The sequence below is a fragment of the Carassius auratus genome, chromosome 40 (genome assembly GCF_003368295.1).
Source record: "Carassius auratus strain Wakin chromosome 40, ASM336829v1, whole genome shotgun sequence".
Taxonomy (NCBI): domain Eukaryota; kingdom Metazoa; phylum Chordata; class Actinopteri; order Cypriniformes; family Cyprinidae; genus Carassius; species Carassius auratus.
This window is the reverse complement of record NC_039282.1, coordinates 11,999,427-12,067,079: the sequence shown is the minus strand read 5'-3', so window position 1 is coordinate 12,067,079 and position 67,653 is coordinate 11,999,427. Positions and strand designations below refer to the sequence as shown.

At 38.8% G+C, this 67,653-nt stretch overlaps 3 protein-coding genes across 4 annotated transcripts in view; all 3 read right to left on the bottom strand.

The window, feature by feature from the left end:
- The window catches only part of LOC113058587 (ras-related protein Rab-4B-like), a 23,605-nt gene extending 22,556 nt beyond the window's left edge, over positions 1-1,049 (bottom strand). Inside the window, exon 1 of the mRNA XM_026226618.1 lies at positions 869-1,049. Within this exon, the coding sequence (XP_026082403.1) occupies positions 869-884 (16 nt within the window). The 5' untranslated portion in view covers positions 885-1,049. The remainder of the gene's footprint in view (positions 1-868) is intronic.
- A 38,486-nt stretch (positions 1,050-39,535) lies between these two features.
- On the bottom strand, positions 39,536-46,718 carry LOC113058585 (rho-related GTP-binding protein RhoU-like). Its single transcript, XM_026226615.1, has 3 exons — positions 46,305-46,718; positions 44,051-44,109; positions 39,536-42,019 (listed from the first exon to the last, which is right to left on the bottom strand). Exons 1-3 carry the CDS (start codon positions 46,501-46,503, stop codon positions 41,564-41,566), a joined length of 714 nt encoding a protein of 237 aa, XP_026082400.1. The 5' UTR covers positions 46,504-46,718; the 3' UTR covers positions 39,536-41,563.
- Positions 46,719-48,822: 2,104 nt separating this feature from the next.
- LOC113058584 (reticulon-1-A-like) lies at positions 48,823-67,382 on the bottom strand. 2 transcript variants are annotated; one of them, XM_026226613.1, is made up of 10 exons: positions 67,204-67,382; positions 65,814-65,867; positions 65,082-65,570; positions 60,503-60,688; positions 54,386-54,593; positions 53,316-53,454; positions 50,661-50,730; positions 50,377-50,423; positions 49,623-49,681; positions 48,823-49,421 (listed from the first exon to the last, which is right to left on the bottom strand). In XM_026226613.1, exons 1-10 carry the CDS (start codon positions 67,232-67,234, stop codon positions 49,352-49,354), a joined length of 1,353 nt encoding a protein of 450 aa, XP_026082398.1. In that variant the 5' UTR covers positions 67,235-67,382; the 3' UTR covers positions 48,823-49,351. The 2 variants fall into 2 exon arrangements, with proteins under 2 accessions (XP_026082398.1, XP_026082399.1); XM_026226614.1 differs by lacking the exons at positions 60,503-60,688; positions 65,082-65,570; positions 65,814-65,867; positions 67,204-67,382 and adding an exon at positions 59,373-59,515.
- Positions 67,383-67,653: the final 271 nt, after the last annotated feature.

Below are 67,653 nucleotides of genomic sequence, written 5' to 3'. Positions count from 1 at the left end.
TATACCTCACAGTTCTGACGTTATTTCTCACAGATCTTTTAGATTTAGAAAATCAGAATAGTGTTATTTAAACTCAACAACTTTCTTACAATTGCAAGTTTGTATCTCCTCTGACTTTATAACTTGCAGTTGTTATGAAGTCAGAATCACAAGATACTGTATATACTTGGAATTATGAAAAAAAAAAAAAAAAAAAAAAAGCTGAGAATTCACTTTAAATGAGAAACAGGTATAGAACGTTTTTGATTGGCTACAACAGAGCAGACCACGCCCCTCACCTTTACAACTGTTTACAGGGACTAGAATTGTCAAACACACGTGAGATTTCTCGGGACACCTACCTGTCGGGTAGTAGGACACTATTTGTGTATGCTACAAGAAAAAAGAAAAAAGAAGAAAAAAAAAAAAAGAAAAAAAAAACCGCACAGCAGTTCTAAGGAAGTTAGACAGGAAATGAGTTTTACAGCGTGCACATATTGGTTTATGGAATTATTTTCAATTATTAAATCAGTTTATCAGCTCGTGTCTAGTAAACACATACATATTTACGTACACTTTATTATTTTACATTGTAACGTTATATTATTTTAGACATCATCATCATCATCATCATCATCATCACCTGTGCAACAACCTCTGATCTAACAGGCCCATCTGAAAGTGTTGAAATTAACCAAATAAACAGATATTTACACACAGCATGACCAGGCAAGAACCACAGTAGTGACTCTAAGGGTATTCTGTTTCAATTTTGTGTACTAATGGCAATTCGTGTAAAAAAATAAAGGTTTGGAGTCTGAAATCATCAGCCTGATGATGATGTTGATACGGCAAGCGCCAGCACTCAACACAAATGAGCTGTCTTTACCGTACGTCTCCGACATGACGGTCCCACCGAAGAAACCAATCAACCGGCCAGACGATACTCTCTATTCCCTGCTTCAGATAAACGCTTTACTCTGATTTCGCTTCTGTGTGCAGTACAGGGAGCCAACAGGCTAAATGCTGCTAACGCCTCTCACCGTTTCCTGTTTTACAACGTAAACCTGCGCGTGCACAACGTGCCTCGACACCGAACTGATGTCATGACGCAAATCTGCCACATGAATTAATTTTACGAAACCGGTCACGATTTTTTTTTTTTTTTTTTTTTTTACAGTCTATGGTCACGATTCAAAGGATCAAAGTAAAGAAATAAGAAAGTGTTTTATGAATGAGAAATTGACAATCATTTTCAGGTAAGCAAGCACGATTATTTTATAATGAAAAACCATGTTTACTAATAGAAATCGAAAAAAAATAATAATAAAAACTAATAAATGAAAACATATTACGCATAAACTCTGGACATAAATAGGCCTCCTTTTTATATGAATAATATTTTTACATTTTTATATTTCACACACACACACACACACACACACACACACGTGTACTTCATCTAAAGATGATGTCTTTTAAAGATACATTAGCATATATAAAATATCTTATATTCTTTACACAACTTATTTAGAAATATTCTTGCTTATTATTTAGAAACCTATATACCCGATAGTTTACAGTCTGAACACGCGGTGGCAGTCAAACTCCATGCATCTAAATCCTGCATATTTTTTATACATGCATAAATATTCAGCAGGCCTTTTAATGAAACTGCAAAACAGCTAAAATGTGATTAGAAATGGTGAAAAATAATTGTGATCACAGTTTAAAATATTAACTTTATTAAGTTATTATTATTATTAATGTTATTCATTTAATTTATGCATATACGTTAATTTTTACAAGACATTGATCAGCCAAGAATATGCTTGTAAGTGTTAATTGCAAATCTTTATCACTGCTGATTCCATTCTTTTTGAAGTGTGAGATATGGTCATCTTCATCCTCTTCTGTCCACACATTCCTTCATGCACACTCTGAGGGGCCCAGTGCACACATCTTCAAAGCCCTTGTCATGGCGGACCGCTCATGGCTCACAGGTGATAAAATACAGATCCCTCTGCCACTATCTACATGATTTCCTCCCTGCCTTTGTTCTCCCAAGACAGATTCCCAGCACATTTTTTGAAAGTTTTTTTTCTTCCATGCAGAGATTAAAGGGAGTGGGGAGAAACTGCCGTATGGAGCACGGATGTTTTCCTGATACGGTGGAATATTCAGAGAGTCGTGCTAAAAGCTAGTTAAATTTTCTCCAAATTTTTATTAGGTTGGTTGTTATAAGTATTTTGGTATTCGGAAAAAGAAATGCCCAGTGAGTGGCGCTAAAATGTAATGATCCGTTGCGTTTGAAAACGGACCATCTACTACACTAAGCACTATCTTAAACAGATAGTGTTAACTAAGCAAATTATAATTATAATAATAATAATAATAATAATACAAAGGATGTGCTGTTTTCTTTCAAATCAAAGCATAAATACACATAGAAAACGTATCCTTTTGTGACTACTGACACAGAACAGCGTACACTGCCTGTGTTCGGCTCATATTCTCCAAAATTGAGTAACACAGAGGAGAGAAATTGTTGAATAAAGTCGTTATTTTTGTTTTATCCGCATACAAAAAGTATTGCTGTTGCTTCATAACATGTGATGAACCACTGATGACAGAATTGAACTATTCTGACGATGTCTTTAATACTTTTCTGTATTTTGACAGTGTAGCCTACTTTACTTGGCAGTTAATGGGACATTCACAACAAGCCTCCCGGTTTTCATCCAAAATATCTTAAATTGTGTTCCGAAGACGAACAAAGCTTTTACAGGTTTGGAATGACATGGGGACAGGCGGCAAGGAAGTCGACAGGAAGCTGAAGTCGGCCGAGTGCCGCCATCTTGTAGCAGAACTTCACTTGCGTTAGCATCCCATTGACTCCCATTCATTTTGGCGTCACTTTGACAGCGAATAACTTTACATCTGAGGCGTTTAAAGACTCCGTTTGTCCATTATTTATTTCTAAAGATACACGACAATGTATAAAGGGCTCCATTACCTTCTATGTTACATTATGGCCCCGTAGAAACAGTTTTTGTAAAAATAGGCTAACGATTGCGTCATAACCACTCGGCTCTCTGTCTCATTACCGTACAGACAGGAGGAGAAGCTCGCAGGCAATTAACTTAATATGGCGTACTGGCGTTACATTTTAAAATACTATACAAAATAATTAATCAGAATACTTACTCCTGCTCACTCACGACAAAGATCTCCCCGCTCAAGCTCGCCGTCTCTGCAAGATTAACGATGGCAGTTTGCACGCACAGCTACTAGAAGATCTACATCTGTCAGACAGGTTGCTGACGTCATCAAGCTTCGTTTGAGTCTGCGCGTCAGAAACGGAAGTGCTAAAAAACGCTAAAAATGGGCTTCACTTGTCTCAATTGAGTTCCAATGGGGTCGCTGTGTCCATTTCTATTACTGTCTATGCATGGGCGTAAGTGATTAACGACAAAATTAGCATTTTTTTTGGGGGGGGGGGGGGTATCCCTTTAGTTCTGTGGGCGTGGCCAAATCAGTTCAACGTCTAGTGAAGGCTCAGCCATTAGGGGGCAGAGTTCAGACCTGTATGAAATAAATCTCTTGCTTTCTCCTTTTAATGAACGAAAATCCCCCGTATTCAGCGTGTCCCAGGAAAAATAACATGACTGCAGAGCTAGTGAACTCTTTAATGATAAACACATGAGTCAGTGCTGCAGTGCACACACATGAGGGTCTGAAAACACAAAACTTTCCCACATGATAATGAGTCACCTTCTAGGGTCAAGTTACAAGGACTCTTTGTTTAGCAAATTCTCTCTACATGAGCACAATAGGTTTGGATGGAGATATTAAAGGCTCCCTTAAAGCTCTCTGTTTTGAGAACACTTCTTCATCTGCCATTGGACGGCCAAACATAACCACCTCAAACTCCTTTATTGAAAGCTCCACAGAGTTTACCAGTCCAGCTATAAATGGCTTAATCATAGTCGTCTCTACATACTACGCTATAGCATAGTAGAGAAACATGGTCTCTTTTTTTTTTCCTGAGTGCTTTTGTACTAGCTCCCTCTATATGCATAGTCAGACCAGCACTGATAAGTTAATCTCAGGCTAGCAACTAAATAAGACTAAACTAAGCAGGTTTTGAGAGGGAGAAGTGAAATGCAAAGCATTCTCTTCAATATCCTCTTTTTTTATTCAGTATAGAAGAATGAGAAGGGTTAAAATAGACATGGACTGCAGATGCATTTATAAATCAAGCTTAGAGCATTGTGTGTGTGTTTTAACCCTTCTGTGGGTAGTTTTCAGAGACTTGTCAGTCCTTAGAGAAAAGCGTGCATTTGAAGGGACAATTTCAATACAGTGGAGACTGACGCAAGCACTTCATTCAATTGTTTTCTCTTGCAAAAATAGCACGAACACATTTGATCTATTGTATTTCAAGGACAAGGACGAGAACATAGATAATGCAGTATTTGAAATCTATTCAAGGCATTTGTCTTATCAAGGCCTTTCAGGCCTTATGGCTTAAATAACACAAAAACATGGTATAACTAAGATAGTTGTTAAAATAAAGTGGCATAAAAATGAACGTATGGCTCTAGCAGTGGTATTTGTTACTCGGACAAGCAGAAAGCTGCATATCACTGTAGTCACAATGCTGGTAAACAAAAATAGGGCTAGAAATAAGGTAGAAGGGCACAATCATGAATGCACTTTTACTAATGTTACTTTTGAATTTAATGCAATTAAAAAAGTTTTTAAGATTTGGTAAATGATTGAAAAATTTGTGTAAATCAGCACCAACAACAGGGTTTGACACCCAAACACATCAAATATAATATAATACATCATTTGCATATCACTCTGATTTGTCACTTTATGCATCACTTTTTTGAGATGCTGAGTCTATGGAGTGTTTTAACTGAAATTATCCCAAAATGTGCTGAAATGTTGCACTAAAAAAATCCTAATTCAAATCATACAGATTAAACCTAAAAGCACATGTTAAAACCTGCATAATGTATTCATTTATGTAATGTTTATATAACCAAAATACTGTAATACTGAAATCCGAGTTGTATTCTTAATTATAAGCCGAAGATGAATAAATGATGAAGTGATGAAAGTTCATCACAAGCAGCTTTGGTGGGATGGTGGCACATATGCTATGCATATTTATATGAATTTGCAAAAGGTAGATTCAATTAAACAGTTCACTTTTATGCTTTAGTTGTAGCAATTTTTTAGTTTTGACTTGAGCCATGTATGTTTAAATTTATGGCCTTATTTAAATACATATTTAGGACTCTGTGTTTCCTTTGTCTTCTCTGACAGGCCGACACTGGAAGTCAGTTAAACCTGAGTAATGTGCCTGTTTGGGTTTAAGAATGGATTGTTATCTGTTAACTACTCGCAGATTCACTTTGACAAGAAGCTAATTTGTTGCGAATGGAAAATGACATTGCTCCAGATGTCCAAACGCACCAACGGCCAAGCTTCAGGGGTCCCAGCTTCAACAAACCGAAACAGGCTGAACAAATGGTTATGTGTGGAGAAGCCAACAAGGGTGAACTGGGCCCTGAGGTGCTGGGATGATCGGCCAGGACCGGGGACGAGTCGAGTCCTGTCCTGGAAAGAGCACTTTGACCTCCTGCCAGCTTCTGATCTTTATCTGACCTTCTGCGAGCAACATTGAGCTAATGACTGGAAGGAGTGCAACCCCAAACACACACACACACACTTCTCTCTGCTATCTGTCTGCTGCGAGCATGCTCCACTGCCTTGGGAAGCAAGAGTGGGAGAGCGGATATAAAGATACATCCTGGGAGATGTTTTGGCTATAGCTTGTTACTGTTTTTTTCTAGTGCTTTGTTATTTGTTATTTCACATGTATTTCCTGATTTAGTAAAAGTAAAAGGAGCCAAGGTGAAGAGAAGAAGTGTACATACAATAATTAGGTGAAGAGTCTGAAATAGAGGAGTGCAAGGCTATTATGGTGAGAATGATTTCACCAAGTACAACATGTTCCTGGATAAACATCCTTGTTGATCCTGGAACAACAATCCATTCAACCAATCAGAATTGAGAGATAACTTTTCAGCAAACAATCACAATTAGGTGCTTCTACACTCTTGTTATTCAGCTTTCATTTCCCACTGATTTTAGAAATATAATATGGGTAGGGTTAGGTTTAGGGGTAGGGATTTGGCTAAATTTATATTTTTGGACAATAATGTTGATCCAGGATCATCAGAAGATGTTGATCCAGGAACATGTCTTACTTGGCAAAATCACGGCGACAGGCTATTACATGCTTTTCAGATGAATTTGAATGGAAAAAAATAATTATGAAACAAAACAATTCATGAAGCAGCTATAAACATAGGAGTTTTGGCCAAAAGTTGAAACTGACCAAAGTGTGACAAATACATTTGACAGTTTGCCCAGATATAATAAGTTCAATATTTTAATTAAAATCATTCATTACATTGCATTAAATTACCAAAATATTATGATATTTACATGATCTACATTCAATACAATTTGAAAAAATATTTTTCATCATTCATTAAAGGCTAATATATATATATATATATATATATATATATATATATATATATATATATATATATATATATATATATATATATATACCCTATATATATTTTTTTCATAATCAGAAAGGGTAATAGCCAGGTATAGGCCATTAATTTAATTTTTACAGTGCTAAAAATGATTATTAGTTTACAGTATGTATTGTATACTGTATTCAATAATCTGCTTGAAAGTTTGGGGTTGGAATGAAAAAATAGTCTCTTTTCCTCACTTAGGCTGCATTTATACAAATACAGTCAAAACAGTAATATTGTGAAACATTACCATTTAAAATAACTGATTTCTATGTTAATATATTTTAATGTAGTTTATTCCTGTGGTCAGAGCTGAATTTTCAGCATCATTTCTCCAGTCTTCAGTGTCACATGATCTATATATGCTGATTTGCTGCTCAATAAACATTTCTTATTATCTGTCCAAGATACTAGAAAAGGTGGTATCCTCACAATTATATTCCTTCTTAGAGAATAATGGTATATGTGAGGATTTCCAGTCAGGATTTAGACCGTATCATAGTACTGAGACTGCTCTCCTTAGAGTTACAAATGATCTGCTCTTATCATCTGATCGTGGGTGTATCTCTCTATTAGTTTTATTGGATCTTAGTGCTGCGTTTGACACAATTGACCACAACATTCTTTTGCATAGACTTGAACACTTTGTTGGCATCAGTGGAAGTGCATTAGCATGGTTTAAATCGTACTTATATGACCGCCATCAGTTCGTAGCAGTGAATGAAGATGTATCATATCGATCACAAGTGCAGTATGGAGTACCTCAAGGCTCAGTTCTAGGGCCGCTACTCTTCACACTTTATATGTTACCCTTGGGAGATATCATCAGGAAACATGGTGTTAGCTTTCACTGTTATGCTGATGATACTCAGCTCTATATTTCCTCGCAGCCCGGTGAAACACACCAATTTGAAAAACTAATGGAATGCATAGTCGATATAAAAAATTGGATGACGAGTAATTTCTTACTGCTAAATTCAGAAAAAACAGAGGTGTTAATTATAGGGCCTAAAAACTCTACTTGTAATAACCTAGAACACTGTCTAAGATTTGATGGTTGCTCTGTCAATTCTTCGTCATCAGTTAGGAACCTAGGTGTGCTACTTGATCGCAATCTTTCCTTAGAAAGCCACGTTTCTAGCATTTGTAAAACTGCATTTTTCCATCTCAAAAATATATCTAAATTATGGCCTATGCTCTCAATGTCAAATGCAGAAATGTTAATCCATGCATTTATGACTTCAAGGTTAGACTATTGTAATGCTTTATTGGGTGGTTGTTCTGCATGCTTGGTAAACAAACTACAGCTAGTCCAAAATGCAGCAGCAAGAGTTCTTACTAGAACCAGGAAGTATGACCATATTAGCCCGGTCCTGTCCACACTGCACTGGCTCCCTATCAAACATCGTATAGATTTTAAAATATTGCTTATTACTTATAAAGCCCTGAATGGTTTAGCACCTCAGTATTTGAATGAGCTCCTTTTACATTATACTCCTCTACGTCCGCTACGTTCTCAAAACTCAGTCAATTTGATAATACCTAGAATATCAAAATCAACTGCGGGCGGCAGATCCTTTTCCTATTTGGCGCCTAAACTCTGGAATAACCTACCTAACATTGTTCGGGAGGCAGACACACTCTTGCAGTTTAAATCTAGATTAAAGACCCATCTCTTTAACCTGGCATACACATAACATACTAATATGCTTTTAATATCCAAATCCGTTAAAGGATTTTTAGGCTGCATTAATTAGGTAAACTGGAACCGGAACACTTCACATAACACCGTACTTTCTACATCATTAGAAGAATGGCATCTACGCTAATATTAGTCTGTTTCTTATTCCGAGGTCACCGTAGCCACCAGATCCAGTCTGTATCCAGATCAGAGGGTCACTGCAGTCACCCGGATCCAGTACGTATCCAGACCAGATGGTGGATCAGCACCTAGAAAGGACCTCTACTGCCCTGAAAGACAGCGGAGACCAGGACAACTAGAGCCCCAGATACAGATCCCCTGTAAAGACCTTGTCTCAGAGGAGCACCAGGACAAGACCACAGGAAACAGATGATTCTTCTGCACAATCTGACTTTGCTGCAGCCTGGAATTGAACTACTGGTTTCGTCTGGTCAGAGGAGAACTGACCCCCCAACTGAGCCTGGTTTCTCCCAAGGTTTTTTTCTCCATTCTGTCACCGATGGAGTTTTGGTTCCTTGCCGCTGTCGCCTCTGGCTTGCTTAGTTGGGGTCACTTCATCTACAGCGATATCATTGACTTGATTGCAAATTAAAACAGACACTATTTCAACTGAACAGAGATGACATCACTGAATTCAATGATGAACTGCCTTTAACTATCATTTTGCATTATTGACACACTGTTTTCCAAATGAATGTTGTTCAGTGATTTGGCGCAATGTATTTTGTTTAAAGCACTATATAAATAAAGGTGATTGATTGATTGATTATTTTCAATGTGCACAATGATTCATTTTCCATTGACGAATAGAACGTTAAAATAATATAATTTGAGATGGAAATCTTTAGTAACATAGTAAATGTCTCTTTTGATCAATCTAATGCACCCTTTTATTAATTTTAGTAAATCCTTCTGATTTTTGAGCAGCACTGTAAATAATAATAATACAAATTTTTTTTTACATACAACTTAAAATAGTGCAACCTAAATTTGCAACATTACGTGTTTTTATTGAACTTTGCAGCTTTGCATTCACTTTTCTAGTTGGTCCCAACTCTCATTACAATGAAAACAGTGAACTGCAAATTGAAATGATTTGTTGTCAAAAAAATATAAAAAAATAAAATAATGATGCGTGTGATATTCCCAACCAAATTGAAACTTTGCTTGGAGAAACATGAGGAGGAGTAGATGACAGAATACTTATTTTTAAAACACCCTGGACCAGAGTAAGGAAATGACAGACATGCTTTTTCTTCTATTGTGTTTTGTGCCAAAAAAAGGCTCTGAAAACAACCGATGCTTGAGAACACAAAAGAAGAGGAAGAGAGTGACTAAAGGAAGGGCCATAAAACTGATGACAGTGCTTTTCTCTTATCAGTCCAGCCTTCTCCACGAGTCAACAATCCCCAGAGGAACGTGAGCACAACATAAAACAACTGCGAATTATGAAGCAGCCAAGTGATTTATACCCAAGCATATTCGTGTCCAAAACACATAAGAAAGGTTTCAAGATTGTGCAAATTGTCATAGTCTCTGGAAACAACGCAAATTAGCAATGAATATTGCCAGGAGTTCTGCAATATGAAGTTTTGGTGGTACACAAAGTCGACTAGATGCAACATGTTGAGGCGTCCGTGAGTGATGTCATTGGGAAATGTTCGGAATTCATGCGAGAGAAAGAGATCGTGTATCAAGTTCTCCAAATTAACCGAGCGCTGACAGCAAACAGGTTTAACATTCAAGTCTGAGTTCACTTTATAGCCCATTTCTTTAATTTCTAACAGTTATTGTCTGGCACACGCGGACAGTGATGTGGGATCTAATGTAAGACATCTCTCAACGCATTGCTCAACCGCTCTGACAGCTACGTGCACAACATGCTGCACAGCTGCTCCGCAAACTGCATGTCCCCTAAAGAGGAATTGGGGAAGTGGAGGGGGTGTTTTTGACAGAAAATACAGGAAAAGTTGAAAATCCTCTCTAGACCACCATCGTTTGTTGATGCTAATCCTTGCTGGAAGGACGGTTGGATGTAATGTAGTTTATGTTTGTTAGTATGCACCTGGGTCATTAATGCTTGGGTTTAAACTCACCACTCACAGATCTGCAGATCTGCAGCTTGTTCCAGCATGAATCAGGACAAATGGAAACAGTATAGCCTTCAGTGATGTCAGGATGATGTCAGTGACTGTGAGGAATGATGCTGGCCATTACACACCTGCACTTCCACACACACACACACACACACACACACACACACACACACATTTGAACTTCTATCATGGTGGGACTCTTCTTTTGACTTCTGTCAAAATGATATTTTCTCCCTTTAACTTTAAAATGAACCCTCTTAGTAATGGTTTTGCAATTAACTGACACATTATTTAGTATAAAGATTTATAAATTGTTTATACTATGTTGTTTTATTATTTCTTTGTCTCCGTTGTCTCTCACAATGCGGGTAATTTCAGGTTGTATTATCCTCGTAAGGATATGTGAAACACCAGTTAGACACCAGTTTCACACAAAGAACAAAACGTTACGTAACGTAACATAAGTGATAAAAGGGTCAAATTATCCAGAAAAAAGTATTTGTACCATATTTAGGATATTTCTAAACATAAATCAAAATAATATATGACAAAATAAAACAAGATAGAACATTTCCAGAAAATGATATTTCCCATAGTCCTAAAGAATGTAACACTTAAAATAAAATAAAACAAAGTAAAAATTACGTTGAAAAAAAAACTTATCATAAAATCATGCATGTAACAATTTTATGTCTCAAATGGCTTACATTTTTTTATATATTGTTTATATACACAACATCAGTCTCACACACAAAAATTATAATACAAAAATAAAACAGAATACAAAAATAAAATAAAATGATAAAACTAAAAAGGTTCAAAACATCCAAGGAAAAAAAAACATATGTAATATCTCTGATATTTCTCAACATTCTCATACTTCAAAATAATAATAATTATAATTATAATTATAATTATACAATTTTTAACAAAAAATTGTTTTCACATTTTTATTTTTTTATTTTTTTATAAATCAAAAATAAAAGTTTCCTTTGTGGTATCCATATTTAAAAGATAATTATATATATATATATATATATATATATATATATATATATATATATATATATATATATATATATATATATATTGTGACGAGTCAGCTGCCTCCTCCCTGATTATCACCGGCACCCCGTCCTAAATCGCCGCCCTTCACCAGGCTCCCGACTGGAGTGGGTGTGTGAGAGGAGGGGCGCTGGACGAGTCAGGGCTGGCGGCGTGTGATGGGGCACACCTGAAGGAAGTGGAGCCTCATTACCGCCGCTGTTTAAAAGCCCAACGCGCCTCTCCTCAGGAGACCGGTCTCTTCCCCGTGCATGCACACTGGTGTCCTCGTGGGTCCAGGAAGGGTGCGTTGAGGGACTCCCGCGCCACCAAGACGTGAGCTGCCGGACCCGCGATCCGGATGGGAACCGCACCCGTATACACGGCCGACGGGCCAGGATGCCGGGCCGTCCATCCCCTACCAGCGCCGCGGCCGACGAGAGAGATGTGGCCGCTAGAGGAAGCCGCCGCCCCTCGCGCCCCGGACCAAGGAGGGGAGCGCGTGCGGCCGCCGGACTCCGCCCCTTACCTGGACCCTTCCTCGATGAACACTGCCCGACCTACACATACCCCGCAGCACGACGAGGACACCAGATTCCCTGTTATTTTGGACACTTCCCCCCTTTGGCCACTTTTATTCCCTTTGTTTTATGATTTCTGTTAATAAAAGCCTCTCCGAGGCCTGACGCCACGCCCACTGTGTCTGTCTTGTGCTCCTCCCGTGACACTGGTGGAGAATGCGGGCAGGCGGAGCCTAGACAGCGCAGTTGGGAAACGTCTGGTGACGTCACTCCCTCTCGCTTGCAAACGTTCGTGAGAACCCAGACTGGGACGGAGGAAAACTGGGGACAGCCTCCCAGCCACACAAGGGGTAAGTGACTTTTCCATTGTCATTTTGCCCTGTGGTTGGTTGAGGCTGTCACTAAAACCCGGTTTCTCTGTCCCTGTTCTGGTGCGCTGCGAGAGGGAGGACCGCCCGGAGAGGAAGCCCCGCCCACTCCGACCGTTTGGAGCCTGGTTGAGGATGGTAGCACTCCCGTGTGGGCGGCGCCCTGATGACGGGGATGTCGCTTGGGAGGGGGAATGTGACGAGTCAGCTGCCTCCTCCCTGATTATCACCGGCACCCCGTCCTAAATCGCCGCCCTTCACCAGGCTCCCGACTGGAGTGGGTGTGTGAGAGGAGGGGCGCTGGACGAGTCAGGGCTGGCGGCGTGTGATGGGGCACACCTGAAGGAAGTGGAGCCTCATTACCGCCGCTGTTTAAAAGCCCAACGCGCCTCTCCTCAGGAGACCGGTCTCTTCCCCGTGCATGCACACTGGTGTCCTCGTGGGTCCAGGAAGGGTGCGTTGAGGGACTCCCGCGCCACCAAGACGTGAGCTGCCGGACCCGCGATCCGGATGGGAACCGCACCCGTATACACGGCCGACGGGCCAGGATGCCGGGCCGTCCATCCCCTACCAGCGCCGCGGCCGACGAGAGAGATGTGGCCGCTAGAGGAAGCCGCCGCCCCTCGCGCCCCGGACCAAGGAGGGGAGCGCGTGCGGCCGCCGGACTCCGCCCCTTACCTGGACCCTTCCTCGATGAACACTGCCCGACCTACACATACCCCGCAGCACGACGAGGACACCAGATTCCCTGTTATTTTGGACACTTCCCCCCTTTGGCCACTTTTATTCCCTTTGTTTTATGATTTCTGTTAATAAAAGCCTCTCCGAGGCCTGACGCCACGCCCACTGTGTCTGTCTTGTGCTCCTCCCGTGACAATATATATACTATTACTGTATGAGACAACTACATAATACACTGTATGAGCACACCTGTATCAGGCTTTATGATGCAGCAACAATCTACTATTGACCTCTTCCTGAACGTCCCTTCAGTTTCTGGCTGATGGAAGAAAGGTTTGTGTCACAAATAGGTTTCACAGGTCCTGAGGCCTGAGTCTACACAATACTGATGACATAATACCAGGTGCAGCACACCTGCAGTACAGTCACTTTATTCTTAATCTGAGCGGTGTTTGTAGTCCCCCTTCCCCTTCCAACTCCCTCTGACTGTGCATTTATTCTTTCCATCCCATCATCCATTCAAAAACACGTGAACATTGTCTACCTGGTGGTTCCTCCCTGTCTCACTCTCCAAATCTTTCTTTTTATCATTTGGGCAATAACTGGTGTGTTTATGCCTCAGTGGTGTTGCTGTTATTAGACATAATAGCAACTGCGGATGTGTCATTGTGCTGGCCCCATTATTTTGCCTAAATAAGACTGTGCATTTTGGTGAGTTCTTCATGTACCAACGTTTTTTAACTGACCCCCTCTGCTCTTTGTCACCAGTAATAATTCCTATACTTTCCTTCGGCCATATCAAATCACATACGTGTCTGTCGCTGGACAGCCAGTCCCAAAATAAATAGTGACAATAAAAGCTGTTAAAAATCCAAGATGGCAGATAAACATTACAGTGAGCATAATGCTATAGGACCTGTCATTGTGAAAGTCATTATAAATTACGAGCACATGAATGATGAATAAATAGGGATATTGCTAACGAGATGCTGCGACTGAGGACACGTTGGGAATGCCCTTCAGCATGATTGAATTACGTGTGTAATCACTCCAATGGATGGCGAGGCCGACATTTAGCCTCAGGAATGAAGCAAGCGCCATCAGGGATGCTGGAAATATGGCCCCGAGACACAGCGTCTCATTCCCTTGGGTGGGAATATGTGATATGTGCCTGCATCTTGGTCGAATCCCCAGATAAGTGGTTCCCTGTACTGGAGAAAGCACCCTTTTCTTGGCATTAAGTCTAAACCCCAGGTCTTTCGTGTAAGTGAGAATGACACCTCGATGCTGAACCGCCATGATCTCTGATTGAGCTAATATCAACCAATCATCAATGACTACATTTACATGCTGTTAAAATTTGGGTTATGGTCGGGTTAAGGTCACTATTTGGGTTTCTGAAACATTCGGGATAACCCGTTTACATGCGTGAGCAGAGAGAGTTACTCCTGTATACATGGAATGTGTAATCAGTCGCCAATATCCCGATGTAAACAGCGACGCACGGTTAGCGTCTGGACGTAATATGCAATATGCGTCATTTCCGATTCTTCTTCCTGTATCCAAAGACTCAAAAGACCAAGATTCCTTCCGAATAGAACATGCGCAGAACACACATTTTGATGGGGATATGACGAAACGCGTTTACAAGACCAAATATTCAGGTTAGAAAAGGGGTACCCCAGGTATAATATCCCGGTTTTTAAAAACCGGAATATGAGCATATCCGGGTTTTTGCCGGTGTTTACATGGCCGTGCGCGACCGGGTTATTGCTAATATCTCGGTTTTGAACGGGTTATTGGCTGCATGTAAACGTAGTCAATGTAGCTGAGTCATGAAAGTGTGGGGTGAGAGTGCAAGGCCAGAGGAAGAACATGTATTGGTAGGCTTTTGCCCCCAAAAGCAAACCTCAAGAGCTTCCTATGATAAGGAAAAGTGCGCTGGATCTGGGGGTTGAGGAAGAAGATAGGGACTTGCTCGTCTACACTCCTTCCACTGGATACAAAAGCAAAAACCGCAAGCACAGCGGACAACACACAAGCTGCATGTGTCCCTACCACAATATCTTTGTCTCTCATGGGCAGGGAAAGACACACAGCCTGAACGCTGCCTGCTCTTACCCAAAAAACTTCTCTTAACTGAAGTTTTGACATAACGGAGCTTATCAGTGGACAAACAACACTAAATAAGACTCACAAATGGATAGCAACAGGGCGTTCCCAAAGCATCCTCCGACTCAGCTCAAGTTCCTGAAGAGGAACGGATTATTTTATCCAAGAGCCACGTGTTATGTATGTTTATTGTTACTGCGTAGGCTAGTTAGCTTAGCAACATGCTAACTCAATTGGAATCAGTTCGCTTGTCAGGTTAACTGAAAATTATTTACTTCTAATTTTTATTTTATTTTGTATCATGTTTACTGAGACGCATGAACATTAAACTGTTTAAAAATGCTAAATTGGCTGTTTATCCCTAAAAAAAAAATCCCTTTGCGACACAAGGGCTCCCTAACAAATATTAGCATAACTTGAGTCCTGACATTTCCATGTAACACTGTAATACATTTTTAAAATCAATTAAAAGCTTAATTTTTCCCTCTAGGAATTGGTTTTGAGGCTCTGTGCTTTTGAGTTGACAAATTAACCTTAAAGTCTTCATTTAATAAAGCTAAATGCTTTAGGATTAGATTTATTTTCCCTCCCTGAGGGCTTCGGTGATGATGGGGACACAATGGAAAGCAAAGGCCTGTCATTAGGAACACAAGCTGGATTAGCTGCCGCCTGACCCTCCGTGGCTAAGCTAGGTGTGGATGTCCACACCCTTTAAACTGCAAACCTGACCCACTGCTACGTCTCTATTAGTGCCAGTTCAAATAAAAGAAACTGCCTCAGTCGCCTATTAGGTGGCACGGTAATTACACAACTTCAATGAACAGTGAGTCAGCACAAACTAATGAGGAGAGCAGGAAAATAAATGAACGGAATTTGGAAGGTGCACACATGCTAGCTCAGATTCATCTTCATTACGACCACAGTTACTCCCTGACTGTTTCACACACTTGGATATAGTATCTCCCATTGTCTGCAACACATTCACACCAGACACAATAGCTGGAAAAAAGTAGACTAATAACCCCATGCAGAGCATGATGGACCCTCATGGTGACCCTAGAGGCACATGCACAATACAAAGCAAAGAAATGTGTAATGCATTACTCCCCTGTTGACATATACCTCTCCATCTGGAGTGTCAACAGATGGCTCTATGCTCTTCTCCATTAAATATTCAGCAGTAAATAGTGATGCATGCTAATGCAATCACTATTCATATTAAGAGGTTACATAATTTGTGAGGAGACCTCAAATCGCATGCAATTGAGATGTGCTATTAGTTTGCTAAGCTTTGGACTTGTGACTTGTGGTCTTGCAAACAATAAACTGAAAAATCCATTTATTTTCATGTAGGCTATGCCTACTGTGTTCCTGTAGTTCAAACAGTAGAGAATGGCAACAACACCAAGGTCATGGTCAAGGTTTGATTCCCAAGGAATGCAAGAGCTGATAAAATGTAATACAAATGGTTTAGATAAAAAGGTATGCAAATGTGGGGCCAAATATAAGTACCAAAATATAAAAGATTCAATGCTATTAACAAAGTAATAAAAAATATATACAGGTTTTCACAAGAAATTATTCATGTTGAATCCCAAAAATGTCCAGATACTTGGTCAGCATTCAGATTTCAATAATACTAACAACTTCCATTTAAGGGTGCAAAGGTGCTAGGTGATGCTAACATTAGTTTGGCTAATGCTAGGGAGACAAATCATTCCTCCACAAGTTGGTTTACTCATCAGATCAGTCTGCAAGAACTGAACTGAACATGTTGTATTCAGCACAACTAGCTCTGTGTTGTGTATCATGTGTATCCTCCTCACTTAAAAGGATCCCCCATTAATTTTGACATCATGTGATATATGTTGCCTCCTCAGCGTGTCTGAACCGCAGCAGATTGAGTCTTAGCAGTGGAATGTCTAAATGCATACATCTCAGTTGGTGCTTGTCCCTCAGGCCATAGAAGCTCTTTTAATGGTAAAAAAAAAAATCAGTAAATTTTTTTTTGACTTTGATATTTTGCAAAGTACAACACCTAGATTATTTTTCAAGGGGTTTTGTGTGTGTGTGTGTGTGTGTGTGTGATGGCAAAGATGGACCACCAAAAATGCCATATCTTTAATAAACTTCCTAGATGAGGTAAGCTACTGAAAACAATTGACAATGGATTGAAGCAGTTATCTGGCTAGCTGCATTTTAGGGGTGTTTATGTGAGATGCTATCAGATGCAAGGTTGAGCAGGCTGTTGGTCTAAGGAAGTTATGTGATTTTTTCTACCTGAGCTCATTCAGCTTTCTCCATTCACAGAAACACACCAAACCCAGAAGGTGTGCATGAAAAATAAGCCCAGCGATCGTCTTAATTTCAACGATCCTTCATGACTGTCTTTACCCGTTTAAACAATTGATAACATGTACACAATGTTCCATTTTCCATAATATACCTTCTTCAGCTGTTCAATATCAGCACTGGGAAACTCACTCCAATGCCAAACTGCTTTTTCCCCCATCATTGAGATCAAACTGGGAGGTCATGGAAGTTTGTTCCTTGATAACAAGGCAATAAAGTGTTTTCCTGTGTCATCACGTGCCATGTGTCGGCTCTCTTTTGTTATTGCTCTGTGTGTGTTTTGCGATAATCTGTTTGTCTTCGGTCTTAAGTGATTTGGAAGTGAAGCAAATCCTTTCAGACTCACTCGAGACCATCTTTTTTCTTCCCTAATTCTAATTTCTAAATGTGTGCTCAGTTTGGAAAAAGGTTTGTTTAATTATTCTATAATTACTCAATGCTACAATGATGCATTTGGTACATTATGACAATACATGAAACTGGTGACGAAATTGCTATTTTTGTTTAATGCTTTAATCTGAGGTAAAATCATTTAACATTTCCATCTTTTTAAGATTATTTTACTGGGACAGAACAGGATGTTAAGTGGGTGAGGTAAGGGGACACGATCTGAAAAGCCTCACTAGCCAGGACTTGAAATCAGGTCACCCAGAGTGTAATCAGACAATGGTCAATGTTACGTTTCTTCTTTGAAACCTGCTCTGAAATTCTCAAGGGCTGTCAATAATTAATTTTAGGGATTTGTTTGATGTAAACAGATCAACTCAAACTATGGGGAGCAAGGGAGGCCTGGAACATCTGCTGTGCCTTCATTTTCAGTTCATAAACTTCTTGCCCAAGGCAGAAGAGGAGTACTACAACATGTGTAGAAATTTTTAACAACTCAAGAACAAAGAGCTTACTCACCTGTTCATCTGGCTCCTCGAACCCACAAACAAAACAACATGAGTGGTTGCCAACAAGCACATACACATTGTGTCCTTTGGAAAATGGAAAATCCCTTGCCCAGCATTCTTTGATACCAATAAAGCAATGACACATGGAAAAACTGGACTGACATTACAGCATTAGAAGAGTCCCTAATAGGTCATGAAAGACCTGTGATCTTTTGGACTGTCCCAAATGCCACCTTCAACACTTAAGTCCAAACTTGTGTGACATAATGCCACATACACCACTACAAGGGTTCGCAACAACCCTTTCCTGCAGAGTTTAGCTCCAACCTTAATCAAACTCACCTGCCTGTAACTTTTTAGTGATCCTGAAGAGCTTGATTAGCTTTTTCATGTGTGTTGGATTATGGCTGGAGCTGAACTCTACAGGAAAGTGGACCTTGAGGGCCAGAGTTGAGAACTTAATCCACTTGAGTCTACAAAGGGGATGTGCATGAGCATCCTTTGAATCACAAAATGACCAATGGGACAGCCAGCATCTTGTCGATTCACAGACACATGTGAATGAATCCATAGTACATTACAGAAACTGCAAGTCCACATAAATTGTGCCTCTGATTGTTCCGGACTCAAACTTGGCCCCGTTGGAAGCTGTCTGTACATGCGACAAAAGATGCCTTGGAAAAACTACCTCACCTTCCAAACATCAGAGGACCTGCCCACAGCTGTCAATATCTCTAATTGTTGTGGCATAGTGGTAAAAGATATCTAAAGTTAGGTAGCACCAGTTAAATAACCAGTTGCTCAGTTCAGTTTTGTGCTGTGCTATGAAAATAAAATCTATAACCTAAGGTTAACCATACCTACAAGTTTTCAAATGAAAGTCTCCATGAATGAGCATGACATAAGGTCATGAATGATGCATAAGGTCAAAAAATAATGGTTGACCTAGCTCATAGGTCATTAGTGTACATGTGAAATACAGATCCTTTTATTGGTACTTTTAGTTCATGTTTATGGATTTGGTAGACACTATTGTCCAAGGTAACTTACATTGCATTCAAGGTGTACATCAGTGCATTCCCTGGGAATCAGACCCATGACATTGGCATCAATAATGCATAACTCAACTTTTTAAGCTACAAGAAAAGTGGTGAAAATATAGTTTTGGTCTAAGGTGACCCATGTGAGGTACCTGCTCATTCAAGGTTATATACAGTACAGAATGCTTGACCAGCAGGCCTTCTTTGATCAACCACCTTCTTTAAAAATGCAATGCCGGTGAATAGTATAGACCGGCACCAAACCACTAACCACAGCACTAACCGATGCATATCTAAGTCTATCCTCGCTGAAAGCTCCAGCAATCATTCAGTCCAACATACTACAGGGTTGCATGGGGGAAGTCGAGAGGTCGGCTCCACTCCTACAACCACCGTCGCTGCACGTTTCCCACACAGCGCTGCCAGAACCTTTGACCTTAGAGCCCCAAAGAGGTAAGGCTAAACAGGACCACCCTGCCTGGCATAAGGGGGTGCCCCTGGGGAGCTTCACCCCTCCTCCAGCATTAGGGAGGGACTTGATCAGCAGTGCAGGGCTGAACAGACCTATTTCGGGGGTAGACAGTATTGTGGGATCGGTGGATGTGAGCAAGGGCTTTTCCAGAGTAATTGATCTCACCAGCTTCATGAAGTGCTGTCGGAGGGGCAGTCAGACTCTAAATGCTGACATCTGTCCCTACTTCCCTTACAAAGGGGCCGTTTACATGGCTGTGGGTAGATCAGGTTCAGTGTGTCAGAGTGGGGTGAACCCAAACTTTAGCAACCACCAGCTACAATGCATTCAGTGGAAATGGTTTAAGTACAGTCAGCAATCGGAAAATATTAAATTGCAGATTGCGTTTTATGGGTATTTTTATAATGTACCATGGTTGCCATGTTTTTTTGTGGACATTTAAAACTTTTTTTTTACTCCTTTTCATAATGCATACCAAATATAATGTAACACCTTAATTCCCTTTGTGGGGAAATGTACGTTTCAGTGCTTTTTTGAGTCAACTTTGGGCTTGGAAATTTACTTGAACCTGGCAACCCTGATGCCGGTTATACTGTGTGATCTAAGTTTTATTTTACTATAGTTAACATGGTAGGTTTTTTAAAGTTATAACTGCAAAATGAAATAAAAAATGCATTATAGTAATTAACTATATGATTTATGTTTTCATTACCGGATGTTTTATGCTGTGCATTTTTGAGTGAAGCATGATTTCTGGAATGAGTTCCATGGATTAACAATAAAGTGTAAATGTCGGCTGTCCACCTCTAAATCTCTCTTTATCACCTGCCTTAATATAATGCTCACAGGGGTTTTTCACAGCATGACAAGAGCCCTAATGAAGCTGCCGGATTTCAGCCCATGATTTCTGCCACTTAATCTCCATTACTTGAAACTTCCACTTTAGCTGAGAGCCGTAACTTCTGAGGTTATGTAGTTACAGGTGCACAAATTAGTTCCCATGGTAGGTTTTGCTGTTTATAAAAGGGTATTTACACCCTCTTAAACTCTTTAACAGAGACATTAAGACTCAGCACTGTGGCAGTCCCATGGAACAGTTAGGGTATCAGATATCAGGGTATGATCATATATGTATCATGGTGTTTATACTCCAAAGTTTTTGTGAGATTAGACACTGGTACATGTCCATTTTGACATGTCCAATAAGGAAACTTGTACCTCATGGGTTTGTTAAGTCATGGGTTTCATTCCCAGGAAATGCAAGACTGCAAATGATACTTTTCATGCAAAGTTGCTTTGGATGATTCTGTTGTAATGTACCTTTGACAAAATGTCATGACATTGAGGCCTACTAACATAATGTTCCCCAAACATGTTTAGATATGTGTCTGCATGTAAACAATAGAAGCAGTTCCATGTTTGTGATCTCATCAGATGCTGAGATGCCTGGGAAAGCTGACGGCAGGATGCAGGAATGTGCCGGCAGGTAACGGAGGGGTCCAGGAAACAGTGGGATGTGGAAATATCCATGCTGTCGAACAATGGAAGCCGTGTGTGGGTGCGGTAAAAAAAGCCCCTGGGAGAGATGAGGGGAGATCAGGTTACCCAGCCCCACTTACCTGCTCAGTTCAACACACACTTCAAAAAGAGAGAGGGAAAGACAACAAATTCAGTGTGTACCATTCATAGAAACCCAGGAATGAGTTTGTATATGCTTTTGTGTCTATACGTGTGTATGTGCCTACAGTGGAAAGCTGTTGATTAATTGACATGGGAGTGAAGTGAGAAGTGGAAGGTTTCTGTCTATAGAAAACTACGCTGAACGCTATGGTTTTGTGTTAAAATCAGGACTGGTAACAGAATATTGTGCATTTTCTCCCTTTCAAACCAAAGTTATGATTTCAGCTGGCAAAAGTTGAAATCTCATCTGGCTAGTGCACTTTAACAACACGTCCTGTAATGTTTAAGAATTAGGTCAGTAGGTAGAGATGAGTTGGTCTTTAGAGGCTGTTCAAATGCATTTGCCCACATGAACATTTACGCTATGAAAGCAATCTGGTCAAATTCATATTTAATTACCTCTGCAAGTAGTCAAAAGTAGACAAGCTCAAAAAGTTAAACCTGTGTTTAACATTGTTCTCTTGTGATTGGATTGACAAAAATCCATCTTAAAACCAAGTGTAAACAGGCTCTTTGTTACCATCTATGCAGGGCTGAAAACATAAAGTAAAAGAATACACAACATCATCCTATGATTGTTCCGGTCTATTTACCCTGTGGATGTAATTTCTACTTTTAGTTGAAAAACTAAATAGGCCACTTTATGTTTTACAAGATCAAGTCAAGTCGGCTTTATTTATATAGCACTTTAACCAAAATACATTGCGTCAAAGCAACTGAACAACATTCATTAGGAAAACAGTTTGTCAATGCAAAATGAATGACAGTTAAAGGCAGTTCATCATTGAATTCAGTGATGTCATCTCTATTCAGTTTAAATGGTGTCTGTGCATTCATTTGCAATCAAGTCAATGATATCGCTGTAAATGAAATGACCCCAACTAAGCAATTTTAGTTTTAGCAATTTTAGTTTTAGATTTATCTCTAATAGTATCGATTTTAGAAGTAGTCATTACTGCTGTGATGTTGGGAAATGTCAACACTTGTTGATGCCCCATCACGTATATGATTGTCAGAGATCATATCCAATATGTCTCTGGGTGATCGGACATATACTAAAACAAAGTGTAAAACTGGTTCCAGTCTGGCGCAAAGAGCAACTTCAGATAATCTCAGAAGGTTAGAGGCTTAGGGTTCAGGAGGGTTTACTGTACAAGAGGTTAGGGGTCTCTAATGGTGTGTGAGGCAGCAGATGTCCAACTGAAATCTGAGAGCTTCAGTGATCTGCCAAAAACAACTCTGACCTCAGATCAGAACTTACTATTGGTACAAGTATATTGTCTTGGTCGATCATGTAATAGGCATATATATATATATATATATATATATATATATATATATATATATATATATATATATATATATATATATATATATTAAGATATACTTTTATCTTGCCAAATGTGGTTGGTAGGGTGCCCTTTGGGTTTTTGTTGGTCGCTTACTAGCCTCAAAATAGTCCACCTTCAAGTCTCTAATGATATTCTTGTTCCCAAATATGGCTCAGGTCATTCTTTCAGTCTAAGTCTACTGGACACTTTATATACCAGTCAAAAATCTCCTCAACAAGTCACTCAATTTGAGGTGTCATTAATTTCCATAGTACAAGTTTTGCATGCTGAAGTTGAACACTTTGAGATTCGAATTGTAGGAGAAACAGTAACAGAGATGATTGCTTTAGTATGCACCACTTATAATAGTAACAACTCTGTGAAGTGAAGTGAAGTAAGGAAAGAGCTTGGTCTCCCACCAAGAGAACAAGTGTTGAAGTGCAATATTTACACTCACACCAGTTCTGTGGCACCTCACACCTCTTTTCCCACCACTACACCTTCACACTTGTCGGTCACACACTCATCTCCCCCCTTATGTTTATGAGGTTTGCCTGTGGTAGTCTGAGGACAAATCAAGACCTGGTGTGCATTTCCCAAAAGCATCGTTATGGTCACAAGTCCCATTGAACTCTATTGGTAATGATGGAACTTGTGACCTTAGTTGTTTTGGGAAATGCTAAACCGAACTCACGGCAATTTGCAAATATTTGACAAGGTGGATAATTCATACAAATTCATATGACCTCACTTGGAAGAATTCATATGATTAGTTAAAAATTGCATGCATTTTACGAGGGGGCAAATTCGAAAGGATATTGTACGAAGGATCACACCTAACCCCGCCCCTAAACTGAACGGTCACAGAGAGGTCATACGAGTTTGTACAAATTAGCCTCGTAAAATACATACAAATTGGCCATGAGATGAGTGTTGGAAACACACCCATTCAGCAGAATTTGTCCAAAAATTACACAACTCATAACGCAAGTGTTTTGCAGTGGAACTCCTCTTGAAAGTCTCTGTTCCTTATATTTGTAATGAAAGAACTTTAAACAGCACAATCACATGTGAACAAAAATAGAAACTTCTTTGTAAACTGCGGCAGTTGGAATTACGCACAACCTCTTATCGCTGGAAACCAAACAATAAAATCAAAACCGCAGTGGACTGCAAAAGCCTCCTGCAATCAAGGTGATTGAAGTCCAAGGCCTCCACTCCCACAACAGGCCATAAAAATGGTACGGTTGCTATTTGAAGCCAACTGATTGATGGGGCAAAGTCAAGGCTATCAGCTGATGAAGAGCCCTCTGTCAAAAACCAATTCTATATCCCGCCCTTTCGCGTCCCTCTTCCACCTTCCTTTTTCCACACAGCTAGTGCTTCAAAGTTCCTCGGGCTGATTCTGGAACAGAGATATATTTATCACAAAGCCTGACAGATTGTCTTTATGGCATGTATCTGTTTTAGTGGCTCAAGACGTTCCTTCCCCCAAATCCCAAGCTCGGCAAAGTGTCCAAGGAAAAAGGAGGTTTCCATCAACAGGGCCTAGATCCCTGAATGACATCACTACTCAGCTGGCTGCCGATGGGATCCAAGAAACATCTGCTCCGTTCTGAACAGTGTTGTCCTGTCTGCAACAGTCTCAGCTATTAGTAGAGAAGAAGAGTGAGACGAAGAGGAATGTGAGAATGAAACAGATTTAAGAGCTGCATATTCATTTCCATTTGTACATTGTTCTTCTACTTTGAATCAGGAAACACTTGTAACAAAAAAAAAATGTTGTCAGAAATATTTTTGATTGAACAAATGAAGTCAATTAATTATAAAGCAAATACAAATAGACCTTCCGTAGACATATACCATATTTCATCATATTTTGCCTGTAGGGATTGTGACAACTAACACATTGACTACAAATTTTATACTTTTATACTGTTTTTGTGTCATTTTAGGAACTTGGCAGCATCTGGACACTTCATACTTTCACTGAAAAGAGCACCTTGGACATCCTGCATCTCTGTTTGTGTTCATACATGTAGTTTTGGAATGGCATGAGGGTGAGAAAATGACAACAAATAAATTTTTTGACTTCTTTATAGGAGAATGAGTTTTGTTTGCTATCCATTTTATCACTGGTATTACAAGCTTAGTGCTAACTATTTATTGTGTGATAAGTGCACGCTGTTTTCCAGCTAGATTTGTCCATTCGACATTCTGCAACTTAAACATTCTGGAGCCTACTGATTAATAATACATTTTGTATAAGAATTAAATTAGTTTTAAAAATGCTTGTACACAGTGAAAGGGATATTGTATTGAGTTGTGTGTTCCTAAGGCAGAGAGACATTTAAAGAAAGAGGGAAAAAGAAAGAGTGCAGAGGGAGGGTTATTTGTGCGGATGTCTGAGCCTGTGTGTGTGTGTGTGATTTGTGATATTTGTGACTGTTGGCAAGACTTTCTATCTCTAGAGCCTTGTTTGTTTATTCATGTGTCTAAATTTAAATGTGTGTGTGGAGTCTATTCTTCTGTCTGGGCTCCTTTTGTGCCTATTTAAGGGTCAACTACAAGTCCATGCATCTCTACCTGTAAAATAATGCACATGTGGCTATGGTACTTACAGTATTCAGACATTTAAGTCACAAATAGCAATATCATACCAAAGACAAACAAACAAGCGAGCCATTTCTTTGTCAGTATCTTTCAATATGCTTTTAAATGGATGTTTAAAGTGAATTCCTCTTAAAGAGATGGTTCACCCAAAAATGAAAACTATGTCATAATTTACTCACCCTCTAGGTCCAAACCTGTATGAGTTTACTTCTTCTGTTGAGCACAAAATAAAATATTTTAAGGGGAGTGTTGGTAACCAAACAGTTGACGGTAGACATTGACTTGTTGTGGCTTGTTTTCATATTTTGCTAATGTAATGACATTTATAGATTTAAAGTGTGGCTAAAATGTCCAAATACTTGGGCCTCTGTAAGTATATGTAGGTCTTTAGGATGCCTGCGTAGGTGTATAAATAACATGGAAGATTTTTCAGCATGCCATAAAGAAATTTGCATTGTCAAACATAGATCCTTCTTCTTCTCTTCCAACAATGGGCCTTATTCACAGTCACAGAGGTTTCTGTGTCCTCCAGTCACTTTTTTATTTCTAAATAACATCCCTGAAACCACTACTATTAGCATGTATAACTGATCTGAAGCCAGCGATTTGGCAAAAAGTCATGGCATGTTTTACATTTGTTTAATCAGAATTTAAATTATGCGTTGGTTCTCGTACAAATTTTAACAGTATTATTTTGGAAGCATTGCATGCACCACAAGGAGCTATTCATTACATTGATTTTATTACATTTAATATTGGCTAAGGCGCTCATGTTGGTCTTTAACCATTAAAAATTGTTAGTTTTTTTGCTTAAAGACTATGGCATCAGATTTCTCAATGAGTATCGAATGAATGCATACTGACAACAGAGCTATTTCAGAAGGGAGAATAACAGACTGTTAAATATATGCTGTAAAATGTACAGCGGTGTCTCACAAGTGCCTCTATTATAAGATAAGCTATTTTGGCACATAGATACAAGCCATTTAAAAAGAAAGAAAAGATATTTAAATATACGGTGTCCATGACATCTGCTTAAGTGCTCAGTAACTGGGCAAAATCTCTACCAAAATAAGACCAAGGAGACAAAACCAGATCACCACAGATGGAGCAACCACAAGAATGAATAAGATGCGAATGCCTTGCTTAAGCTTTTATGCACATAACATTGACTCTATCATAGATCATATGTGCAGGTAGAGGCTCATGATCTGTTATGCAACAGGAACCATATAGAAATAACACAGGGTTCAGATTTGGTGAAGTCAGGCTGTGACATGCACAATCCACCGCCATTTTCACGCTGAACTAGGTTTTGAATATTAATTTTGGAGATTCCTCAACTGATAAATTTGACTTACCCCTATGTTTGTAAAAAAAAAAAAAAATATGTCCAAGTGCAAGGCTCCATAGGAGACAATGTAACAAACATAGTTTTTAGGGTACTTCTGTATATTGGTGATATTTGTGACCCTGGACCACAAAACCAATCTTAAGTCACTAGGGATTATTTCTAGCGTTATCCAAAAAAAAAAAGAAAAAAAAGAAACATTGTATGGGTGAAAATGATCGATTTTTCTTTTATGCCAAAAATCATTAAGATATTAAGTAAAGATCAAGTTCCATTAAGATATTTTGTCCAGTTCTTACTGTAAATCTATCAAAACTTAATTTTTGATTTGTATTATTCAAAATTGCTAAGAACTTCATTTGGACAACTTTAAAGGCGATTTCTTTTTGCACCCTCAGATTCCAGATTTCAAATAGTTGTATCTTGACCAAAAATTACCCTATGCTAACAATCATACATACCATACATCAATGGAAAGCTGATTTATTCAGCTGATCAGATGATGATTAAATCTCAGTTTTGAGAAATTAAGCTTATGACTTGTTTTGTGGTCCAGGGTCACATTTATTTTCATGTAGCATCGATATTCTGGTAAATTTTAGGTCAAGTCAATTTTAGAACTCCTATTATTAATGATAAAACATTAGTATCGATAAGGTTTTGTTTTAAATTTGCGATTTCTTTCTTTCTTTATTTTTTATTTTTTGCAAGGATGGGAACATTCTGTAAGTTTCTGTCATTTATTTTTGCAATATTCTTGCAACATATGAACACTCCAGAACACTGGATGATTTTTATCTTTTATGAGTAGTCCCACAGCGTACACTTTTGAAGTTTTGGACAACTAACTTTTTGTTAGCTCAGTATTATGTACAAAGAGTAATAGCAGATTAGCTTGAATAAGTTATCAACATAGTTTTCATTAGCACTGTCAATGATGCACAAAAAGTTATGTGATTTGATTATTCAGCATGTCAATCTTCGTATCGAAACATTCAAAAAAAAAGTGAAACCTAACTTTTACAAACAAACTTTTAAGTATGCTAAACTGTTTTATATATAAAATATACTTAGTGGCAGGTGAGAGAGAAAAAAATAAAATAAGGGGCAAAAGTTGCAGCTCTATTTGTGTCCATCAGACAAGCCTGTAATCTACAGAAAACGAAGGGACAGATTCAGACAGCTGGAGATCTCAGCAGCAGCAGGAGGAGGAATCAGGCCACCCTGAATCTTTTTAACAGCAGCTGCTGTCAGGACACAGCCATTTTCATTTGACGTAATGCCTGCTGTACTTGAACTTTAAACGCTTTAGATCTTAAAAACAGCAGCATTTGTGTCAAATCGCTCAGGCCTGATGATGACCTGAGATTTGACATTTTTCGGAGGGAGGTGAGGTGTTTTTGTTTGACGTCATGTGGCGTATCGGTGAGCCCACTCGTGTGCATACTTACATAGAGATGCACGATTCCTGACTGAGGGGCCGGTTGTTCATAAGAGGGCTCTGTTCTACATTTCAGAGGCCAAGGTCACCAGACGTGCTCGCATGAGGAAGTTCTTCACTAATGAGCTCAATTATCAAGCTGAATGAGGGGCGAATATTCCTCCTCTGTTCACACATCCGTGATGTCAGGATTGGTCTTTTTCCTTTTTAAGTATGTTTTCAATACCTCCTGCTATGAACCCATTAGAAACATTAAAGGCAGCAAGTGTTTTTCTCATTACTTGTGACTTCAAGTTCAGTCTTTGATGTGAACATCCAAGAACAGAGTGGCACTTATAATCATATATTCTGTGCTTGAGTCTGTATATTAAGGAGAAAGCAAAAACATAAATTCGGTATATGGTTAGGATTAGACTTTAAACATCATTAAATGTCATTATCTATCATTAGCTATTTTTCTTTCTGTCTAAAATTACAATTTAAAGGCATAGTTCACACAAAATGAAAGTATCATCTCTGGATCCGCTTGATTTACATTATTTTTTGACTCAGGACTCAAGTGCATCTTTATATGCAATTAATTAATTAATTACTTATATTGTCTTTACATTTTTGCTAAATTGTAATGCTGAATGCACTGTACAGCTATATATATATATATATATATATATATATATATATATATATATATATATATATATATATATATATATATATATATATATATATATATATATATATATATAAATATATGTATAGTATAATGCTTTTACTTTTGAAGAATGTTCATGCCGATCTTTTTCACATGAAATCACATCTACCACCTCCCAATCTCCCAAAAGGACAAATAAATACATGAAAATAATATTAATTATAATCAATATAATCAAAATATAAAGTAACACTGTGTGTTATAAAGTTGCAGATAGGAGAAAGCTAAGCAATTGCAAGTTGCACGATTTAAACTTACATTTCAAAACATAAAGTCTCAATTATGTTTCTGCCAGCTTGAGTTCAATGGACGCTTTCATTATGTGCATTTGCAAATGAAGAAAGGCAACATGACAGAATTTACAGAGTGTCGGCAATTTCAGAATGAACTTGTTAAACAGTCCAAGAAAGACACCTCAGAGTAAAACGTTCCTTTACTGTATATATTGGTATTTCTCTGCTTCACAGGACTCTGTTCAATACTCTTATGACCCCCTGATCATTACTTTTCTGCAAAAAGAAGACAAGAAAGTAATCCTCCAAAAGAGACCAGCCTAAAACCATTAGTTTGAGTAATGAGAAAGAGAAACTTAACTCCAAATTACAAAACACCTATAATAACAGAAGAAAATCTTAAAGTATATGGTCCGCTTTTGTGTTATGTGCTCCACTTGCAAGATTTGTACTTGCTTAGTTAAATGCTTAATGTCTTTATGACATATTACATACAATAAAATGCTAGTTAGCTTTTTATTGATTGCAGCGCTACCTTTAGTGAGCACCTTTAAATGCCCACATTTACACTGTAGTGATGTCTATTCAGAGTAAGCATGATAGATTATATTACTCTTTAAAAAAATTATATCAGAAGAACAAATGATTAAAGTAAAACATGGTCCACTGGCTGTGTGTAGCACCTACAGCTCTGCAGAAAAACAACAAACTAAAGCAATTACAAAATCAAAGAGGGACATTTGAACATGCAACACTAACGTTATTGTCATGATGTTGTGCCAGCATTATAAGTGAACATCAGGGGAAAAACAACTAAATAGAATTAATGAAGAAATGTACTAGGCCCCATTTAAAGAATGCTATGCGTGTGTAATAGTACATTGAAGATGTAATAAAATAAAGAGGACATTTAGAGCACTGAGCACAATGCAGTGTGGAGCTGTTTGATGTGAACACACAAACCCACTCTTGGAATGGAAAAGCTCTCTTTGTCTCTGTACTAATTTCTCTGTCAACAGTCAGGGAAGAGCGCAGTTAAAAGCTAATGAATTATATGGATTCACATCAAGCTGTTGCATAATGGACAAATACGAAGAACAAGGGATTTCGTTCATATGTTCCGTACTGGCAATGACTAGCAGCATTCAAAGACCGAAACTGAACGTGGGAGGGTTCATGAGTGTGTGTGCACTGGGACGAGAGACAGCAGAACAATAATACAAACTGTGTTCATCTGCTCCATCCACCCTAACCAGAAACGGCTGACAGAACATCAGCGCACACATGTACAGCCGTTACACTAATAGTCATACTAGTCAAAAGTTTAAGTACGGATACGGATTATTTATTTATTTATTTATTTATCATTATTACTATATTTTACAGTTTCGATAATAGTGAAGTCATCAGAATTATGAAATGGCACTAATGGAATTATAAAGAAATTACGTAGTAACCCCAAAATATTCCCAAATGATCTAAACCAACTTCAGTTTCGAAATACTATACCGTTTCTGGAGTCGCAACACGTGACATTTGACATTTTACAACCTTAACTAACCTTATCTGATACATTAAAAGACTTACTGACCTTGACTTTAATTTAGTAGACAAAAGTTCTCCACATACAGTAAATGTCAGGGAGTCGACAGCGACGTCAGATCCTTCAGCTCCTCCCACTCGTTCACAATCCCCCGAATACTGATGCACTCCACCTGTCAACACCAATCAAGCCTGGTATAAAGCCACCGTCATTACTAGTATTATTATTTACGGTGTACATACAGTATGCTATTAATGCTATTAGTGTTCCTGTAGCTCAATTGGTAGAGCATTGCGCTATCAAGCGTAAGGTTGGGGGTTTGATTCCCCGGGAACACTTCAAGGTAAAAATTGATAGCCTGAATGCACTGTATGTCGCTGTCACGGTTTTACGCTGCCTGAAGGAATACGGAGTCGAGGATAAACGGAATAAGGTTTTTAATATAAACAACACAGGGGATATCCAACATGGAGCACAGAGGTAGACACACGTAAGTAGCAAGTGATGAATGAAGACCCGACAAAACAGAACTGAAAGGACAAGGCTTAAGTACAAAGGATAATTGGGGAAACACAGGTGGATGGAATCATTAAATTAACAGGGACATGGAACACATGAGGAAGATAATAGACACACCTGGGAACTAATCACGGAAGACAGAAACTGGGTCACTGGGGCAAAAACATTAAATGAGTCCAGGTGTGTGACAGTACTCCCCCCTCCCGGTAGGTGCGTCCTCGCACCGTAGAAACAACAGAGGGAGGCGTGGGTGGGAACTTGGGAGGAGGTTCCGGTGGAGGACGGACTCCCAGGAGGGGGCCAGCAGACAGGGACCACAGAAGGAGGAGCCAGGGAGGAGACGACGGAGGGAGGAGCCAGGGAGGAGACAGGAGCAGGAGGAGCCAGATGGTCCACCAGAGACCAGCCAGGACGGAGATCCAAGGTGGAGTCGACGGCAGGAGGAGCCATGGTGAAGGAAGGGTCGACGACACCAGGGGGCCGACAGGCGGAGACTGCACCGGTGGGTGGGGAGCCCAAGATGGAGCAGCACAGCCGCAGAGCCAGGGGGACGTCGAGGTTCCGGAGGGCCTAGGTGGAGCAGAAGGCTCAGGCGACCAAGGCGGAGGCAGGGTCCTGGCAGACCGATGTGGAGCCGGAGCGACCGAGGATGGAGGTGGAACCGGAGGGAAGGAGGAGCCTGACAGAGCCGGAGGGATGGAGTGACGAGGTGGAACCAGAGGAGTGGAGTCCCGAGGCGGCGGATGGTCGACGACTGACCAAGGTGGAGCCGGAGGGACGAGGGAGCCCGGTGGAGCAGGTGGGATGACAGGCCACGGTGGAGACGAGGGAGCTAAGAGCCAAGGCGGAGCCGCTGGGTCGAAGGACCGAGGAGGAGTCCAGGGCTCGGAGGCTGGAGGCGGAGACAGGGCCTTAACACGCCAAGGCGGAGCTGGAGACTGGCAGTCCAGCGGCGAACCACCGCGCCCCGATGGCGCGGACTGAGGGTGAGCTGCGGGACTGACTGGCACCAGCAGGGATGGCGAGGAACTGGCTGGTCTAGGAGGAGGAGAGAGGAGAAGGATGGGAGGAAGGACAGGAGGATCAGGACTGGACGGAACCAGCGAAAGAGGAGTAGAGGGACCAGCAGGTTTGAGAGGAGGCGGGAGAGGGAGGCTGGGAGGGAATACAGGAGACACAGAAGATTCAGAGCTGGGCGGAACCAGCGGAGACACAGAAGATTCAGAGCTGGGCGGAACCAGCGGAGACACAGAAGATTCAGAGCTGGGCGGAACCAGCGGAGACACAGAAGATTCAGAGCTGGGCGGAACCAGCGGAGAAACAGAAGATTCAGAGCTGGGCGGAGCCAGCGGAGATACAGGAAACTCAGGGCTGGGCGTAACCAGCGGAGAAACAGAAAATTCAGGGCTGGGCGTAACCAGCGGAGAAACAGAAAACTCAGGGCTGGGCGTAACCAGCGGAGAAACAGAAAACTCAGGGCTGGGCGTAACCAGCGGAGAAACAGAAGATTCAGGGCTGGGCGTAACCAGCGGAGAAACAGAAAACTCAGGGCTGGGCGGAACCAGCGGAGAAACAGGAAACTCAGGGCTGGGCGGAACCAGCGGAAATGGAGCAGAGGAAATGACTGGAGGAGGTAGGAGTGGGAGACTGAGAGGGTATACAGGGGAATCAGGGCTGGACGGAACCAGCGGGGAAACAGGAATATTAGGGATTACCTCCGTAGACCAGTCCATCAGATCCAGAACTTGCTCCATATGACTTTCAGAGACTGTATACAGCTCACCCTCAGTCGCAGGAGTGTGGGCAGGGCTTTCCTCCACGCCCTCGATCTCCACGAGGACTCCCACGATGCACGGTGTTGCCGGCTCACACACCTGGTCAGTCGTGCTCTCGAGATCCTGTTCCCTGACAGTGGATGGCTCGGGCTCTGCGGCTGCGGTGGGCTCTGGCTCCGTGCGGCGTGATGGTGGCTGGCTGGTCTCTGGGTCGGGAGTGGGGCTGGCGAGGTCCTCTATGGGGCAGACGGTGAGAGGTGACCCATTTCTCGCCAGAGTCCACTCCACGTATGCGGCGAAATCCTCTCGAGGACCATCTTCGGACGACAACGCTCTGCATTTGGAGTTCAGGCTGGTGTTGTAGAAGGTGCAGAGCGCGCCGTCCGGGTAGCTGGTGGCATTAGCTAATAAGGAAAACTGTCTGGTATGGTCCTCGAGAGAACGTCCTTCCTGCTTCAGCAGGAGGATGAGGAATTCGGGACGATAGAGGGGATCCATAGACACTAAGAAACGAAAAGACTGAGAAAAAACAAAAGCAAAACGGAGGGAAGAACACGCAGTTTTCTATTTTCTCCTTTAGGTCGGGTCTTCTGTCACGGTTTTACGCTGCCTGAAGGAATACGGAGTCGAGGATAAACGGAATAAGGTTTTTAATATAAACAACACAGGGGATATCCAACATGGAGCACAGAGGTAGACACACGTAAGTAGCAAGTGATGAATGAAGACCCGACAAAACAGAACTGAAAGGACAAGGCTTAAGTACAAAGGATAATTGGGGAAACACAGGTGGATGGAATCATTAAATTAACAGGGACATGGAACACATGAGGAAGATAATAGACACACCTGGGAACTAATCACGGAAGACAGAAACTGGGTCACTGGGGCAAAAACATTAAATGAGTCCAGGTGTGTGACAGTCGCTTTGGATAAATGCATAAATTAAATTAAATTTATTAATAGTTGTAAATCTTCTTTGACCTCACACTCTCTCTCTCTTAATTCTAGCAAGTTTATAAACCACCTCTAAACATAAACACCCTCTCCAAACCATCACCTTTCCCTAACGAAGACTTTATGTTTAAAGCAGACATGCTGTCTGGACAGTGTCTCTGTCCAAGGACTTCAGTGAGGGCACATCCTGTCCCGGAGCAGGGGGAGGTGAGGCAGGCAGGTCAAAGGTTAGCACCCCCTCTCTTGAGTTTTAAAAGGCTAGGACACTAGTTATAGACCTAGGTCACTAGCCATGGACTTCTAGAGAGACTGTCGAGCCTCAAGCAGACAGTGCTAATGGCTTCTACAGCTATAAAAGGCTAAAAGTGGAAACAATAAGCTGGTTAATTTAAGGGGCGACACATGCTACCACAACAACATGTTAAGCAGCATCACGGTGGAGACTTTATACACTCACAGAAGCACAACTGGACTTTTAACAACCATGGGATGATTTCCGCATCAATCACCAGCACAGTTCACTTAGCATTTGACCTATATGAGCAAACAAGGCCTCTGTGTGAGCTCACTACACTCCTGAGCGGCTGGCTACGGCCAATCCGGGTCCTTACTAGAGCGACAGGCCCATTCACATCAAAAGAGTGATGGTACAAGGAAGGAGCATTGTGTTTCTTTTGTAGTTCATTAGCTACATCCTTATATTGAGAAATAAGAAGCTGCAATATAAGTTTTCAAATTCAAATCAAATCTGTGATTGGAAAATATCAGATCTATAGGCAAGCAAATTGTGCTTTTCTCTAATTACTGAGATAAACACATTATGAGGCATTCTCGGCAATATCAGAGGACTGGTCCGACTCTTGTGCAAGAAATATAAGTTAAGAAGTTGTAAAAATGCTCTGCATCATGGTGAAGTGCTAATATTGTATAAAATTAGTATGTGAATGAATAAGTTAACTAATGATTCAGCTTTTGAGCGAACAACTGAATAAATGAATAGACATACAGTACGTACATTAACCAGTTTTGTAAATATCACTTTTTTTTTTCCTTTTTTTAAATTTATTTTCAAATGCAATTTTCATCAGAATATCAACCAATGTTCCTGTCCCTATTCATTAAAAACTGCATTTAAGGGGGTTATATTAATGATGTTATATTTTAACTAATAATTATATACCTATACTCTGTTATATTTATGTGTATTTTGCTTTTCTTTAAATTCAAATATTTATTTTTTTATATGCTCAGAACATGCAATGTTTTGTCATTCATCCTGTTACTTATGGCCAGATTTACAGACAGCACTGAAATATAGTTTTTCATCAAAAAGTGAGGGAATGCATAGTTTCTCAGGCAAATGCAATATCTATAGACAAGTTTTGTGAGCAAAGGCAAAATAAACACACATTCAATCTCATTATTTTACCACAGGAAATTATTTTTGGGAATAATCTCCATCTTCTTTAATTTTTTTTCCTCATTATTTATTGTTATATTTTTATGGACCTCTGTCTATATCTCGGCTTAAGAAAGATCATGTTGTATTTGTTTTAACATTATAGTGTTCAGTGATAAAACATTTTTTTTTTACTGTAAATAGTGTAACTTTTTGCATATTTTTTATAGTTTTTGAATACTTCCTGCAATATGATAAATGTATATAAAATGTTGTATATATATATATATATATACTTTTTTTTGTGCTACTGTTTACTTCAGATGATTTTATATGTTAAGAAAATTTTTTATTCAGGTTAGATATTTGTTCTTGTTGCTGGGACCGATTTGTTTTATCTGCATCTTGTTGCGATGGGAAGAGTGAAGTCAAGCACTTCTAGATTCGTTATCTCAGAAACAGATAAATCCCAGTTAGTGAGAAGAGCAGCACATAGCATGCTTACGTAACAAAAAGTCCATAGCAGCCACTCCGGCCTGAACATGTCATAAACCATCCTGCTGGGATCTGATTTTCATAATCGAGTGTCCCCAAAACATCTTACATGGGAGTTACATTTAGTTACTGGAAGAACACCATTAAGAAATAAGAAAGTGTATTTTTAACTGTTATGATTAAGCCACGCCATTTTGTTTCAAAGATTTGTATGATTTACTCATTCAAACCAGATCCCATTGAAACCACAAGATCCTGAGTAACCCTCTCATCAGTTTAGCATGTCATTTTGTGAATGGACCAGCATGTGACAGCACTTCAGGTGAAAGGGGCGTGATACAGAATAGATTTGTGGCTGGTCAATGTTTAGCTTGCAGTTTTTAGAATACACCAACACATGATCAGTGGTTTGGTTTGTGCAACGAAAGCAGTCCTGTCGCCTGATCATCTGATCTGATTCACAAACAGAGGATAATGTCTCGAGGGCTTCGGGAACTTTGCAGAGCTGAGGTGCTATCAGTCATTACGTGGGAGATCAAAGAGCAGCCTAGAGACTGTCAAACAATGGAGGAAAACGAACAAAACTGAGAGAGGGAGAGAGAGAACAGAACGAGGCAAGGAGAAGTCTAATCAGTAGGCCACTGAATAATATTAACTTTATAAACCTTGTGTCTCGATTGAGCTAGTCTGAAGTCATGTTTCGTACAGGCAAACATAAATACAAATAAAATGGGTAATTTATCATTTATATCCTTATAGTACAGAGTTATTTTTAAAAAAGTCATCTTGTAGAGACATTTAATTTAGGTTTCCTTTGGCCTCCTCACTGATTATTTGACTATATGCAAGTTAAACTTGTTACTCCCTCCAGCCGTGTTTATAAAAGACAATGCTGCCTCATGTGAGAGACAAACACATCGTGCTTGCATGTGCGAGTCTGTGTGCCAAAGGATGAAGGGTTTTTATGGCCTCTTCTATATGGCAGAAAGTCAAAAGCTCCTGCCAATGAAACTATGGAGCAAAGGGTATCAAACACCATCTTAAACGTGATGACTGTCACAGTCAGGAACATTTTGTTGTGTTTTTTACTACCCATGTGCTCTGTGTGACCTACTTTGCCCTCATGTTTGATTGTGTCATTATGTTCATGTGTCTATCCTCGTTTATGTTCACCATATAAGTTGCAGTAATAATAATAATAAAAGGTAATAACCCCAGTGCCCTGCATCTCACATTTCTGCATATCACTGTTTTATATTTCCCTTGTTTTTCTATGTAAACATGCGATGGACATACGCGTTTGATGACTGCACATGCGTCTAGTGTCTTCTGCAGTGTCTCGTGTTGTTGAAAGCAGTTGAACTTATTAAAAACTATATGTCTAGACCTTGAGTTTTTTCCTTCCATAGCTCTGAGTCTCGTGTTTCTGAATGCAAAAGTGACCATCTCTTAGGACCCATACACACATTGATGATTTTTGCATTGCCCTGAGTGTTAGACGGACGTGTCTGACCTTTGTTTGACCATTGACACTGCATTCTAAAAATACTGAGCTTAAGAAAAGTAAAGTAATATAGGTAACACTTTAGTATAGGGTCCAATTCACACTAATAACTAGTTTCTTATTAGCATGTCTATTATTAACATATTGGCTGTTTATTAGTGCTTATAAAGTACATATAATGCATGACATCCAGAATCCTACCCAATACCCTAAACTTAACAACTACCTTATAAACTATTAATAAGCAGCAAATCAGAATAGTCACACCAAGGTCACATGATGTGTGTTTGGGTCTTTTATTGTTCATTTTAAGACTATTGCAAAAGTAGTCATTTAAAATCTCACAAAACAACCATTTTTCACTTAGGGATAATTATGAAATATCTTGTTTCCACATTCCACAGTCAATATAGACATTTTAGACAGTCATTAAACCTATTTTCTTTTAGCATGAGCATGCTAACCGTGGTATCTTCTTACGACCACAAGACCATCTGAGCTCTACTATCTTGCACTATAAAAGTACAGATTATGGTTTGAGAGTAAATGTTGTTTATTCCTGAGTGGAATGCTAGTTATGCTAAGCTAGGCAAAGACTGCATTCACTGAAACTGTTGTCTGTGCAATTGACTTTTCTGAGAGACAAAACAAAGCCTCTTAATGACGGGTTATTGTGAGACGGTTGTAGACAAAGTTATGATCAGAATTTTATCTGGTCAGACCAGGAAAGGTCTGAAAGTTCCCTCTTAGCATCTTATTTCCATGTGGCCCAGTGACCTGCTCTTCCAAAGTCTTCCAGCAAATAATTCTGTTATGCATAACATTTAAAATCATGCCAACATCAAAAACCAAAAATAGTAACTGTAAAAATAATACTCAACCTACTCATTTTAATTGTAAAATAGTAATAATAAACACTGGAATTAACGTATGCTACAACCATTAGCATTGAGGTTTTAACAATCCAATAATTCATTTTGAATTTTCTCATATTATTGCAAATTATCCAAATACTTATTCATGTTAAAGGAATAGTTTGCCCAAAAATTATAATTTGATGTTTATCTGCTCACCCCCAGGTCATCCAAGATGTAGGTGACTTTGTTTCATCAGCAAAACACAAACTCAAACCATTGCAGTGTGTAATTCCTATAATGCAAGTTGATGAGAATCACGGCTAAAACACACAATCAAACTAAAAAAAAGAAACATACACAAACAAAACCAAATTAAACCTCGCGGCTCGTTATAATACATTGTCACATATACACATAAAGATTGTTCTTTGCAAGAAACTGAACAGTATTTATATTGTTATTTACCTCTCGAAACGTCCAAGATTTTAGAAGCTGTTCAAACTCTCCTGAGCGCGTTCTCAGCAGCAGGTGCATGAGTCGTCTTCTTCTTCTTCTTGCTTTATGGATATACATACTGTTCGGTTTCTTGCAAAGACCAATCTACTGAAGAAACAAAGTAACCTACATCTTGGATGCTCTGGGGGTGAGCATATAAACATAACGTTTTCATTTTTGGGTGAACTATCCCTTTAATGCACATTTTAGAAGCTGTCTCTATTTACCTACCCTATACAGCTTAGCTATATTTATTACAAAGCAAAAATCACATTCATTTTTCCATAAAACATTTAATGTTCAATAAAAGAAGAACATTCCAAAATAGAACATTTCTATTGCACAAACACTCGTATTCGTCTTCAGTGTTTGTTTGTGTGTTCTTTGATTTTAGGGAGTTAACTTGCTAATCATTAAAATGTTCATTCTCTGATCAACACTTTGTGAACCCACTCTTTTAAGATTTTCGTATCCAAAGCTGATTTCAAATTATTTCTAACGGTCTCTTTGCAACAAACTTGCAGTTACTGGATACAGTGTATACTACCAAAGCTATCACTGAGGTATTGCAGTTTAAGGTCAACATAAAAGCAAAACTGACCCCATGTGTACTTCAATATGCTCCTGGTCATAAGTGATTAATTGCTGCTGTAGGTGATTTAACTAAATGTTAACAGCAATGCAAGTAGCTACAGGCACTCATACAGTACATCTGAAAGAAACACATTCAGGTTTTAGTTAATATCACATTTATTTTCCATGGAAAACAAGGATAGCAGTCGGCAACCAAAACAATCATACACACGGTACCATTAACAGAACTGTTTTATAGAGGAAGATCCATTTACATACAGTTATAAAATGTACAAATCTAAAAATAGATTACCCTGATAGTGTTATCACGGCGGCAATAAAGTACGTAAAGAACAGAGCCGTTAATGTGTGGCTGCATGGAACACAACAGTGACCAAACGCTCTGTAAGGCCTTGGTTCTGGAAGTGTCTTCCCAATTCATTTTCCCAATTAGAGTTTATTGAAAAAAATATATAATTATAATACAACAATAATTACAATAAAGAATAATTAAAAATAATAAAATCAAACATTCCAGTTAAAGAAAAAGGCAAAAAAAATACAATAAAATAGGAATGAATTGCAAACTACAACTCATTGCTGATTTGACAATATCAATTTGATTATCTAAAAAAAAAAAAAAAAAAAAAAAACATCAAAAAAATGTTCTCTGGGAATTTGACATCATATTGACTCTAGAGAAATCTTCATTTTGACGTAGGGAAAAATAAATGGGATTTTGAACTTCCTGAATCCAACAGTTAGTCTCTGACATTTGTGACGGATCTCTGACTGAATGACTCTGATTGGGCTTCTGAATAATGAGAAGCAAATTCAACATTTCATTGGCTGATCTTCTCCATCACTGCAGGTTAAACAGGAGAACACACAGCCAAATAACCTCATACAATAGATTTTACAACATGGCACTTCTGGGGTTAATAAGATATGGTATGGCATACAAGGTAATGCGTTATGGATAATAGACCCAACCATTTTGTGACTAACAGTACACAAGAGTTCACTGAACTCAACTGAGGAGTTACAGTTACACTCAAAATGATCATAAGGTGGACTACAGTTACAGACTGAACACTTCAGCATGATGGGATAGAAAGGCCACTTCGAGTTGGCATAAACAGCCGCAGGATTGCCTTTGTGACCTCAGTAAAGGAGGCTAAACAAACAAAAGGGGATTTAATCACCAGTGTTAGCATGCTAGCATCATTAACATGTGGACACAATGTTCATACATGCATTAATTAGATAGAAGACATGGGTTAATAAATAGAAACTTTGTCACTGTATTTGGTTATAAAAATAAAAGCAGAAGATGATTTAATCATCTAGATAACCAGAGAGTATTAGCTGTGGAAGAGGTCACAACTGGGAACATTGCCAAAGGCTTTGCGATGAAGGGTTTCTGTAGCCATGTTTCCTTTCAAAGTAGTGAATTAGACTGGAATATTGCATAAAACAATATTTTCCATCCCACGTGTTCAAGAGAACAAAAACTGTACTTCCTGGGAAATCAGCGCAAAGAATCAGCAACTGGGAAAGCCCATGACTCCTTTTTTTCCAACATGATAAATGACTTGCACCTCTGAAGAAATGCAATAACAAACGCTGTCATGTTATCTTGCATTCTGAGATGCTGGGAATAAAGTTGTATAAGGAAGTAAAATCATTTTGATGACAGAATCTGGCTCACTGGTCATTTAGATGGTGTGCAATGAAATGAGTCCACTCACTAGTCCAGTCACATGATCTGTTGAGGCACATGAGTTTTTTTGTTTAGTGAATAAAAATAAATATCAACTTTAATCGAGAGGATTGGTTGGAAGATTTTAAGCACACCTTTTATGCCATGTCCATCTGGCGTTTATGCAATATCCCAAAATTTGTGACAATACATGGATGGAAACATGGCTAATACGGTCCTCTAAATCTACTCAATGGCCCAAAGCTGAAATCTTCATCCCGCGCCCTAACCCTTTCAACGATGACCCTGCATACAGTAAACTTTGGTTACTGGGAAGCTAGCTGCAACCATTCACATCATCCTTGAAGTAGCAACACTGTCCTTTGTTGATTCGTTGTCAAATGACTATCATCCACTTGAGGAGCGTGACACCAAACGAGAGTCCATCACATTGTCCAAGCCTCAGAAGATTGCTTTGATATTTGCTACTGTATGCAGATATATTTCTTCCACCACGATTTGGAGAGCATTTTCATTTTATCAGCAGTACTGTGGACCTTCCGCTCTCGTCTGGCTCTTCGGTCGGCGTGTCGGAGCCCGACAGAGATGGCGGCGTCAAACACCTCCTTAAGGTTTTTCTGTGTGAGAGAAGAGCACTCTATGTAGGCTAGCGCTCCTATTTTGTCCGCCAAGGCGCGGGCGTCCTCTTCCAGGACGGGTCGCTCTCTGCGTCGTGCCAGGTCAATGAGGACCTTGACGTCCTGCCGTAGGTCGCACTGGGTGCCCACCAGTAACACGGGTGTGAGCGGACAACGGCGTCGGATCTCTGGCACCCATTTTTCACCGATGTTCTGGAAGGAAGCGGGGCTGACGACGCTGAAGCACAGGAGGAGGACGTCAGTCCGCGTGTAACAGAAGTGACGCAACTTATCGAATTCGTCCTGAGGTGGAGACAGAGGGAAAAGAGCATCGTTACTGATGTTTAGATAGTTTTCTAACTCGTGTAGCCCTCAGAAATCATTTGTGGGATTCCAAATTGTTATTTTAAATAATAAAATCATTTAACTAGCTCTTGGGGTGTTTTATAATTCCCTGAAGCAATTACATGAAATTATAGAGTTGGCGCTCGCAAAGAACATTGCATGTGGAACACGCAGTGCCTGCTTTAATCTTTTAAACTCGGCCAAAGTTTTCAACTCTGGCACACCCCGTCCCATTTATGCTGCACAAATGAATTATATATAAATCTGTTGAGCTCTTGGAGAGCAGGGCCTCTCAAAACTCTGAGAACAATTCAACTTCACAGGTGAAAATGCCAAAACTTTTCAACGTCTATGCTACATCAACTTGTAGTTACGTTAAGACTGAGATTAAATGTGAAACATGAAAAAAATAAAATCTAGGTAAATCTACACTACAACTAAATAACAAAATAGATAAATACATTATTAATGCACATCACAAATGTTTTAATCTATTTTTAATTTTAATTTATGTTAGTATAGTCATTATGATTTTAATGCATATAAAAATTATATATATATATATATATATATGTGATCCTGGACCACAAAAGCAGTATTAAGTCGCTGGGGTATATTTTTAGCAATAGCCAAAAAAACATTGTATGGGTCAAAATTATACATTTTTCTTTTATGCCAAAAATCATGAAATTAAGTAAAGATGATGTTTCATGAAGATATTTTGTAAATTACCTACATAAATATATAAAAACGTAATTTTTGATTACTTACATGCATTGATAAGAATTAATTTGGACAAATTCAAAAGCGATTTTCTCAGTTTTTTTTTTTGTTTTTTTTTGGCACCCTCAGATTCCAGATTTTCAAATAGTTGTATCTCGGCCAAATATTGTCTGATCAATAAACCATACATTTATTCAAGGCTTATTTATTCAACTTTCAGATGATCTATAAATCTCAATTTCAAATTTTTCGAAAAATGTACACTTGTATAATGTATAACAAGAGATTGTACCACTAAAACATTTTGAATTACTGTTTAATAATAAAAAAAAAATGCAAAAGCAGAAAACAATTACTCTATACTATAGATGAATTAAAGTACGATACTGTATCATTTCAGTTTTTACAGTAATATGTTCAAGCCACCAATTACAGTAGCCTATAAATAACTGTTAAACAGCCACTGCAGTAGCTAACTGTACACAGGTTTTATGGTAACTAGATCAAAATTGCATATTATTATTTCTATTATTATTTTTACTCATGACAGGCTGAAAGCATAGAAAGCATTTTGTGATGCTAGCCTCTGTTTCTCTACTTTTGTGCAAGGTGCATTTGTTCTTTCTCTTTGAAAACTACGTGCAAGCCTGCAGTACTATAACTGGGCATCTGAATTCTTATCTTTCCGTGTTTGCCTGAGCTTGCCTCTGCATGGTTGTGTAAAGGGATTTATAGTTTATGTACTAAGAGGGCAGAGGCATTTATTTGTTAACCCATGTAATGCATGACAAAGGAGTGTCAGATTCTGAAGTTCAAAGCCTTAAACAAAACCCATCGACGGAACAATATAATATTCCAACGTGAAAATCGGAATGAATGTACAGCCAGGGGCCTTTTCACATTATCTTCAGTGATTTCACAAAACAATCAGTGCTGAAAAAAGTTTGGCATCAAAAACACCACTTGGAGTCTGGTTCAACCTGCCCAAGCCCGCATGGCTCAGAAACCGAGAGGGAGATCCAATAACTAAAGTGCCAATAGCTTGAGGGCTGTTCTTTTCGCTCTCTTTTACGATTTCCTCACAGTATGGCATCCCTTTTCCGAGCTCTTCTAATTGCTACCATTTTGTTGCGTAATCACGTTAACATCCAATTTCCAAATCCTGGTTTCAGAGAGTGACAGAAATGCCAACCCCAAACAAAAAAGAACTATTCAGTGGATGTTCCTCTATGGGGTAACCTCGAAATGATTAGGCGCAGTTCTTACCTGTCCTGCAGTGTCACAAAGCTGAAGTCTCACTGGCTGTCCATCCACCTGTACGACCGCTGGAGAAAGAGAGAGAGAGAGAGAGAGAGAGGGTGAGTCACACACACACACACGTTTGGTTTTGTGAAAAGTGGGGACATCCCATAGGTGTAATGGTTTTTATACTGTACAAACTGTATATTCCTACACCAACCCTACCCCTAACCCTAACCCTCACAGGAAACTTTGTGCATTTTTACTTTCTCAAAAAAACTCATTCTGTATGATTTATAAGCGTTTTGAAAAATGGGGACATGGGTTATGTCCTCATAAGTCACCCTCTCCTTGTGATACCTGTGTCATTCCCATGTCATTATACAGAGTTGTGTCCTGATATGACACAAAAACAAGAGCACACACACACACACACACACACACACACCTGTTTCCATTTAGTCATCTGACACGGTGAACAAAGAAAACTTGACTAGACTTAAATTACCAATTTCAAATGAGATATGAGAGGTTATTTTATTAATTAAAGTGCTAATATGCACAGATCCCTTCCATATATGTACACACACACACACACACACACACACACACACACACACACATAAACAACTTTATATCAAATATATATGAATCTCTTTATACAATACCCATATATAGCTTTCATAACCAAATTGTATATTGATTTATATAAACTGAATACATTCAGTCTGTAATAATATTAATAATAATAATAATTAGACTTTTGTGTTAGTGCAGCTCAGAAACAGCTCAGCCTTGCATGTCTGAAAGACTGTACATGTCGTTAAACCTATGAGAAGGTTTGTTTCAACATGCCACGGAACAGTGATCTGATGAAACACAGTAACACTGAGGGCCTGGTGATGGTCCGTCACTTCAAAGTGTTCTGCTCGTCAAGTGCCCATTGTGGAGCTGTCTCTGAATCCCGTCATATGATCTGGCTTTAATTCAGCCCCTCCTCCCTCAAAGTGGCACCTGTTGAATTGCGTAACTGCTCTCAAATCAGTGCAGAGTTTTCTGATCTGGTTCCAGGAGAGTGTGTGTGTGTGTGTGTGTGTGTGTGACATCATCACAGGCTCCAGCACACAATATCTGCTCACAGTGCTTCACACAGTGGACCCAATGGATTTTAGGGGCCAGATTTTCAGGTCAGGCATTATTACGCAAGGGCTTTCTAATTACAAAGACATGCTTGTGGGATCTGACCACCGACTGGCTCTTGTTTGAGGTCCATTCACAAATTATGAAACACTTCTTTGAGTGAAAACGATGGTATAGTAGGTCTACTACATAGTGAGCACTGCTTTAGGTTCCATTAAAAATGTAAGAAAGTAATAATTGACTAATTTCGAGCCCAGGAAACAAACTCAATTTTCTACAGTAAAGTAGCACTAAGAAAAACTTTTCTGATTTTTCAGCTGTCACAATTTTTTATTTATTTATTTATTTTTGTCAACACAACTTCACTTATGGAAGCTAATAAAATAATTCATCAAATTCAGTCTTGCACATGGTGGTCGAATATTTCTTGCTTTCATATTATTATTATTATTTTATGAGTTCAGCATCATGCATGCTCGGATCAGCATGCATGATCTTCAGACTGTGGTTATTATTTAAAAACTGGATAAGTGGTAACCTGCAGTTATTACCTTAAAAACCTATTTCTACATAAAAAATAAAATAAAATAAATAAAGTAATGCCTTTAAGTTGATTCAGTGACGTTAAATCAAATATTAGACTTAAATAAAAACATTATTTATTTATTTATTTCCCTGTGTAACAATATCCCAAGATCAGTTTTTATTATGAACACAATGGTTTGTCATTATTTATAACATATTTGACACTTTAAACTGGCTCTGTTAACCCAAATGGAGAAATGAAATGAATTTTTTTTTAGATATTATTGTAATGGATTTAATCAATAATATTAAACAAACATGCTTGTTAAGAAGAACACTATACATAATAATAATAATAATAATAATAATAATAATAATAATAATAATAATAATTAAACAGGTGAAAGTGGGTTGAAACTATAACAATGTTATAAATGAAGGTTAAAAAGTTAAAAGGTTAAAAATTAAGCTACGAGCTTAAAAGTAGAGCTCTAGGCAAATGGTCACTGACAAAAGGGTTGGAAAAAAGTGAAATTAATTCTATTAAAAATAGAAATTTGTGCATTTGTTTGCAGCTGATGCGCTACAATGGCATCATACGAACCCAAAGACTCACCTGAGAAATCGTCAAACGCTGTCGGGACGTATTTTGTTGGATATCCATTGGTGGTGTAGCTGACTATCAGGCTGGTTTTCCCCACAGCTCCGTCCCCGAGAAACACGCACTTCAGCTGGCGGCCCTGGGCGCGCGCAGACCGGGGGGACCTGGGTTTGTGCGGCGGCACCGGAGGCGCCATCAGGTGACTGTAATCCATGAGAGCAGGGGAATCGCACACTCCTAATGGAGTGACCCGGGAACAAACATCAATAAGACGCCTCTGTAAAGGACTAAGCACTACGAGCACTGCGTAAATGCGCTTGATCCGGTGCAGTGCGCGTAAACCGTCAGTTTTATAAGATCCAAACACTTAGTATCTCCACGAAATCTACAGATTTAAAGTACCTACAACAGCTGAGCAAAGAGTGAGAGAAACAGTTTTTATAGTCACCCTTCATTTGATTAGCTCCTCCCTCCTCACATGGCTGCTTACATCTGTTTCACTAAAACAATGGCAATGGCTGTTGGTTCTTCATTTTTAGAGTATTTCTCCAGTTTTAACAGTTTTACATGACTCGTCTCATTTGTCATACATTTAGAATATATGTTTTATTTATCGCAAGCACAAGCAATCATACCTGAAAGGTAGTTTTGCAGCATTTTAACTTTGGTGAAAGGGAATGTTTTGCTTTTGTTTAATGCATTTTTCTTTTTTTTCTTCACAAAACATATTTTTAGATAAAACATTGACGTCTGAGAGCAAATGTTTTACTTCAGAGGATTTGTAAACATGGTTCCATTAAAATGTAATTTTACATATTAATCAAAGAGGAAAGTATGCAACTTAGGGGCTCATTAAGCACAAATATGTTTATGAATATTAAATGAAAAAAAATCCCTAAAACGCTGGGTTTATAATATATAACAACGTCTTTAAAATAATTAAACAATTAATATTTACAGCACTCTATAATGATAATTTGTATAAAACTTTAGTAGCAGAATTGAATCATGTGCCGTTATTTTACATCTGATTGATCCCATTCACCTTCTCCTTTTGGACGCTAGATATTAAACTGAGCTTTCCTGCCACCTAGTGGTCAAAATATACAACCGAGCTATTTGATATCTATTTTGAGAAATTAATGTACAATATATATATACATATTATGAAATATAATATGTATATATGTAATGTAAGATGTATCTACATATATAAATGCATTGAATTTGAATCAAACTGACTGTATGGGACTAGCTCTATATTAATTCAAAGGACTTATCAGTAAATTGTATGAGAAAGAAAGATTCTGTCGGTGGAAATAAATGCAAAACAATTATAATTTATTTAATGTCTGATGAGGATATTAGAGGTAATTGTAGCAGAATGTTTTCTTGCAGCTAGCTGGACACAACTAGGACGCAAGACAATGCATTTATAAGTGTTATAATACATTTATGGTGTGTGTTTTTAAGTTTGAAAGCCTCAGTCACTATAAAAGCATGCACAAAATGATCCAAAAATCCTATATTGTTTCAGTTTTTGCTTTTGGGCTGAAACAAAAGTTCTCTTTGCTGCATACGAAACAAAACAGTGAGAAGTGAAACTACGTGTGTTAAAAGCAAGCACTATCAGCATCCACTCAGGCCTGTGACTAAACCTTTTAAGGCTTAAAGGCTTCCTGATGTTTTCTGGAAAAGGGCAGAGGGAGGAAGGGAATTATACCAATAGTCTTGCTGACCCTCCATTGCTTAATGGCCATGGAAAGATTGTTAAAAAGTGCACCATAATAATGTCAAATGAAGGGTTTTACTTTAAAGTACATTTTAAATCTTATGTTTAATCATCTTTTGTTGTGCTACACATATTTTGATTATAATTTGAACTGCGTTGACATGACGTGAGGTTAAAATATAAAAAATAAAATGTGTTATTGCACACACACACACACACACACACACACACACACACACATATTCAAGTATATTTGAGTTTCTCATAACTAAATCTTTTTCAGTATATTTGGCAATACACATATCACTATACTTGAACTATATTATTTTTGTTATCAGTACTCTTTTAAAAGTATGCTGCAGTGCATTACTTTTCACCAGAGTTCTGGTCCTTAAAATATGTAAGTATAGCTCTTGTTTTGCTGTCTGTAACATTCTCTCTGAAGCACTATAAAAGTGACTCATATGTCTCATGCATTATATTCCATCCCTTCTGAAGTCATACAATGTTTTTGTGTGCCAAAAGAACACAATTTAAGCCATTAACCCCTTACATTTGAAAAGCCATCTACTAGGATGCAGTAGATGGCAAAAGCCATTAGACTGATTCATTCTGCCACAGGAGGCCTGAAGCCCATCTGACCTCAGCGATAAGCCATGTGATGATTCTTCTGACGTGTTTTTGTACAGAAGTCAGCCGTCAAGTATGTGGTGCGGTCAAGTTTTGGGAAAGGGTGCTAAGAGTGATTGTCTTTAATAGGAAATCAAACTTACACTGAAATAATACCAAGGAAACCAAACATTGGAAAAGAAAATAACATTGTGGTTTTAATAGCTCTTAGGAACTTTAACAGGCTTAAGCTGCCCACACACACACACACACACACACACACACACACACACACACACACACCAATACAATGAATACTGGTCCTGCATTATGTTTCTGGCAGGCGAACTGCAGTCAGTCTGGATTCTAGCCCCTTTTACTTCCCTGAAGTCATCCATGTTTATTCAGATATCTCTCAAGGGGCTATTATTGTACGGGCGGCTCGATTATCTTAATGGTCTGCTTCATTCACACACTCAAACTGACACTGAAAGGTGGAAATGAAAACGTCTTTAACTTCTCCGAGTTCCAAAGCCTTTGATTTTCATCCGAGATTGTTCTTTGCGTGGTCCTCCCTTAAATCCGTATCTCCTCTTACATAAGGCCCCCCCGTGTCATTGGCCCCTCCCCCACTGCTGCGGAGGCGGGACTCTGAGGACAAACTGACATTTAAGACATTTTTGAGTGACAGTGTGTAGCTCCTCCTCCTCTGAGACGGGTCTCAATGGGCTTTAGCTCCACCGGGAGTGGGGTCGGGGGGTGGTCCGCCACCCTGGGCCAGGCGATGAAGGCTGCTCAACAGACACAAATACAATTAGAGTAAAGTATCATATGTGATCTGTCGTAGATTTAGAGAACCAGTGTTTATTGGTAAATGGAGATCAGTACTGTCTGATTAACTATTTTGACTACAAATATCATGAGTCATATTTAAGCACTGATATGAAAGGAAGATATAAATCACTGACTGCAGTAGATGGCGCTATACTCACAAGTCCTTTATGTTGTCAATGTGGGCTTGCACTGCTACAAAGCAGCTGTCCACTTTGTCCTGAAAAAGAAGAGAATTACACGAGCTAAAATATATGTGTTTATTGTATTCATACTATTTTTTTTTCTTTTCTTTTTGAGGTTGTAAACTAAACAAAGATTATTTGAGTACGTTTTACCAGAAACATATTTGCAGTCTTTAAACTTCAGAATTTCAGTGTTTGTTTATAACTATTTGTGATGTTTATTCAATTTCTGAGTGAAATTTGTTTCAAAGTCTTTTTTTTTTCTTCAGTGCAAGGCTAAAAAATACAAAAAAATCTAATTCACTGATTTTACAATATTTTGCTTCATTTTAATAAATATTAAAAATACGGTAGTGTCTTTAGAAATCACTATTGTTTGTTTCATTTCCATATCATTGCACATAAGTCATCACCAATTTATAAATGAATCACTGGACTGTCAATTTAGTGTGCTTATTCATTGCAATTAATTTAAATAATGACAATATAAATGCATACATTTAACCAGGAAGACTTTCTCCCCTATCAATCAAAAACTACAATTAAAATGACAAATTTAATTCAAAATGATGCTGTGGGAAGACACATTATCCCAGATTTAACATCAGCAAGGCCAAACACATGCAACTTATCACAGTTTGAATGTAAAAAGTGCAATTTAGATATTATAGATGCAGCTCTGGGGAAGAAATAATATTCACTACTTCTAATGTCACAGAGAAAGTGTTACCTGGTGCTTTGTGTAAAACAGAGGGACAGAGAAGACAGCAATCACACCTGAACAGCACATGATGTCAAGAGGAAAAAACACATTCAGCATTAACTGCTCCTAAAGCATCACAATACATGTCAATTCTTCATAGTAAATGTAGTGCAATTAGACACAAAAACGTCTAAATATCTTTGAGGCCTTTGTATATGTGTAGATTTGCTAGTTATAGATTAACTAATGGAAGTTACACAGCGTAACTTAGTATAACAAAGTAAAAAAAGTATTAAAGTTGGACATCGTACCAATGATGAGCAAGGTAAGGCCATCGCAGAGGTTTCCCAGGAACGTGACCAGATACATCAGCAACAAGAACTGGGAATAAATGAATAAAACTCAAGTGATGTCCTAAATGTTTGCGTAAACAAAGCAGAAAAGACAAGTCTGATGGCACTTCAGCATACTTTCAAAACTCAAGGAAATGATCTGTTATCTGAAACAGTGCTTCTGCACATATGTGTCTGCTTATATCTCCTCAGTGTGGAGTTGGAGTAGTCACCAAGTCCAAAATTGGAAACCACACTCAGGACAAGACACTCTTGTATACTCCAGTCTCATATACATGAGACCACATGTGTCCCATCATGTCACATTCCACACAGGTCACAGTGTGACTCCGTGACACCCCGAAACTTGAGGACTATTAAGAGTTTGAGCTGAAGACTTTGCAGTGCCAGGCTGAATTTAGATGTGTTTGAAAGACAGTTTGGTCACTTTTAAATAACTGCTCCTCCACTGTACTAAATTATCAATGTATTCATGACATTGTAATTTAAGACATATAGACACCTTGAGAACTAGACTTATCAGGATTTTGCTCATATAATGAAAATAAAAATATATTTAAAAATTCAGAGAATGTAAAAAAAAAAAAAAAAAAACATGGCCAAAAAACACTTTAACATCTCACTTGTTTCTCCTATGGACATAATTTTGGAAAAACTTGAAGATAGTTTGCAATGTTTCTTTTTCTTTTTCTTTTTTGGTAACACGTAATTCTAATGTGTTCTTGTTACACATGTCACATGTACTTAATATTATAATAACTATTATTTATGCATAATTACATTTAAGCAACACTATGCCAAACTCTAATCCTAACCCTAACCATATAGTTAGATAATTAATATTACACAGTACTTAAATGTATAATTACACTGTAACAAGGACACATTAAAATAAGGTGTAACCATTATTATTATTATTATTATTATTTTAATAAAACATAAACCAGATCTAGACACAGAACTAGGGAGGACGAAGGTGAATTTTTTCCTGCTTCTCTATTTTTTATTTATTTTTTTTGCCTGTACAAAAGGCCCTAGTAATCTCATATGTGTCTCAGCTAGAACCTTAAAGAGGTCATATGATGTTGCTAAAAGTAACATTATGCTGTGTATTTTGTCTAATGTAATGTGTTAATACAGTTAAAGATAAAAAAATAAAAAAAGATTACACATCATGTACATTATTGTTGCCTTGCCTTTCTGAAACGTGTCCATTTTTACAAAAGCTCATCGTTCTGAAAAGCGAGGTGTGTTCTGATTGGCCAGCTATCCACTGAGTTGTGATTGGCTGAATACCTCTAGCATGTGACGGAAATGTTACGCCCTTACCATACTGTGATGCCTCGTCCTGGTGCGACGAGACAAAACCAATAAAACCCATTTCAAATTAGGTATTTGTTACATCCAGAGTGGAAATAATTACTGATTATAATGACTTCTACTGTCTTTTTACAAAATGCGCTGCGTATCACGCCGCATAAACATAAAACTGTGTCTGCATTTGTGATTAGAGAAACTACAAACAAGTGCAACTCTACACTGCTCAAAACTCACGTTTCATCAGTGACCAGTCATTTTAGGAGGACGTGGACCAGTCTTAACTTGTATAAAGAATATCTCATTGGATTTGAGACCGTAGTGTTTGCATCTTTAGGGATCTTATCTATGCACGAACACTTGTAACACAAGAGAAAGGAAGATTTTAAATTGCATCATATGACCGCTTTAATTTCCTCTCAAAATGCTGAACATTAGAAATGGATTCTGTAATGCTGTACTATAATGTCTAGGACACACTTTAAAATACACCCCAAAACACTGTCAGAAGAATTTAATTTGGTAAGCCTTTAATAATTAGAGAGACAGCTGTGATCCGCATTATTATAAGTGCACAGCTGAGAGGCCTGACATTAATAAAAACCATTGTTGTGTTTTGTAGAGAAACGTTTTAATTGCCACAGTGATTATGCAAGAATCCTTAGATTTAGGAATGTCATGGAAAGAGAAACGGGTTTATTATTTTGCAATTATCATTAGTGTTTCAACTATAATTAGTATTTTTTCATATAAACAAACAAGCCAGAAGAAATCAGTTGGTTTCTTCCTGTGGCAGAGACAGTGCACATTAATAGGGTAAAAAACCAAATAACCATGAAATATGAGAACTTACTATGAAACATTTCAAGGGAGTTTCTCAATGTGTTTCTTATAGTTTTCTCAAGATATTATATATGTAAAAAACACTTGATCTGTCTCAGGAGGATGATGAACAAAAACAAAAGCCACTTTCAAGTACTGAATATGAGAGGAGACCAAAAAAAAAAAAAAAGATGAGATGAGATGAGAATTTAAATAGAAGCTGAGTGAACAAGAAAAAATGACAAGAACCTCTTATGACAGGCACTACAGAGAACAAAACTAAAAATGTGAATGTGTGCCAGCTATGTGATATATTCTGAAAGAGAGATGTTCTTTCACAGAGAAAAAGAAAAATACTTAATTAAACATTCTTAGAGAGCGATCCTTAAACAATGGGATAAATTGCATTGGCCTAGCTCACAGATTCAGGACGTGAGTGTTAAGATGAATGAATCGTCAGTTCCCAGGCCTCACCTTAAGTGAGTTGAACAGGTTGCCCACAAAGACGAGGTTCCTCAGTGCATCGACGACAGAGAAGGACAGCACAATGGCCTTCTGCATGTAGTGCTGAGCCTCTTCCCCACTTAAACTGATGTCCAACTCTAGATATGACCTGCAATGCATACAGAGACTCTGACATTTAACATACACTCATTTATCCAAAGTAGAGGCCATAACTGTTTCTATAACAGTTACACAGTGCTCCTTTAGCTCTTTTTTTTTCTGACTAAACTCATAGCTAGCATTTTATGTAACCCAAATAGGCACAATTCAGATGTTCTGCACATTTTGCAGAATCTGACAAAACTACATATCGATTACAGATGACGTGCAAAAATAATAATAATACTCAAGCTCAAAAACTTCATAAGGGGCAAAAATGTTGGTCATGATAGAAATGATGCAACTGGGGTACATTTGTTACTGTAATTGTGTAAAAAATTATTAAGATTCAATCGAACACTGCAAGGACAAGTAAATGTAAATCAGTGTACTGTATTAAATAGAGAACAATCTTACCAAATAGCCAAAATATTAGTATTAAACTATTTTTTTTTTCTGAAGGAAAAGTTGATATATAGTTTGAAAGTTTTATTTTAGCTTAATGGAACAATACAATTTACTTTCACTTATAGACAGTCTTTGTATAATATAATGTTTACAGTTATTAAAAAAATGCTTTAAAAATCTTTGCATAATGGAAAGGGCACTTGTTGTTTATAAAACCAACACATAATGTTGTGTTACAACCAAATGCTCTGCTCAGCGCTCATTATGTTTTGTTTGTACTAAGGTAGGGGTGTCCAATTCAATTCTGGAGAGTTTAGTTCCAACCCTGATTTAACACACATACACACCATGTTGTTTTAAAAATAATCCTAAAAGACTTGATTAGTAGTATCAGGTGTGTTTAATGAGGGTTGAATCTGAACTCTGCAGTGCTCCAGCCCTCCAGGAATACTAAGGTGAGGATATGTTAAGGACATATTTCAAATCAGTAAATTAAAAACCGATGAAGAGTGAAGAAGAGGTCAGAGACTCACTGGAAAGGGTGAACGCCATCTCCCATCTGGAGCACTTGCAGCAGTTTGTAATAGATTCTGACTGAGATGGTGAAGCACATGATGGCCAGGGAGAGCGTGGACACTACAGAGATGATGCTCAGCTGAAACAGGGACAGCAGTCCCACCACCAATCCTGTGAGCACCATCCCTGTCCGCTCCATATCCTTCCAGTAGATCAGGTCCATTGCTGCATGGATCGAGAAACAGAAAAAAAGGATTTAAAGGTTTAAAACGACAAATGGTTTGCTACAAACTGTTGTGGACAAACAATTCTTCAGTGGTAGAGGGTTGTGAGTGGTTTCCAGGGTGTTGCTTTGTGGGTGTTTAAATATTTAAAAGTTCAGACCTCATGTTACTCCTTTAGTGTTTTCAAAATACTCCAGTGTACTCCTACAATGTCACTTAGTAAACATTGTAGCATTGTAGCATGTTTCTCCTCAACAAAGCACTTGATTTAAGTATATCACAAACATGTGGGCTTCATGTCAAAGTTTAATGCTTAGGATTGGGGCTTTTAGAGCACCTCTAATAAAATGGATGAGAAGCTTAATGTGATCTGCTCCAGCAGGAGATGTCCTTGTTGGACATGAAACAACATTCAGATCAACCAATCAGATCTAAAGGTAAGAATTAACTGTTATGTCTTGAACAACATCCTTTTCATTCTATAGCTTTAAGGTTAAGGATCAGGTACAGCAGGGTAGATAGAAAGGATGATGTCCCAGATACATATTTGAATATATTTAACAATAATTATTTGACACCATAAAGTCCTTGCCCATTGTTTCAGCAGCATTTGTTCCAGATGTGTTTTTCCCATTCAGTTTTAAAAAGTCATTTTTTTAAAGAGTACATACAGTACATATGAGGTGAATCACAGCATTACAAACTTTGATTTGAAGGAAAAACATATTAGAAATCTGACAAAAAGGTGTGTAGCAATGGAAATGGAAACATTTTTAAATGCAAAGAAATACGATACAATGAATCATTGCAAATGACATAAAATAAAAATGATGGATAAATATACAAATATTTATCTGAAGATGTTTCGGTCACACTTTATTTTAGGGTCCAATTCTCACTATTAACTAACCATTAACTATGACTTTTGCCTGAATGAACTCCTTATTTGCTGCTTATTAATAGTTTATAAGGTAGTTGTTAAGTTTAGGGTATTAGGTAGGATTATGGATGTCATGCATTATATGTACTTTATAAGCACTAATAAACAGCCAATATGTTAATAATAAACATGCTAATAAGCAACTACTTATTAGTGTGAATTGGACCCTATACTAAAGTGTTACCGATGTTTCATATGTATATATAAAATAATTTTAGGTTTATTGCAAAATATACATATTGTCACGGTTATGGACTTTTGTTTGTGTTCCTGTCTTAGTTTTATTTGATTTAGTTCTTTCTGTTCACGTGTGTTTATATTTCCTAGTCTGTCTCCATTAATTTTAACCAGGTGTTCTCCTCAGTTCCCTTGTTCTGTATTGAGTATGAGTATGTTTTATGTAGATGTTGGTTGTGCTGCTATTCCCCTGAGTTTCTCAAGTGCTCCTTACAGTGAAAGTGAAAGTTAAGTGACATTCAGCCAAGTATGGTGACCCATACTCAGAATTTGTGCTCTGCATTTAACCCATCCGCAATGCACACACACAGAGCAGTGAACACACACACACACACACACACACACTGTGAGCACACACCCAGAGCAGTGGGCAGCCATTTATGCTGCGGCGCCCGGGGAGCAGTTGGGGGTTCGATGCCTTGCTCAAGGGCACCTAAGTCGTGGTATTGAAGGTGGAGAGAGAACTGTACATGCACTCCCCCCACCCACAATTGGGAGTCCAACCCTCTAACCATTAAGCCACGACTTCCCCAAAGCACCAACACACTACCTTTTGTTTCCACTCCTGCAATGGATATCCTTGCTGTAAAGCTCCTTTGTTTGGAGCAAAAGGATTGCTCCATTAAGGACCACACAAGGGACTTTCTGGATCTGGCCAACCAGACTCATTACCCGGGCAGCTTCCTGTGCTTCTTTTATTTTGTTTGACTCAACACCTCGACTAAGGCAAAGCAGACAGGGAATGCTCCTTGAGGGAGTTTCACTGGTTTTGTGGAGTGGGTGCTGAAGAAAAATGGACTGTATTTCTCTGTCTGCCCCGCTGAGGAGGACATCTCCAGCCACACTCCCGACCCAGAGACCAGCGAGCCATCAGCCCACTGCTTGGAGCATTCATCTGAGCCCACCGCAGAAGGAGAGCCCGAGTCTGACACCACACGAGTGTCAAACATCAAAAGAGGTTTGGAGAGGTTGTTCTCAGCACCCCTGAATCACCTGTGTTTCCCGATTCTCATATGTCTCCTGAATCTCTGCTGGTTCTGTCCAGCTCTCCTGCATCTCCTAAGCTCCCTTCTCTTAAAATCAGCCAATTCCTTAGCCCTGTCTCTGCTGGTTCTTTTCAGTCCCCTCAGCTTGCCCTTAGTCAGTGCCATCTGGGTGCTCAGTCTTTCGACCCATCGGCTCTGCCTTGGCTCCTAGTTCCCTCATTTCCACCATGGCCCATCATTCCCCTGGCTCTACCAGGCTCCTTGTCCGTCCGGCTCCGCCTTGGTCCAACGTCGACCATCCCTCCACTCTGGACTCCACTCCTCCGGCTTCACCTTGTCACTCCATCCCTCTAGCCTTGTCAGGCTCCTTCTTCTCTCTGGCTTCGCCTTCATCCTAAGTCGCTTTTGCTTCTCCATGGTCTTTCAGATCTCATCCTTTAGTTCGCCTGAGTCTTCAGCTCCGCCTTGGCCCTCCGGACCTTGGGTGTCACCCTGGTTCTCCGTCTGCTCTGCTCCACCTGGGTCTCCACCTCCAAAAGATCTGTTTTCATCAGTTGTGTCCCGGATGATGTCTACCAAATCTCCACCATTCCTCCTTCCTCCCTCGTCTCCACCTCGGGGCCTCTGGTTGGCTGGTCTCTGGACCAACACCTGGCTCCTCCTGCTCCTGGCTTCTCCATCTTCTCCACCATGGTTCCTCCCATCACCTTCTCCCATTCCCTATCTTTCTCCTGCTCCATGTCCTCCTCCAGAGCCCTCACCCTCCCTTATCAGGGAGGGGGGCAAACTGTCATGGTTAGGGACTTTTGTGTTCCTGTCTTTGTCTTTGACCTAGTTTTGCATTCTCTCATGATTAGTTCATTATGTTTACTTATGTTTATTAATTATCTTGTTGTTTCCATTCATTTAAGCCTGGTGTTCTACTCAGTTCCTGTGTCTTGTATTGAGTGGGAGTATGTTTTATGAGTTATAGAGATTGTCTATAAGAGATCTGAAACAATAAACAGTTGGAGACAAACCTTTGAAAAGAATCATAAATCATAAAGTATAAAGTTCACAGAAATATAAATAGCATTTGATGATAAGAACAGTTGTAAGGCAGCAGATGAGGTGACATGGTAGTGATTTAAGCAACTGTTTAGGCTATATTCTTTCATAACGATTGGCAAGATTAGATTAACTAGCTCCCCCCAAACCTTTGTTTAGAGCTCTATTTTTTAACAGATGCAGAAATGGAATGTTACAATGAGGAATACAATTACAGTGTTGCTTTGAAAGCACTGTAAGAATCAATGTAGATAAATGTAAATCAAAACTTCTAAGAAAGGACAGAAACTTTAGGCTACAGTAAATGAAGATAGGTTTAAGTTATCAGTGACAGGGAGAAGAAGCAGCAAGGAGTCTTTTGGGCTGACCTCTGCTATTTTTAGTCAGTGTAAGAAGGATGAGAAACTAAGAATTTAAAGTGGTCTCTTTAAAGCACCTGCTGACAGCACTCAACCTGTATCCCATTGCCTATCGATAGTCTCAGGGCTTCAAGAACTGCACATAACGTTCTCTCCTTGACTCTCAGTAATGAGAACAGCTATACTTCTCAATCGCAAGCACTCATCAGTGCTATAAAGCCAGTTTTATTCACTAGGAAAACATTCTGTACCCTGTCTAAAGGGACTTAAGAAAAGCAGTAGCTTACAGGCTAATACTGTGGCTAATCCATTCAGAATTACCTCAGCGCTAATGCCATTCATGTCTGTTGTGCAACTCTGAATGGTGGACCTAGCAGCAGGTGAATGGACTATTTACAATGTAATTACAAGCCTCTAGCGTTGAGACAAAACTGTCTTTTGTTATGCCAGGTGGCCCAGCTGACTTATTTGACGCAGTTAGCTTTAGCAAGCTTACTCAGCTCAGGCAATATAAACAAACGCAAAGCTAATTTCGGATTTCTTCTTCAAACTTTCAGATTGAATGAAAGTTGCAGAATTTTTTATAATGTTAACAACAAAAGCATGTTAATTTGTTGAATAATATACAGTTAGCTGATCATTATAACTAAATCACAGGCCAGATAAATTGGTTAATATCATCCTGAAGGGTTTTATTTTGTGTTAATGACTGACCCACTTAAACACAGCTACCAAATAAATAAATAAACAAAGAGATATGAAATATTGATATGAGATACATAAAGATACATATGAAAGTAGCATAGTTATGTAGATCTCTAATGTAATATTTGAATGGCGAATGCTGCATTTAACCAATCAAGTATTTCAGAGAGCAAGGCAATTAAATATATATTAAATAAAAACTGGGAATAACATCTAGACATGTAGCCTACTAAGAAGTTGTTTTCATTCATTCTCCATCTCCTACAAAAACACACATTCCCTCATATTATGAGATGCCACACATATCTCGCTTACATAATCAAAAATAATAAAAACAATAGACAACTCAAATGACAGAATGAACTCTCAACTCGTTGCTTTGTGGTTCGGAGAGATATAAAAGTAAACCTAGCCCATGTCTCTTAATTCTCTCAGCTCACATGATACTCTATGGACAGAATCATAATTTGAAAGCCCAAGTCTGTGTGTATTTCCTGCTCCCTCACCTTTACTGGTCATTTTGGAGTCTTCATGGGCCAATCCCTCTCTTGCATGTGTCTATGTCCCTGATCTTCTCTGAAAACCCCTCAAGCTGTTTTCGGCTGGATCTGCTCTGTCAGCAGCCCCCCGGGCCAACAACCCAAAAATAAATCTGCACAATTGTACCCGCCCCATTAAAGAAGACAGAGACAGTTAGACTGGCAAACACACTCACTCACAAATAAACTGTACATACAGGTGCTTCTCAATGAAGTAGAATGTCGTGAAAAAGTTTGTTTATTTCAGTAATTCGACTCAAATTGTGAAACTCTTGTATTAAATTAATTCAATGCACACAGACTGAAGTAGTTTAAGTCATTGGTTCTTTTCATTGTGATGATTTTGGCTCACATTTAACAACCCCCCCCCCCCCCTTACCAAATAAATAAATAAATGAACAAACAAAAAATAGATGTTTTTTCAGTGTACATGTATAGAAGCAGATTCGTCTCAAATGTAATTCACGCAAATTATATGAAAATTATATTTGCAAATTATATTTGAGACTAATCTGCTTCCATATACATGTATGTGGTTACTTTGAGATCCAGTGAGTAAATAGATCAATTGTGCAGTTTTAATGTGTTATGCCTTTTTGTTATGCATCTGTTTATGCACCTGCTCTACAGATTACTGTGAAGTGTTGTTGACATTGTTCTGCATAATGACTAATGAAGAAATAATTTCTGTACTGCTAACATGAATTCTCTCACTAATGTTTGTTTTGGAGACAGATGTCTCTTTACAGTGAATATTCTTCAGTGCACCAATCACATCCATTTTGCCACCTCCCCACTGGAAGCACATGCCAACCATAATTGCTTTGGCATCATCCCATTATGGTTCAGCCCCTGGAGTGTTTAACCATGGCGGTGGAAACTGTATTCTCCAGTAAAACATGAGCATTTGTGCTAACATGTGGGAAGCCAGTGCTTCTCGTGGACAAGAGAAACTATATCCCTCGGTTATGTTTTACATATTGACTAATGAAGTGCTGACAGAAGACAACAAGGGTTTAATCAATATGACAATTCGAGCAGTCTTGGAGAAACTGGTAACAGATAATTGATTATAATGATGGGAAGTGATGTCTAACCTGCTATTTGGATGCGAACAGTTGGCCCCACAGATAAATTGAGAGTGGAGTACCACTGCTTACAGAGCTGTTCTTCCTGAGTGATTCGTCCGATGGCGGGAGGTGTTGTATGTGATGGCTCCACCATCTGCAGGGTGGTGATGGTTTCCAAGGCAACAGAAGGGTCTGACCCATGAAGCTGTGGTACTGCCAACATAATTTACAATTTATCGTCATGATATTATCTCTACGACACCGATGCAAAAGATGAATGAAGGTTTTTGTCTATATATTTGCTTACCATTGTGAATAATTTGTGAGAAAAAAAAAAACTTTATAATTATTGTATTATTTTACATAATTCTTCTTCTTATTTTTAAACAAACTGTTCACAGTTGTATAAACGAAAAAAAAAAGATTAAAGTCAAATTAAAAATCAAATTATATACCTACACTCATAATATAAATGATCATTTTTAATTATGTAAAAAAAAGTTTATATTTTTTACTTTTAATATAAAATAAATAACTCTAAATTAAATGTAATTACATTTACAAAATTATTAAAAAGTAAAATACTTGTGTACATAAACTTTTCAATTTGCAATTGTTTTTTAATGAAATTATTTTAATTATTATTTATTTATTAAAACAAAAAAGAACATTTCTAATTTTTTATTAATTATGTAAAATGTTTTGAATAAATAATGAATAACATTTTATTTTTATTTCTAAAACAAATAATTCAAAATTAAATAAAATGCTAAATAGAAAAATAAATTACTTAAATACATGTATTTTTTATTTAATTTTTAATAATTGTAATTTAAAGTACAAATAAAATTGTAGAGAGAGGGATTAATTATCAATAAAAAAAAAAAAAAAAAAAAAAAAAAAACTAAGTCTGCTTTTGATAATCTAAGGAGTTTGTGCTTTTTGCCCGAGCAAAACATCTCAGATTACATATGCAACCCCAAGAGGGAATGAGATGCTACGTCCTATAGCAGATACTATGAGGACTGCCTCTAGCATTACCGGTGTCTGAAGCATGGTCAAGCCCTAGCTATGGCGAGGAGACACAGCTTTACGTGCATAAACCGAGATGTTCCCCTCGTAGGGAACTCACACTGCATCATCTTGCGGACACTATAAGGAACAGAATGCCCACTCAGCCATGCAACGGCGCATGTCTCATCACCTGGTGAGAGAGCACCAAGAGAAGCAGAGATGTATAGTAATGAAGTACAACTACTTCACTACTGTACTTAAGTACTAAAAGGCAGTCAAAAGAGGAAAACCAAGGTCTAGCTCGGACCAAGGAAACAGAACCGGAGCACACAACGTTTTGAATAATTTATTAATAAAAAACGACTAACGTTTCGACGCTCATGCGTCATCTTCAGAGTCAAACCATGAAAGGCAACATACAGATTTTATAGCATTGAAGTGCAAATCATTGGCGACAAGCCTAGATGGGTGTGGTACATCAATTAATTAATCATAATTAGGCACTCAGCGGTACACCAGTGTGAATTACAAAAAACATGAGAGACCCAGTTCCTCATTCAGACCATTAGGTTCCACTGTGTTAAGAGTGAAAATCCAGAACGCCTCTCTTTGTAGTAGGTACTTGACTATATCGCCGCCTCTAAAAGGCGGTATCTGTACTTTACTAGAGTATTATTTTTTTCTCCTACTTCCACTTTTACTTCAGTACATATTTTCGCTGAGTTTAATACTTTTACTCCGATTTTTTTTTTTATGTGCTGCATCGTTACTCGTTACAATTATAAAAATGTTACGAATCATTCCATTACAAACCACTGCCAGAACTGTAGATGGCAGGTTTGATGAAGCTGGCACATCATTGAGCGAATCAAGCGATTAAGAAGACATGCTGAACTGCTGTGAAGAGAGAAATGAACACCGAGCCGAGCCAGATAATGACTCGTCCACGAGTCAAGAACCGGTTGCATCGGTTCTCGGATGACCAGTAACGTTAGTTCTTTCTGACAGTTCGATTCAATAAACCAGTTGAAGAAAACAGTTCACCGTTTCTTTTGCGCTCGACGCAATGGCGTCTTTGGCGTTGACTGCAAGCCTTCGGTTTACCTGAGCTCATAACATTAGCACAGAATCAGTTCAGAATCAATCACCAAAAGAATCAGTTCGGTTCAGACGCTCTGCGTGTCGGTTTGCTTCACGCTAAATCACACATGCGCAGTATCATCAGCTCCTCAGTTCACGAATCGGACGCGTCTGACAGAAACAGTTCTTGACTCGTGAACGAGTCATTATCTGGCTCGGCTCGGTGTTCATCTTCAGTTCTCTCTTCACAGCAGTTCAGTCAGTGTACTGTTTGAGTCAATGAATTACTCCGGGATATTGGTTTGTTTTAACTCAGAGGGAGTGTCAGACACATTAATAAAGTTAACAGCTTAATTCATTTGTAGATTAATGCGTATTGGAGATGCAAACCGTTTAAAACGATTCAATTCGATTTGGTGAACTGTTTCAAAAAGATCCGGTTATATCGAATGATTCGTTCGATAACCGGATATAACAAACTGCTTTGTTTTTAACTGTCTTAAAACAGACACTGAAGAGAAGACAATGCTGAGTTTTTGCTATTTTTGGACCAAAATGTATTTTCGATGCTTCAAAAAATTCTAACTGACCCTCTGATGTCTTACTGGTTTGAAACAACATGAGGGTGAGTTATTAATGACATAATTTTGCAAACTGGGCGAACTAACCCTAGTAACCGTTTTTTGTTTACAAGAAGTTACAGTCAAAGGAATTGTGATTGTCCTTTAGGTGAATCATTTGAAATAGTAAAAACAATATGTTCAAACTTTTGAATACTTTCTTTAATAGCTACATAACACAATACTTCTACTTTTACTTTCAGTACTTGAGTAGTACATTTTAAAATAGACTACTTGCAATACTTAAGTACAAAAATGTTGAATACTTTAGTACTTCTATTTTAGTGTGGTGCTTAAAGAGCACTTCAACTTCTACTCAAGTCACTTTTTTGATAGAGCACTTGTACTTTTACTCAAGTCTGGGTCTCTAATACTTTATACATCTCTGAAGAGAAGTGATAGACATACACCAAAACTTTCCTCAGAGTCAGAGCTCACACTCTCATCTCTATCACCAACCACTTTCCCCAGATGAGCCCAATGAATGACCCAAAAGAAAGAGTATCTAGATCCCACTGAGAGCCTCAAGAGCGGATATGCTCATGTGAATTCTGACAACTATCCCTCAGGAGAGAACAAAATGAAAGGAAATCCTGAAAGGGAAAGCACTTCCTGTCAGATTCCTTCCATGCCCTGCCTGCAATCGCCATAGCCGCGTTTCCACCACAGGAACTTTACCCAGGAACTAGGGACTTTGGGCCGGTCCTAGGTGTGTTTCCACCGCAGGAACCAGGAACTAAATAAAGTTGCCCCTCAGAAAGTCCCTGCTGGCGAGGTAGTACTTTTTCAAAATTCCAGAACTTTCGGGGGCGGGACTTGGGTCCTGAGCATCCTGATTGGTTGAGTTCATGCAGCATTGTGTTTTCAACCACCATTTATTCGGATCATTTTCAAAATATTACTGTTATTGTGTCATGAAATGTAATTTTAAAAGTATTTCAGGCGAGAATGTAGTTGTTTAAAACTCAAATCTGCGGTTTATTTATAAAGACAGCGCCTATTTAAAAATGTGTTTCAACGATTTTAGAGACGATCAGCTCCACGTGATCAGTGAGAGTTCAGTGCTCATGTATCCAGTGAGAGCACTTTCTACTCAGCTAGACCTTCTGATATGTGCCGCTGGCTCTTAAAATTGCAGTAGCCAAGGCGAGCTGACTGAAGTTATCAAGTTTGCAGAATTACCGGATTTGCGTCATCGCGGACATCACACCCCGAGTCGAACTGGAAGTCTGAACTACTAAAGAAGGAAATCAATTGGCATTTCTTAGCACAATCACATCGCAGAGTGTGCATTTAGCTCCCCTGAGAGTCAAACACGCTCTCTTCAAACACTAGATTCCCTCAAGAATCAGGTGAGAACAGAACAGAAACGCATTGCATTAAGTCTGTTTGACTCTCTTGATAGGTGAGCAAACTCATGCACCTGCTGTCTACAATCTTGAGTTAAAGGCAAAGCTTTACCTCTTCTCTCAGTAGCCCAGCATATGCTTTCAACATCCTGATTTCTCATGAGTCAAATGAACATTCAGGCTTTTCCAAGGCCTTCTAAAAACTCTCTACAGTGAACCCCAGGATCTGAGTTTACACTTTGCCTCGGCAGCAGCAGGACCCAAACCGCGAGACACAGGTGCTTGGCCCTTATCCCTTAAGAAGACAAACGTGAACATCATTGGAGCTTTCTCATTGGAAACTTGCCACAAAAAGTGCATTCCCTATAATGTCTGCTAGAGGACGCAGTGCAAGCTCCCTAGAAGGGTTATTAGTAATTGCATTAGATATGGATCAGGTCCCGTTAATGCAAGTCAGTGTCTGCTTTGAACAAAGCTATTGTAAAATACATCATGTACACATGCGAACGCACACGTTTGTTAATATTTTGTATACATTAGCACCTGCTACTTGCTCATCTTGATGACTGGATGTTAAGTTGTGTGTTTGGATGCCTGAGATCTCCTCCGTTGCTTCCCATGTCCATGTGTCTCTATCCTGAAACTCCTCCACCCTGTGGGTCTGTGGTTCTTGTGTCCAATGCAGGCTCCCCTCCTCCGCATCTCCCTCCCCTTCTACAGTCAAGAAGGCATGAGGGTCCAACTCCACAGCAGGGGAGTCCGTAGGTACCTGGGTCTCCAGAGTATCCATGCGGTGCAGTGAACCGCGGCCGCCCTTACCACCGGTCCTGCGGCGCCCCGAGTCTCTCCGTGAAGAGCAGTCGCTCTCAGAGAAGGCAATGTAGGAGAAGGTGAGCTCAAAGGAGTTCTGACGTGGTGTGCTCCATACGGAAGAGCTGCTGGGACATGTGTCATCATCCTCCAGGCCTTCATCGTCGTCAGACCATTCCCTGGCTGTCTGCAGTTCTGGGAAGTCAGACTCCTCATTTCCACCTGACCAAATATGGTGTATGTTTAGGTCTATATATATATATATATATATATATATATATATATATATATATATATATATATATATATATATATATATATATATATATTTGAAAGCCTTTAAAGGGCTATAATAGATGTAGACATAAGGTATAAGGATATAAAATATATCTCATATATCTCATATATCTGAATGTGAAAATATACTGTATATGAAAATTATTTAAAATGAATTAAACATATTACCATCTGAGCAGGGAGGAGTGGAGTCAGGTGTTGAGCTCACTGTTCCAAATTCCTCTGAAATGACAGAGCAATAAATGATACTCAATTCAAGGGGAATCACTTTTAGAGCTTATATATATATATATATATATATATATATATATATATATATATATATATATATATATATATCTGACTACAGTATGCCCATTATTTCTTGATTTCTGTCCACACCATGTCCTCCACTGTGGTATTGACTTATTAATGAATTATTGTTCAGATAAAGCTGCCCTAAAATGCCACATTGAAACAAAACTAACTCTATTGTTGGCCATACAGATCTTTCCTTCAACTGTTCAGCTCATGCTGAGAAAAGACTGCAAAGTGGAACAGGCTTATGCTCATGTCTGTTTGAATAATATGGGCATCCATAAAGAGACCTGTGATAAAAGCCTCTGAGCCTTCATTTTTGCTCAATGGGATCAAAACAAACAACAAAGGAGGAACAAAGCTTTATTCAGATCTTTAAGTCAGAGGTTTCCTTTTCAGCTCTCTGTCACATATTGTACAAACATGAGTGTTGTATTTTATGTCTGGTCTTATAAAAACATGAGATTAGTGCCTTATTCTATTCTATTTACATACTTGCATATACACTCTTAAAAGTAAAGATTTCAAAAGGGGGGTTTGTAGCGATGTAATAGAGCATTTTCAAAATTGAATAAGGGCTGTGGGCCAAAGGTATATTTTGCCTATATATATATATATATATATATATATATATATATATATATATATATATATATATATATATATATATATATATATATATATATATATATATATATATATATATATATTAAAATAATGGAACAAAAAATATTTCATATTTTACATGATTTTCTAATCAAATTCACTTAAAAACTTAATGTTAAACACATTTAAATTGGTAATTTTAATATGCTATAATTCAATGACATGTTTTGTTTTTCATTTTTCTTAATTCTTGTGATATAGCATGGTGGGCCAAATCATAGGTCAACACAGGCCCTCATAAGATCATTTGTGTAATGTTTCAATAAGCAGTACTCAATGTAAACACTCACATTCTGTAAGATAAATTAGACAAAAACAAACCAACTGTAGCAACTGTTACACCAAATTATGCCAGATTATTACTAATGACAACCATTTTTCTTTATTTCCCCCCTCCGATACATTTGTAAACAGCACATTATAGGAACAGAGCTAGTACACACTGCAAAATCAGCAGAATCCAGCAAAACTGGCAGGTGAACAAGTGCTGGAGCCAACAAAGCAACCGAGATGATGCATCAGACACAAAACAAAAGAATACAAACACATCAGCGGCATACAGAGAGAAACATACAGAGACAAAGGAAGGACTCACTGCAGTGGGAGAACCCTAAAACCTGACCCATGCTCCATCAAGGCACCGCTGGGCCCATCCAGTCTGGAGTCCCCCCTCTCCTCCGTGCTGTGGCACTCCTCTGCTGAATCGCTCCCTCTCTTTTCAGCTCTCTCATGCTCAGTGCTCCTCATGCACCCCTCCCTCCCTCTCTCCTTCACTGCTCTGCTGTTTCTCTCTCTCTCTCACCCTCCCCTCTCTCCATCAGACGGCCCCTCCCAGGTTCACCCGCTCTCTCATTCTCTGCTGCAGCCAAAAGACTCAGAATGCCACTGTGTGTGTGTGTGTGTGTGTGTGTGTGTGTGTGTGTGTGCGTGTGTAGCTCATCTCTGCCTGCTCTCTGCCATCTCAGATCAACATCCTCTTTATGTCTGTCTGATTGAATTTCACAAGGATGAACATGGTGCACCATTAAAATGAGCCATGAAATCT

What these genes read in the sequence shown, in the direction of transcription:
- LOC113058585 (XM_026226615.1), bottom strand. Translation starts at nt 46,503, where the DNA reads ATGGATTACAGTCACCTGATGGCGCCTCCGGTGCCGCCGCACAAACCC. An exon ending in AGCGTTTGACGATTTCTCAG is followed by an intron (nt 44,110 to 46,304) that starts GTGAGTCTTTGG and finishes CTCTTTCTCCAG; the next exon opens with CGGTCGTACAGGTGGATGGA. An exon ending in TTTGTGACACTGCAGGACAG is followed by an intron (nt 42,020 to 44,050) that starts GTAAGAACTGCG and finishes TCTCCACCTCAG; the next exon opens with GACGAATTCGATAAGTTGCG.
- LOC113058584 (XM_026226613.1), bottom strand. Translation starts at nt 67,234, where the DNA reads ATGGGTCAGGTTTTAGGGTTCTCCCACTGCA. An exon ending in CACTCCTCCCTGCTCAGATG is followed by an intron (nt 65,571 to 65,813) that starts GTAATATGTTTA and finishes ATATTTGGTCAG; the next exon opens with GTGGAAATGAGGAGTCTGAC. An exon ending in ATTGACAACATAAAGGACTT is followed by an intron (nt 49,422 to 49,622) that starts GTGAGTATAGCG and finishes TCTGTTGAGCAG; the next exon opens with CCTTCATCGCCTGGCCCAGG.